We start from the raw sequence: 72,089 nt of genomic DNA, 5'->3' as shown, positions 1-72,089 counted from the left end.
TTAACATAAATTACCAACAACCAAGGAGTGAAACCAAACTTCTTCTGATATTATGCTATTATCCTTAACTATTATCAATAACAACCCCATTAGCTGAATATTTTACTGTGATCGTTCAATGACAAAACAGAGTGGGATACATTTGCTTTAATTAAGGCTTAGTTTAATCTAAAAAGACTACACAATTTCAGACACTTTCTGAACCACACTTGGGACAAAGGATTTCACGAAGAAAAGAGCACTCAGTCTAGGCAGCCATTTTCCAAATGGGCAAAACACTGTATGGTGATGTGTAGCTTCTATAATGCTTCAGATAAATAATAAAAGACAGTATTACACGTAAGAATCGATTGAACACTACTCTACTTCTATGTGGAATAGTGTGTTGTATTTTCAGAGTAGAACATAAAATGGACAGCATTTAAAATATTCCAAATGTTCCATTTCAATACAGTATTCACCATCAAAACCAGAACCAAAAACACATGATTGATATACACTGCTACAGGGCTCCCCAACTGGCAGCCCGAGGGTGAAATTAGTTTTATCTGGCCCCCCAAGTGTTCCCACGCTTTATAGAGAGATACGTGATTGTATACATATGTCAGCAAGATTTTAAATGCTTATGTTTTAGTCAAATAGGACATCTGTTTGGGCTTCTTGCAGTCCATTTTCAGTCTATAAATTATTTGTAGTTATCTTCCGGCTTTCCGACCATCCGCTCAAGAACAAATCGCCTGCAGCTGAATCTAGTTGAATATGCACGACTACATTGTGAAAATGTGTTGCTCTTTTCAACTGCAAAAAAACACAACTTTTTTTCCCTTTAAAAGACACAACCATTGATAATTTGTTTGATTTATTCCATTATTTAATATGTGTAGATCACTTTACTCCTTTTAGCAGTGGAGTAGCGCAGTTTCTCTACGCCCCCCACTAGGTCCGAGCAAGTTCTTTTTAGTGGGAAAAACAGCTAACATCTTTCAATTCTACAAATTTTGCCATGAGGCATCGCGGAGGGGGCTGCATGGGCTGTGGGGCCTGTAGGTGCTGTAGGGGCCTGTAGGTGCTGTAGGGGCTGTGGGGCCTGTAGGTGCTGTAGGGGCCTGTAGGTGCTGTAGGGGCTGTGGGGCCTGTAGGTGCTGTAGGGGCTGTGGGGCCTGTAGGTGCTGTAGGGGCCTGTAGGTGCTGCATGGGCTGTGGGGCCTGTAGGTGCTGTAGGGGCCTGTAGGTGCTGTAGGGGCTGTGGGGCCTGTAGGTGCTGTAGGGGCCTGTAGGTGCTGTAGGGGCCTGTAGGTGCTGTAGGGGCTGTGGGGCCTGTAGGTGCTGTAGGGGCTGTGGGGCCTGTAGGTGCTGTAGGGGCTGTGGGGTCTGTAGGTGCTGTAGGGGCTGTGGGGCCTGTAGGTGCTGTAGGGGCCTGTAGGTGCTGTAGGGGCCTGTAGGTGCTGTAGGGGCTGTGGGGCCTGTAGGTGCTGTAGGGGCTGCGGGGCCTGTAGGTGCTGTAGGGGCTGTGGGGCCTGTAGGTGCTGTAGGTGCTGTAGGGGCCTGTAGGTGCTGTAGGGGCTGTGGGGCCTGTAGGTGCTGCATGGGCTGTGGGGCCTGTAGGTGCTGTAGGGGCTGTGGGGCCTGTAGGTGCTGTAGGGGCTGTGGGGCCTGTAGGTGCTGTAGGGGCTGTGGGGCCTGTAGGTAGGTGCTGTAGGGGCTGTGGGGCCTGTAGGTGCTGTAGGGGGGCCTGTAGCTGTGGGGCCTGTAGGTGCTGTAGGTGCTGTGGGGCCTGTAGGTGCCTGTGGGGCTGTAGGGGCCTGTAGGTGCTGTAGGGGCTGTGGGGCCTGTGGGTGCTGTAGGGGCTGTGGGGCCTGTAGGTGCTGTAGGGGCTGTGGGGCCTGTAGGTGCTGTAGGGGCTGTGGGGCCTGTAGGTGCTGTGGGGGCTGTGGGGCCTGTAGGTGCTGTAGGGGCTGTGGGGCCTGTAGGTGCTGTAGGGGCTGTGGGGGCCTGTAGGTGCTGCATGGGCTGTGGGGCCTGTAGGTGCTGCATGGGCTGTGGGGCCTGTAGGTGCTGTAGGGGCTGTGGGGCCTGTAGGTGCTGTAGGGGCTGTGGGGCCTGTAGGTGCTGTAGGGGCTGTGGGGCCTGTAGGTGCTGCATGGGCTGTGGGGCCTGTAGGTGCTGTAGGGGCTGTGGGGCCTGTAGGTGCTGTAGGGGCTGTGGGGCCTGTAGGTGCTGTAGGGGCTGTGGGGCCTGTAGGTGCTGCATGGGCTGTGGGGCCTGTAGGTGCTGTAGGGGCTGTGGGGCCTGTAGGTGCTGTAGGGGCTGTGGGGCCTGTAGGTGCTGTAGGGGCTGTGGGGCCTGTAGGTGCTGTAGGGGCTGTGGGGCCTGTAGGTGCTGTAGGGGCTGTGGGGCCTGTAGGTGCTGTAGGGGCTGTGGGGCCTGTAGGTGCTGTAGGGGCTGTGGGGCCTGTAGGTGCTGCATGGGCTGTGGGGCCTGTAGGTGCTGTAGGGGCTGTGGGGCCTGTTGGTGCTGTAGGGGCTGTGGGGCCTGTAGGTGCTGTAGGGGCTGTGGGGCCTGTTGGTGCTGTAGGGGCTGTGGGGCCTGTAGGTGCTGTAGGGGCTGCGGGGCCTGTAGGTGCTGTAGGGGCTGTAGGGGCTGTGGGGCCTGTAGGTGCTGTAGGGGCTGTAGGGGCTGCGGGGCCTGTAGGTGCTGTAGGGGCTGTGGGGCCTGTAGGTGCTGTAGGGGCTGCGGGGCCTGTAGGTGCTGTAGGGGCTGTGGGGCCTGTAGGTGCTGTAGGGGCTGCGGGGCCTGTAGGTGCTGTAGGGGCTGTGGGGCCTGTGGGGGCTGTAGGGGCTGCGGGGCCTGTGGGGGCTGTAGGGGCTGTGGGGCCTGTAGGTGCTGTAGGGGCTGCAGGGCCTGTGGGGGCTGTAGGTGTTGCGGGGCCTGTAGGTGCTGTAGGGGCTGTGGGGCCTGTGGGTGCTGTAGGGGCTGCGGGGCCTGTGGGGGCTGTAGGGGCTGCGGGGCCTGTGGGGGCTGTAGGGGCTGCATGGGCTGCGGGGCCTGTGGGTGCTGTAGGGGCTGCATGGGCTGCGGGGCCTGTGGGTGCTGTAGGGGCTGCGGGGCCTGTAGGTGCTGTAGGGGCTGCAGGGCCTGTGGGTGCTGTATGCCACTGTATTTTAGCTCCTAGTGTAGAAAAGGGCCTCAAAGTGCACACCATGGTCATATCAGTTGTTACAAAACCCTGTGAGGTGTGATGTTGCATGCAGAATGACTTGGATAGAGAATGGTTTAGCACAGAGACTTTACCCCATGCACTCTTTGTTGTACAACTGATGTATAACATATTTGACAAAACAGTTGTGATACAAAGGAATAGTTTTTCTGTATCAAAATAATTACACAAACATAGTGGAGACACCAAACAATGGTTTTGTAAACATTTTTGTGCAGACTAGCAGACTAACTCTCCATTGAATCACAAATGCACTGTGCATCATTTGTAAAACCTAAATGTGTGCAGGCCACTGTGAGGTGTAATGTAGTAGAATGGTTTGGATGAATTATATTTTGGAAACAGGATGGTTTGGATACAGGATGGTTTGGATACAGGAGATATTAGATACAATATGGTTTGGACACAGGATAGTTTAGATACAGGATGGTTTGGATGCAAGATGGTTTGGATACAGGATGGTTTGGATACAGGATGGTTTGGATACAGGATGGTTTGGATAAAGAATGGTTTGGATACAAGATGGTTTGGATACAAGATAGTTTAGATACAGGACAGTTTGGCACAGTGACAGAAGGTCACACAGAGAAACAGAGGGGAACAGAGAACGAAGAGGGGATGTTTTGGGATAGTTGCAGTAAAGGAAGAGAATGTGCTCAATTGTAAATCCTCTTGTGTTTTGAGATAAGCATATTGTTACAGTATAATCCCCTTCTAAAGGGAAACTGTGATACATACACAAGCGTACCTGTAGACTTCCAGTCATTGCGCTAATGCTAGACAGCATTTGCTATACGAAACTACCTTTAACTTCCTTCATACTGCACGCAGAGACATGCAAATGGTATCACAAGTTCGTCTGTCTCTGGCAAGTTGACTTTTTTTAATCTCGCAGTATCCCTTTAAACACCTACTATATCATGGTGAGACAACTGTTTCCACATAATTAACTAGAGCACTACGCTCCTTTTCTCTTCTTTTGTATTCTATTTTACTCTGTGATTGTGCCACAATCAGACTGAGTCATCTACAGCATGATTATCTGTAAAAGCATATGTGAAAGAATCTGAAACTAATTTAATGTGAGACTTTTTGTGGACTTTATCAGCAACATTCCTACATGGCAATCTGAGAGACATATATATTGATTCAGCTGGGGCACTGTGTTTCTCTAGGTATAGTAGAGCCAGTGGGAAATCTGTGGTGGAATCAGACATAATCAGTCTAACCTTATCAGAGGGAGAGATGGAGGGAAGTAGGTAGGGAGTGAGAGGGAGAGAATGAGGGAGAGTAAGAGAGAGAGAGAGGGAGAGAGAGAGAGAGAGAGGAGAGTAAGGGAGAGAGAATGGGAGAGTAAGAGAGAGTAGAGAGAGAGAGAGAGAAGAATGAGGAGAGTAAGAGAGAGAGAGCAAGAATGAGGAGAGAAGAGAGAGAGAGAGAGAGAGAGAGAGAGAGAGAGAGAGAGAATGCAGGAGAGTAATCTGCCCTGCATCTCATTTTCCTTCTTAACTTCATATGCATTATCTCCATTTAAAAAAAAACCTGAAACAGCTTTTTCCTGGAATCTAGAGCTATAATCATTATGCTTAAATCTATGTCAAAAAATATTTTTATTTTTCTGCATATCTAATCATACCCCTTGAGCTGTCTGTATCCTCCTGACTGGTGGTTATTTTTTTAATAAAGAAACAAAATATGCTTCTCTGCATCACTCCAAAAATCTTGATAAAAGATTAGAAGGAATGTGAGTCTTATTCGGTACATTTAGTTATCGCTTGCTTTTCTACCAACCTGCCAACATGGCCAGCAGGTCATACTGCAGCACACCTTGCGGACTGCCGCAGAATTCAATGGCGTGTTACATGCCGAACTCCACCATTTACGGTCGGCTCTCACCCACCATGATACTGTGATTGGCCACCATGAGGCACGGTTGCAGAAATTATCGGATGATTTAAGAACTCTTGTATTTGCTCTGCAGACAGGACAGACGGGAGCAACATCTGCTGCACCTGTGGCTGTTCCTAATCTTCCACTCCCTACCAGCTCAACGTCTTCCTCTCTTCAGGAGCCTCCTCTCCTGGCACCGGAGCGCTATGAGGGGCATCCTGGGAGGTGTCGTGGGTTCCTGCTCCTCTCTGGTCTTCGAGCTGCAGGCATCAACGTTTTCAACCAAGTGTTCCAGAGTGGTATACGTCATCTCCTAGCTCTCAGGACGGGCTCTGGCCCGGGTCATGGCCATATGGGAGCAGCAATCAGACATTTGTTTTAATTGTCAAAGCATCACACAGAAGATGAGGAGATATTTTGATCACCGCATCCCAGGCAGGAATGCTGCTCAAAGACTAATTTTAGCCGGAGCCTAGCAGATTACACTATTGACTTTCAGACGCTCGCCGCTGAGAGTGGTTGGAATACAGAGGCACTTCACTCAGCCTTTCTGAACGGACTCAGCGAGAATCTCAAGGATGAACTGGCTTCCCGGGACATTGGACATTCCTGCTTTCATAGACTCTGGGGCTACCGGCTGTTTTCTGGATCGCACATTAGCTCGACAACACGGGCTGCCTCACACTAAACTGGACATTCCATTGTCAGTCACTGCGCTGGATGGTCAATCCCTAGGGTCTGGGAAGGTGACACAACTCACCATGCCTATTCAGCTATGAGTTCTGGATTACCATGCGGACCTTATCCATTTACATCTGGGGGAGTTTCCTGAGCTTCCACTGGTTCTTGGACATCCGTGGCTTTCTATCCATAATCCTCAAATTGACTGGCCATCGGGAAGGATTCTGGGATGGAGTCCTTCATGCCAGCTCACCTGCCAGCAGCTCTCTCCTCATCCTTCCGGTCCTACTCATCTGGCGGCCCCGATGCTCCTGTTCCCCCGGTTGGGGATGACAAGCCTGATCTTTCCCACGTACCTCGGAATTACTGTGATATGGGTCAGGTCTTCAGCAAATGAAGGGCCAGCGAACTGCCTCTTCACAGGTCCTACAATTGTGCCATCGACCTCCTGCATGGCACTACTCCTCCGAGAGGAGGGCAGTATTCTCTCTCAGGGACAGAGAATGCAGCCACGAAAAGTTATATTAAGGAGGCGCTGGTAGCTGATTTTCTTCGGCCATCCACGTTATCTGCAGGAGCGGGTTTTTTCTTTGTTGGGAAGAAGGATGGAGGATTACATCACTGTATAGATTACCGGGGTTTGAATAACATTACCATCAAGAACCATTACCCTCTGTCTCTTATGTCATCAGATTATGAGAGACTCCAGGGAACTATGTTTTTTATTTTTTATTATGGATTTACAGAACGCGTACAATTTGGTGCGCATCAGACAGGGAGACAAGTGGAAGACACCATTCAACACCCCTAATGGACATTATGAGTGCCGGGTCATGCCGTTTGGTCTTACTAATGCTCCAGCAGTTTTCCAGGCCCTGGTTAATGATGTGCTGCGCGACTTCCTTCACCAGTTCGTGTTTGTATACCTGGATGACATCTTCTCCAGGTCCATGGTTGAACACGTCCAACATGTACGCCAGGTCCTTCAAAGACTCCTATCTCACCACTTATTCGTGAAGGCAGAAAAGTGTGAATTTCATGTTCCTCACATTTCCTTCCTGGGGTACATTGTGTCTCAAGGCTGTGTACGGATGGATTCCCAAAAGGTAGAAGTGGTTGTCAACTGGCCGCGGCCCAGCACTGTCAAGCAAGTCCAGCGTTTATGGGGTTTTGTTAACTTCTAGATTTGTGAGAGACTTTAGTTCTGTGGCTGCGCCATTGACAGGGCTAACCAAGGGCTCGGCTGGGCATGCAAGCTGGACCTCTGCTGCTGAGAGGGCATTCCAGGACCTGAAATGTCGGTTTTCTTCTACACCCATTCTAGTTCATGCAGAGCCTTCTCTTCCCTTCGTGGTAGAGGTGGATGCCTCTGACATTGGCGTTGGTGCGGTTCTGTCTAAGCACTCGGCTAAAAACCAAAAGCTTCATCCCTATGCCTTCCAGATGTCTCACTCCAGTGGAGAGGAACTATGATGTCGGCAATCGGGAGCTGCTTGCAGTCAAACTGGCTTTGGAGGAGTGGCGGCACTGGTTGGAGGGTTTGGAACATCCTTTTACGGTTTGGACGGACCACTAAAACATAACCTACATTCAGGAGGCTAAACGCCTCAATCGCCGACATGCTCATTGGGCTCTTTCCTTCACTTGGTTCAGATTCATGTTATCCTACCGCCCAGGGTCTAAGAACGTGAAGCCGGATGCTCTGTCTCGCCAGTTCCCCAACTCCAGTGAGGATCGGCCGCTTGGGATCCATCATCCTTAAGTTGCTCATCCTCGCGACAGTGTACTGGGGTATAGAGACTGTAGTGAGGGAGGCGCAAGGTAGGGAGGCAGTTCCTGATGGCTGTCCAGAGTTTTTGTTCCTCTTGGGGCACGGTCCAAGGTACTTCAGTGGGCTCACTCGTCGCATCTCATCTCTCATCCAGGATGGCAGCGAACGCTTTTTGAGGAGGAGGTTTTGGTGGCCTTTGGCGGAGGTGGACACTCGGACATCATGGCTGCCTGTCCGACATGCGCCCGGAACAAGACTCCTTGTCAGCAGCCTCTGGGGCTTCTTCATCCGCTGCCAACACCTTCTCGACCCTGGTCTCATCTATCTACGGATTTCATCATGGGTCTTCCATCCTCAGAGGGCCACACTGTCATCCTGGTCATTGTGGATAGCTTTTCAATGGCGGCACATTTTGTTCCACTGCCTAAGCTTCCATGTGCCTGAGAGACTGCTCAGCTAGTTATTCAGTATGTTTTCCACCTTCACGATCTTCCTCTGGACATTGTCTCCGACCGGGGCCCCAAGTTTGCCTCCAGATTCTGGAGGGCGTTCTGTACACTTCTGGGGTCATCAGCCAGTTTGTCCTCGGGCTATCACCCTCAGTCCATCGGCCAAACGGAGCGGGTGAACCAGGATCTGGAGACCGCCTTGCGGTGCAGTGTGTCCACCAACCCCACCACTTGGAGTCAGCATCTTCCCTGGGTGGAGTACGCACACAAAACTCTCCAGTATTCCTCCACCGGCCTGTCACCATTCTAGGGGTTGTACGGGTACCAGCCTCCTCTGTTTCCAGATCAGGTTGAAGTGGCGGTTCCATCCTCTCAACATCTCATCTTTCGTTGCCGCCGGACTGGAAGAGGGCTCGTTCAGCGCTCCTGAGGTCCTCTGCCCGGGCTCAACGACAGGCCAACCATCATCTCCGTTCTCACCATATCCTGCGTCCAGGCCAGATGGTCTGGTTGTCTACTAGGGATCTGCATCTATGAGTGGAATCTAGGAAGTTGGCACCCCAGAACGTTGGGCCATTCAAGGTTCTACGGTGCATCAATCCAGTGGCCTATCGCCTTCGCCTTCCTAGGCCTATGAGAGTTCACCCCACCTTCCACATCTTCAGACAAGCCGGTGGTGTTCAATCCTCTGGTTCCGGCCACTCCGCCTCCAACTCCGCCTCGCAGGATAGCAGGACAGCCAGCCTACACTGTGCGATGCATCCTCTCCAGTCACCATTTCCAGCATGAGACTCAATATCTCGTGGACTGGGAGGTTTACAGTCCTGAGGAGCGAACTTGGGTTCCGGCTCCAGACATTCTGGACCCCGGACTCATTTGGGAGTTCCGTCGCCTCTTTGCTACCCCTAGTGGAACGTCAGGAGCCATTCATTGGGACCATAACCCCCCAAGGGAATGTCAGGAGCCATTCCCTCAGGTTACCGCTGGAGGGCACCCTTGCCTTGTCTTCTAGTTTCCAGGTTACCCTAATTATTACTTATTGGTTTCACCTGGTTTTGATTACCTTCTCTGTTCACCTGATTGCCTTGCTATTTAGGTTCCTCTGTTGCTTGTATCTGTGCTTAGGTCTTATGTTTTGTTCAGTGCACTCTTGTGCTGTTGCCTTGTTTTTGTCAAGACTTTAAGTACCTTTACCTCTGCTTGCTGTGTTTCTCTGTGACGAGATTTGAGTTTGTACATGCATCAGTGAAACAAGGTGTAGACCTTACAGTGAAATGCTCCTTACAGTAGACCTTACAGTGAAATGCTCCTTACAGTAGACCTTACAGTGAAATGCTCCTTACAGTAGACCTTACAGTGAAATGCTTACTTATGAGCCCCTAACCAACAATGCAGTTAAAACATATATGGATAAGAATACGAAATTAAAGTAGCAAGTAATTAAAGAGCAGCAGTAAAATAACAATAGCGAGACTATTTACAGGGGGGTACCGGTACAGAGTCACCCGTTAGTTGAGGTAATATGTACTTGTAGGTAGAGTTACAGTATTAATGTGACTGTGCATAGATGATAACAACAGAGAATAGCAGCGGTGTACAAGCACCGAATACGTCAAGGGGTATGTAGGCACTGTATGTAGACATTGGATTGATCCTGGAGATAATAAATATGAGGTTGAAAAGTATCGGAGTTGCCGTTTAGTACTGTTCTCTGACTCATGTTATGCTCTTACGACCGTTGAAATCCCTGATGCAATGAAACTTTATTTTTTCAGGTTGAAGGACAAATAAATAAATACAGGACAATAAGGGGAGGTTTAAAATCACAATGCTGCACAGAGTACCAGAATGTACCTTCACACGCCCTATGGTTCGTGACTGATGTACTTGATTTTGACATACACTGTAGCTATATGTGTTTATCATATTTATCATAAGGCTGTTGTTTTGTATTTTACTATATATAATGACGATTTACGTCATCTATGGAACCATTATTTTTAAACTTATTTGCCATCTATATAATGAAATAAGATGCTACTATATCTGTAAACACACAATTTTGATTGTTAAAGTCTAATTTCTCCGTTGGGTTGCTGATAAGCAGATGCCCAAATAAAGGAATCAGAATGAATTACACATTATGGAAAGGAGATCCAAGCTATATAGCCACATATAGAAGCACCCGCCTGCTGCATTCATGATTTACTATGTCAATGGTGTTGTGAGTTCACATTAAAGTTGCATTGGCCTACCAGGAACAGGGTTTGAGAGCCCTGGCCTATGTGATGAGAGCTAAACACATGCCTGCGAACAGATGGGGAGGTGCAGGCTGCACTGCCTTAGCCTTGTAGCAAGTGATTTACCTTTCAACGAGGCACAGTATGTGGAGAATTAAGAACAACAACAATAACAACTGTAACAGCAGCAAACATGCAGAGTACTTTGCTAGGTTTGATTAAGCATTAGCAGGCACCGGTGGATGTGATTTGGCAATGTGCCATAGGAGGGCCGTGAGTGTGTAATCCTGCAGGATTAATTGGAAGACAGACAAAGATGGGAAGGGAGAGGGATAAAGGGGAGAGAGAGGGAGAGGGAGACAGAGTGGGAGACAGAGCAGCAGAGAGAGAGAGAGAGAGGCAGAGAGGGAGAGAGAGAGATAGTGGAGAGAGGCAGCGAGAGAGCTAACAGAGAGAGGCAGAGAGAGAGAGAGGAGAGAGAGAATGAGTGAGAATGAGAGAGAGAAAGAAGGAGAGTGCAAGTCTCAGGGTTTTCATTGACAGCGTATACCGTATACCTTCCATGTTCATCCATTAGGATTAAAAACATCTGTGGATTAAAAAGGTTTGCACATTTATTTTTGACATTTGTTTCATCCCCTTGTTTCATCCGTAGCCTGGTCTGTTTATTTTGGAATTAGGTATTATTTAAATTGAAAATTCACAGAATCCATTAGCTTAGCTAAGATGGCTGGAATCACTACAGGGTTTACTGAACTGAACAGCCACACTTAACATGCAATAGATCTTATACAAGTGTAGCTGCCAGTTTATTACCCTGTAACAGAACCATATAATACCGTTAGTAGGCTATAAGTAGACTAGGTGTGCAATTATGCAGTAGCACTTCACTTCACTTTCCAAAAATGGTAAGTGCTACTACAGTAGGTTCAGTAATTATAATGCTCTGTGCCATTCCTGTGAAATGTGTTGCCAACAACAAGGGCAATGTGGTGAATTCCATGTCTAAATGTGGTGGAGTCCTTGTTGAATAGACAATAATATAACTTTATTGAGTCCCAGGGGGGCATTAAGATGGAATTACTTGTATACTACTTCTGTATATGACTACTAGCCAAAACTCAGACAAGGATGATGAAACTCTAGGAACTATTTGAGCTCTCTAAAACCCAATTGACTCCATACTCCTCTTATAAATATCCAGCACAGTCCAAATCTCACAGCAGACTTGTTATACTATTCACTATTCTCTATGTTTCATCTCCAGACATAGCACACAGTAGATTTCTGGATTTTGCTAGTGAATAGAACATTGATATATCTGAAAAAGTGATGTGAAACTGATAAGTGAAAATGAATTTCATGGTGAATTACAAGTCCCTCAAAGCATACATTCGTTCACAAACTCAGTGACTCAACAACTTCTTTTCCATGTAGATTTATAACATGTTTATTTTGAAGCCACAATTGTTCTCCTCCATTAGCAATGATAAGCTCATACAGAGTACAAAGCATTTACGCAGAAGCCCAGTAACACAATATAACAACCCACATGTAAAATAGTACAGTTTACTATAGAATACTACAGTACTTACTATAGAATTCTGTGGTAAACTGTAGAATACTATACTACACACTGTAGTATACCTCGTGTGTAGTACTTACTATAGAATGTTGTAGTATACTGTAGAGTAAATACTACAGTATACTACAGACCACAAAAACACCACAGCAAATACTATAGTAATGTTCACAAAAACACTAGTCTGCAAAACACTTTAATAGTACAGTAATATCTGAAAAAACACTAGAGTAATTACTATAATATACATTCAAGTATTTGATTTGCATATACACTGCCCATTAACCCATATCCCAATGTGTGCCACCCATACGAAACCTACATGCCAAGTATAGACCATATAATGTGTTCCCTACAGTTTATTAAACAAAGAGCAGAAGCTCTGAATCCTACCTACGTGTTATGGAAAATCTGCTCTTTGAGTATTTTGTCCAGTAGGTTTCCTCAAAGACAAAGCCCCCACTGCTATGTCAATGATATAACAAAAGCAGTATTGTAAATACTACTGTAATGTCTGCAAAAACACTACAGTAAATACTACAGTACTTTAGTCTGCAAAAACACTACAGTGAATACTACAGTAAAGTCCGCAAAACCACTACAGTGAATACTACAGTAAAGTCTGCAAAACCACTACAGTGAATACTAAACTGTTTTTTCATGTGGGAACACACGCTTTTGACATCTTCAAAATTAAATAATTTTTAACTGATTTATTATGATTACTTAGCAGCTGTAAACAGTTCAAATGATTGTACAATCTCAGAGGCTGGGTGGACTCATCTTCAACCGATAAGCTGAGGTATGTATTTTTTATGTTACACATTTCTTGAATTGGACAATCACAACACCGCTATTGTGGCAACACTTCATGACAAATCACAGCCCTGTCAGTTTCATGACAACAACAGACAACCTATCATAACATTTGATGACATTTGATGACTTTGACAGATATGATACAGTACATCAACAAACAACAAACCCTTTTATACAACAAACCCTGTTCCTGTCACGCTCTGACCTTAGATATCTCTGTTTTCTTTATATTTTGGTTAGGTCAGGGTGTGACGAGGGTGGGTATACTAGTTTTTGTATTGTCTAGGTTTTTGTATGTCTAGGGGTTTTGTAGGTCTAGGTCATTTATATGTCTATGGTGGCCTGATATTGTTCCCAATCAGAGTCAGCTGTTTATCGTTGTCTCTGACTGGGGGTTCATATTTAGGTAGCCATTTTCCTTTTTGTGTTTGTGGGTTCTTGTCTATGTGCCTGTTAGCACTCATTTGTATAGCGTCACATGTCATTTTGTTATTTTGGTTAGTTTGTTCTGTGTTCATCCTTATAAAGAATGTACGCACACCACGCTGCGCCTTGGTCCGATTCATATGACGAACAGGAAACCATGATGGAAGTGAAATATTAGGCTACCAGTTATTTTCCACAACATAAAGGTTTTCCAACGTCATAAAGGTTTTCCAAAAGAGTAAAACATGCAAAATTCCACCGCCACTGTATTTATATGACATATAGATTCCTTAGCCTCCAAATTAAGTAGGCTGTCAGTCATAAAGTAATATTTTCTTTGTTAACAAGGATAAATTAGTCAGAACAACTATTCCTGTTCAGCAGAAGAGTTTACAATATTTTGGCACACAGAAAAGCAGCATAAAATTCTGGTGCAAGACACTCATCGTTAAAAATGAATATTCACAATCACTATTAAAATACAAACAAAACAACATAAAATAATATCCTTCGCTGTATCTCATAAGTACACTGCTTTAATTGTTGGTGGTTGGTTGATTCTATTCCTTTTTATTCCCAGTCCTCTTGTCTAAGTGTGCAGCAGCAGGAGGCATCTCTCATCCCTGCATGGTCTCTTGTCATGTTCTAATCAGTCCCAAGGCAACTGAATAGGCACATCACTGCGTTCGCCTCGGCTCTGAGTGCCCCTCCCTTTGACTGAGAGGTGTGGAGCACAACAAGTGTCCCTCTGCATCCATCCTCTCACTCCCATCTTTGACAGAGGTGCGGAGCACAATAAGTGTCCCCCTGCATCCATCCACCCTCCCACTCCCCTCTTTGACTGAGCATAGCCCAGCAAGAGGCGCATGTACTCTATTGTCCACTGGTAAGGATGAATCCATGCATATCATATGACATTCAATAAGATGTCCCTCTTAAGTGTGAGATGTCATCCTTAAATGTCACCAGTCAGTCATGACCCTAAAGAGCCATGAGGAAATTGATGTCCACTGGCTACTGCACGGCTGAATGAAGGTTGACTGCACAATTTCTTTGTGACATTAAGTGTGTCTCATAGGTCATATATAACCTGTGGAAGGAAAAAAAGGAGAAAATGTGCCCCCTTAAACATCAGTTTAAGAACAATATGTTCTACTTATGGTTTTCAATACAAAAGAGGTACTGGAATGAAAGGTTGCATATTTGGTGCAAGCAAATGGAATGTAATGTTTGAGACAAGACAATCAAAGTGCAGTATGATACAAGATGATGCTCAAATCAAATCTTTCTTACATCTATAGGTAATGTTGTCTTTTCCAATCAGACTTTCCCCATAGAGAGATTGTCATGTAATTGAACATAATCAAGAATTGTGTATAAAAAGAATTCCCTGTTAATCATCTTCCCTCTTCGCCACAATCAGTGTCTCTGTATGGATTAATCCACCATCCACTAAACACGGACACAATAATGAAACATATTCATGACATTCAGAAAGAGATGTTTAGACAGATTGTACATACTTCTGCTAAGCAGAGATGTGCCTGCAGCGTAAAATATATTGTGCTAGTTTAATGACAGGTAGTCTAGTGGTTATGGCCAAAAGGTCCCTAGTTCGAATCCACGATGTGACTAAGTGAACATTCTGTCAATGTCCCCTTGAGCAAGGCTTTGCTCCTGTAAATTGCTCTGGATAAGAGTGTCTCCTAAATGATGTAAATGTATTTTGAAAAACACTCAACATTTTGAGTATTTCCAAGATGAGGTATTCGTATGTATAATATACTTAACATTTGGTGTTTCAGAAGTCCAGCATCTAAAAAATGCCTTAGATCCAACTTAATTTGATCAATTCCAAAACTGTTATCTGTTAGATCTAGTTCATCATTTTGATTAGTTACTTTCAGTGATTGTGACTTATTGTTTTAACATTGATTTATGTTTTTGATTATCAGTCATTTTAACCCACTTTCGCAGGCATTGTTGAGCATAGTGCTCAATCCACTAGCAGTAGAATACGTGGTGGTAGAGCTGCAAGCAGTGTTGAATGTTGCATTTGCCTCGGTCATTAAGGGTGGTGCTCATGACATTGTTGAGCATAGTGCTCAATCCACTAGCAGTAGAATAAGTGGTGGTAGAGCTGCAAGCAGTGTGGAATGTTGCATTTGCCTCGGTCATTAAGGGTGGTTCTCATGACATTGTTGAGCATAGTGCTCAATCCACTAGCAGTAGAATAAGTGGTGGTAGAACTGCAAGCAGTGTGGAATGTTGCATTTGCCTCGGTCATTAAGGGTGGTGCTCATGACATTGTTGAGCATAGTGCTCAATTGACTAGCAGTAGAATAAGTGGTGGTAGAGCTGCAAGCAGTGTGGAATGTTGCATTTGCCTCGGTCATTAAGGGTGGTGCTCATGACATTGTTGATGTTGGGAAAATGTTGTGTCATCAGCTTTGATATCCATGTACCATGATCCAGTACACCTCAAAGCACAACAAACTGCTTAATACTAATATAGAAATATAGTTTTCTTTCTTCAAACATGCATATAATATTGTGTAAAAGTGTCATGACGTTTAAAAAATTGGAATTACCCACAATCCTTTAAAAACGGGGCCACATGGCAAGTTGTTGCAATAATTTAGAGAATAGGGTGCAATTTGGGACCCAGCCTGTATCCTCTGTGCTCATTGAAGGGTCTGGCTCCTCTGGCCGGTCCCAATGGGCAATGGCCCGTACAGTGTATGTGTTATAGTACATGTTAAAATTCAGTGTTTAAATCTGGGATATCTTCTCCATGGACACATTATGTGGGTGTTAGGGTCTTCTCAGTGCAGCGTCTGCCTCAGGTTTCTATGGCAGGTACAGTATGTGTGTATTCTGGGATACCTTCTGCTTTTCCTGAATGTGTATAGCACAGTATGGCTATTGCAGTAAATGTAACAGTACATGTTTAAATGTCATGTTTAAATCTGATACCTACTCCAGGTTATCTGAATGTCTCTCTATGGCATGTACAGTACAGTATGTGTGTTACAGTATATGTGATTAAAATCACATCTTTAAATCTGTCCACTACATGTCCCAATACAGTATGTTTTGAAATGCTCAAATCTGGGATACCTTCTCCAGATCCTCCATGATCAGATCCTGCTCCTTCACGTCGCTCTCTGACGATCGCCCGCCGGATGTCCGCCCGACAACTTCCTCCCGACCCAGCCCCTTCCTGTTCACCAAAGCCAATTCCGACCCCCCTGAGCCGGCCCCGGTGGGCAGGTGCAGGTTCGCTGGTAACACTGCGTTGCCTTGGATACGATGCGAGTAGGTCTTCTGGCGCTCCATGACTGCGGAGCACAGCTGGAATTTAAATGCGGCCTGGAACCCCCGTCGGAAGTTCTCATTGAAGAAACCGTAGATGATGGGGTTGACGGAGGAGTTGAAGAAGGCCAGCCAGTGGGCCAGCGGGTACACGTAGATGTTGATGATGCGGTGCTGGCTTGCCGTCAGGCTGGCGTAGTCGCTTAGCATCATCAGCGTCCACAGCGGGAGCCATGACAGGATGAAGAGAAGCGCCACTACCAACAGCATCTTGATTACCCTCTTCTTCTTCTTCGACTGACGGTGGTTGTCCAGGCTGGGTTTCGTCCCACCGCTGCTGCCACTACCACTGCACCCGCCGGAGGAGGGTATGGCCGTCTTAAAGAGGGTGAATCCGATGCGGGCGTACATGATGACAATGAGTGATAATGGGGCTAGATAGATGTTAGCGAATAGGACGGTGGTGTAGATCTTCCTCATCTCTTGATTGGGCCAGTTCTCACGGCACCAGTAGAAGGGGCGGGTGTTGTTGTAGCCGTCCCCCAGTAGGATAAGAACACGCTGCTCCTTGGTCACCTTGGAAATACAGTCACAATTTTTTTTTAAACGGAAAGGGATGAAAATGTGTCTGATGCTTACGCTTTACATTGATGTTAAACTTGACATGTTGATGTGTCCCTCTCAAATCCGTTGATTAATGAAACCTGACATGCACCAGCATTAGACAGTGTACCTGGAGCATGACCCCTGAGGGACACATTATGGAGATAGCCAGCACCCAGATGATGATGATGATCAGTGTGGAGGTGGAGATTGTCAGCTTCTGCTTGAAGGGGTATACGATGCAGCGGAACCTGTTCAGACGGGAGGTGAGGGGGAGAGCATTCTGTAAAATGTCTGTATTGTGAAATTGTCTGTTGTGCTGTGAAATTGCATTGAAATTTTCTAAACACACACAAACACGCACAATAAATTTTATAAAATGATTTAATCAGTTGAAAGAAACCTCACCTATCCACAGCTATGGCCACCAGAGTAAAGACTGAAGCTGACACTGATATGCCTTGAACCATCCCACTCAGCTTACACACTAACCTCCCAAAAGGCCAGCCTGTCAAAAGAGACATATTTAGAATATACAAGAAAGGAGATATCTGGGACAAATAATGAGTCATGTGAAATGGATTCTGAGGTTGAATCTCTTTTCACATAAAATGTTATTTGTCAGTTATGCTGAATACAACAAGTGTAGCCTTTAATGTGAAATGCTTACTTTACGAGCCACTTTCCGAACAATGCAGTTTGAAAATTGACAAAGAAATAAAAAGAAAATAGAAGTAACACAAAATAACACAACAAAATAACGATAACGAGGCCATATACAGATTATATACAAGGAGTAACGGTACCGAGTCAGTGTACTGAGGTACGTGGTAGTTGAGGTGATTGATTGAGGTAATATGTACATGTAGGTTTGGTTAGGTGATTGATTGATTAATTGAAGTACTATGTACATGTAGGTAGGGGGCGAAAAGCAGAACATCCGGGTAACCATTTAATTAACAGTTCAGCATTCTTATGGCTTTGGGGTAGAAGCTGTTCTCAAGCCTTTTGGTCCCAGACTTGGTGCTCCGGTAATGCTCTGCGGTAGCAGAAAGAACAGACTGTGACTTGGGTGGCTGTAGTCTTTGACAATTTTTCCTCTGACACCGCCTGGTATAGAGGTACTGGATGGCAGGGAGCTGAGCGGTACGCATTACCCTCTGTAGCACCTTACGGTCTGATGCCGAGCAGTTGCCATACCAAGAGGTGATGTAGACATTTAAGATGCTCTCTCATGAATGGGGTGTGCTCAGCCCTCCGTTTCCTGTAGTCCACGATAAGCTTCTTTGTCTTGCTGATGTTGAGGGAGAGTTTGTTGTCCTAGCACCACATTGACAGGTCTCTGACCTCCCTGTAGGCTGTTTCATCGTAGTCGGTGATCAGGCCTATCACCGTTGTGTCGTCAGCAAACTTAATGATGGTATTGGAGTTGTGTGCAGCCTCGCAGTTGTGGGTGAGTACAGGAAGGGGCTAAGCACGCACATCTGAGGGGCACCCATGTTGAGGGTCAGCGTAGAGAACCGTATTGTTGCCTAACCTCACCACCTGGGGTATGCCTGCCAGAGGGTCCAGTATCCAATTACAGAGGGAGGTGTTTAATCACAGGGTCCTTAGCTTAGTGATGAGCTTAGAGGGCACTGAGCTGTCATCAATAAACAGCATTCTCACGTATGCATTATTTTAATCCAGGTGGGAAAGGGAAGTGTAGAGTGCAATAGAGATTGTTTCATTTGTGAATATGTTGGGGCTGTATGTGAATTGGAGTGGGTCCAGCCTTTCAAAGCATTTTATGGCTGCAGATCTGAGCTCTATGGGGCAATAGTCATTTAGACAGGTTACCTTGGTGTTCTTGAGCATGAGTACTTTGGTAGTCTGCTTGAAACATGTGGGTATTACAGACTGGGTCAGGGAAAGGGTGAAAATGTCAGTGAAGAAACTTGCCAGCTGGTCAGCACATGCTCTGAGTATGCGTCCTGCTAATCCGTCTGGCCCTGCGGCCTTGTGAATGTTAACCTATGTAAAGGTCTTACTCACATGGGCTATGGAGAGTGTGATCACACAGTCGTTAGGAACAGCTGGTGCTCTCATACATGATTCAGTGTTGATTGCCAGAAGCGAGCATAGAAGGCATTTAGCTCCTCTGGTAGGCTTGTGTCACTGGGCAGCTCGCGGCTGGGTTTCCCTTTATAGTCCATGATAGTGTGCAAGCCCTGCCACATCTGACAAGTGTCAGAGTTGGATTAGAGTTTAGTCCTGTATTGATGTTTTGCCTGTTTGATGGTTCATCGGAGGGCATAGTGGATATCTTATAAGTGTCCAGATTTGTGTCCTGCTCCTTGAAAATGGAAGCTCTACCATTAGCTCAGTGTGGATGTTGCTCGCAATCTATGGGTTCTGGTTAGGATATGTACATACGGTGTGGGGACTATGTCGTCGATGCACTTATTAATTAAGCTGGTGTCTAATATGGTAAACTCCTCAATGCCATTGGATGAATGCCGTAGCATATTCCAATCTGTGCTAGCGAAACAGTCCTGTAGTTTAGCGTCCGCTTCATCGGACCACTTCCATTTTGAACGCATCCTTGGTACTTCCTGTTTGAGTTTTTGCTTGTAAGCAGGAATTAAGAGGATAGAGTATTGGCCAGATTTGCCAAATGGAGGGCAAGGGATAGCTTTGTCTGCATCACTGTGTGTAGAAAAGAGGTGACCTAGAGTTTTTTTCATCTCGAATTGCACAGTAGACTTGCTGGTAGAAAGGAGGTAAAATATTTCAGTTTCCCTGCATTAAAATCCCTGGCCACTTGGAGTGTCGTATTTGGGTGAGCATTTTCTTGTTTGCTTATGGCCTTTGTCGTGTCTTTGGCATCATTAACTTTTTATGGCTGCAGGGGCAGTATTGAGTAGCTTGGATGAAAAGGTGCCCATTGTAAACGGCCAGCTCCTCAGTCTCAGTTGCTAATATATGCATATTATTATTAGTATTGGATAGAAAACACTCTAAAGTTTCCAAAACTGTCAAAATATTGTCTGTGAGTATAACAGAACTGATATTACAGGCGAAACCCTGAGGAAAATCTAAACAGTAAGTGGCTTCTATTTTGAAAACTCCATGTTCCATAGCCTCCCTTTGCTGGATTTAAAGGGATATGAACCAGATTCCTTTTCCTATCGCTTCTTCAGACATAGTTTCAGGCTTTTATTTTGAAAAATGAGCCAGAACGATAACATTGCGTCAAGTGGTCACATGAGTTTTGCTCACGCAACAGAGTTTGGATGGGTATTGCTTTTCCCTCTCCTACTGTGAAAGACATGTGCGGGCGATATATTATCAATTATATATTTTAAAAACAACCTGAGGCTTGATTATAAAAAACGTTTGACATGTTTCTGTGGACATTATGGAAACTATTTGGAATTTTGTGGTGCGTTGTGGTGACCGCTTTTTCCTGTGGATTTCTGAACATAACGCGGCAAACAAACGGAGGTATTTTGATTATAAAAATCATCTTTATGGAACAAACGGAACATTTGTTGTGTAACTAGGAGTCTCATGAGTGAAAACATCCGAAGATCATCAAAGGTAAACTATTATTTTGATTGCTTTTCTGATTTTCGTGAACAAGCTACCTGATGCTAAGTGTACTTGTCGTGCGATCGATAAATTTACACAAACGCTTGGATTGCTTTCGCTGTAAAGCATAATTTCAAAATCTGACACGACAGGTGGATTAACAAAAGGCTAAACTGTGTTATTATTACGTGATTAAACTAATCATGTAAATGTAATTAACTAGGATGTTGGTGCACCAAGGAAAATCTTCAGATTACAAAGTTAGAATTTTCCTAATATAACTCAATTAATCTTTGAATTATTTCATTATTCTTTACCTCACATTAGTCTCATTCCAAACGTCATAAATTGTTGGTTATCTGCACAAACCCAGCCTTTACTATGAATCTTCCATACACCAATTGTCTTAATAATTAATTTACTAACTAACTAAATAATCACAGAAATACACAAACAAACAAACAAACAAACAGTAGATCTGGTTACAAGGAAATGATAGGGGAGGTTCCCTAGTGGGCTAAGCCGATATGACGAGGTACGCATGGCCCGAAGAGGATTTCTTCAGGTGTGGGTTTTATTCGTAACAGTAGAAAAGGGCTGTCCCATGAGCCAGATCATGTCTGTGCTCATGGGGGCGGGCCAATGACTTAGTTAAACTTTAAAGGGAATACAATTCTCTCACATTAATGGTTTAAAATCACATTACATCATTTCACAAATACTTTAATCTGTACTCATTCATTTTATACAATAATTAGACGCAAACCTCATAACGGAGGCTCCTGTATAAACAGAGTTATGGTAATGTGGCTGTATTGTCTTTCACAAGGTCACAAACATGAAACAAAACGGACCGGGTTATAGCTGGTTTCTCCACCGACACATTTACACATGCTCCAAAACATGGATATTGTTCAGTTCTCAAGTTCTGTGATGTAGAAGGAGTTCCTTTGCTCTCTATGTGTCTCTTTCTGCATGGCCAGGAGGAGAGAGTCTCCTCCAGGAATTTACGACCTGAGATAACAGAACCTGGGTGTAGGAGGGAGAGAGGGGGAAGCCACTCACTATACCCAAAGAGGGCCACGTCATGACACCTTATACAGCTCATTCAGTGCGGTCTTAGTGGCAGCATGTATTTGTGGTGGTAACAAAAAAAATATTATGTAAAAGAACATAAGCATTAACAAAAATGTATAGGGACTGTGCAAGGGGATACTTGGAAAGACGAGCAGAGTGATTGGAAACTGTGTAATAGACGTTGGGCAAAAGTAGATAGCACTCTAAGCACTAAGTTCATGACTTTGTCACTTTAAGTAAGTGATGTAGGTTTAGAAGTAGCAATGGTTGATGCTCTTGGACTGATTTTATCCATTGGACCTATCAGCTGTCAGAATATGACCATTACACTACACACAAACATTCAAGAAAATAACCCCAATACCACAAACAACATGTTAGCAATACTATCACAGAGAAAGTGTGGAAAGTGTGTGACATGTTATAAAGTTGTTGGCATGCAGGATTGTTAGGGTTACTGTGGTTAGAGTTGAGCCAGAGGGTGGACATGAAGCTAGGGTTAGGGTTAGGGTTACTGTGGTTAGAGCTGAGCCAGAGGGTGGACATGAAGCTAGGGTTAGGGGTAGGGTTACTGTGGTTAGAGTTGAGCCAGAGGGTGGACTTGAAGCTAGGGTTAGGGTTACTGTGGTTAGAGTTGAGCCAGAGGGCGGACATGAAGCTAGGGCTAGGGTTGTAGTCGAGGGTTAGGGTTGAGTCGGAGTGTGGACATGAAGTTAGGGCTAGGGTTGTAGTCGAGGGTTAGGGTTGAGTCGGAGTGTGGACATGAAGCTAGAGTTAGGGTTGTGGTCGAGGGTTAGGGTTGAGTCAGAGTGTGGACATGAAGCTAGGGCTAGGGTTGTGGTCGAGGGTTAAGCTAGGGTTGAGCCAGAGTGTGGGACATGAAGCTAGGGCTAGGGTTGTGGTCGAGGGTTAGGGTTGAGTCAGAGTGTGGACATGAAGTTAGGGCTAGGGTTGTGGTCGAGGGTTAGGGTTGAGTCAGAGTGTGGACATGAAGCTAGGGCTAGGGTTGTAGTCGAGGGTTAGGGTTGAGTCGGAGTGTGGACATGAAGTTAGGGCTAGGGTTGTGGTCGAGTGTTAGGGTTGAGTCAGAGTGTGGACATGAAGCTAGGGCTAGGGTTGTGGTCGAGGGTTAGAGTTGAGCCAGAGGGTGGACATGAGGCTAGGGTTAGGGTTAGGGTTGTGGTCGAGGGTTAGGGTTGAGTCGGAGTGTGGACATGAAGCTAGTGTTAGATTTAGGGTTGTGGCTGAGGCAACAAAAAAAATTGGTGTTGCGATTCTGCGCTTCAGTGTTTTTATTTTTTAAATAAACTTCAGGAAAGGTGATACCTAGTCAGTTGAACAACTCAATGCATGAGAGATTTATATTTCTAAGACACATTTTATACCTATAAAACCATTGTTTTAAGTGTTTTATTGCGGGATCATGGTGTTAATGCTGTTCTTAACAGACCGTGTTCGGCTGTATTTTACCGTCTCCTGTAGCTAAGTATAAGCATGTCAGACTCCTCTGTTTTGGAGTCAGATCCAGAAATGGAGTGTCAAGCCATAAGAAGTGAGACCTGTGATACAGTTTATTCACTGTAGTGAAAGCAAAATAATTTACTGACTTAAGAAGAGTAAGAACAATTAAGAAGAACAATTAAGAAGAGAATGGATGCTGTTTTTGATGGAACCAAGGGGATGATCCAGGGTTCTCCATGAGATTCGGTTTCTTTCCTGTAGCTACTGAGGATACTACCTTGCACCACTTTTTCGTTTTAACACATCAGGAGGTTGAAAAGATTGGGCACAAATCCTCAACAAGTTCTTCAGCTGTACCATTGAGAGCATATTGACTGGCTGCCTCACTGTTTGGTATGACAATTACACTGACCTTGATCACATGGTGCTACAGAGGGTGGTGCAGACAGCCCAGTACATCATTGGGGCTGAGCTCCCTACCATACAGGACCTCTATATCAGGTGGTGTGATTGGAAGGCCCGGAAAATTGTTAAAGACTCCACCCACCCAAGTCATAGAGTGTTCTCACTCCTTCCGCATGGGAAGCGGTACCGTTGCCTCAAGTCTGAGAACAACGGCTCTTGAACAGCTTCTATCCTCAAGCCTCTCAAGAAACTACACTGGACTTTGTGCAAACTAGAAACTGCATATCCTGAGGCTGCATTTATTTAATTAAGCAAATCTGAGGACAATGTGACAGAAGATGTATCAACACATCGCCTGCACTACTCACTCATCATTAATTCTAAACCATTGTTACTCCCCTTTCCGGGATGGCTACAAGGCCCTCCCCCACCCTCCCTTCAGCAAATCAGATCACACCTCCATTCTGCTCCTCCCTTCCTATAGACAGAAACTTAAACAGGAAGTACACTTGATAAGGACTGTTCAACGTTGGTGTGACCAATTAGAATCTATGTTTCAAGATTGTTTTCATCCCACGGACTGGGATATGTTCTGGGTTACCACTGGTAATTACATTGACGTATACACGGATTCTGTGACCTAGTTCATCAGGAAGTACATATAGGATGTTGTTCCCACTAGGACAATTAGAATTTATCCAAACCAAACACAGTGGATAGATGGCAGCATTTAAAGACAGCAAAGTGACTAGGAACATGGACGAGTACAAACAGCCCAGCTATGCCCTCCCTAAGGCAATCAAACAGGCAAAACGTCAATACAGATACAACGGCTCAGATGCGAGACGTATGTGGCAGAGACTCCAGACAATAACAGGGAAAACCAGGCACATCGCCTTGCTTCTGGATAAACTAAACACCTTCTTCACCCACATTGAGGAAAACACAGTTTTGCCAATGCGGTCCATCTTTGCTCATGAGAACTTTGAGCTCTCATTTTCCATGGCCAATATGAGTAAAACATTTAAGCGTGTTAACCCTCACAAGGCTGCCTGCACAGATGGCATCCCTAGCCACGTCCTATGGCCTCTCCCCTGAAGCCCTTCTCTCCATGGCTCTCGCTCTGGTAACCCAGCCTGGATTATTTTGCCATCGCGTGGGCCCCAGCCTGGATTATTTTGCCATCGCGTGGGCCCCAGCCTGGATTAGTTTGCCATCGTGTGGGCCCCAGCCTGGATTATTTTGCCATCGCATGGGCCCCAGCCTGGATTATTTTGCCATCACGTGGGCCCCAGCCTGGATTATTTTGCCATCGTGTGGGCCCCAGCCTGGATTATTTTGCCATCGTGTGGGCCCCAGCCTGGATTATTTTGCCATCGCGTGGGCCCCAGCCTGGATTATTTTGCCATCGCGTGGGCCCCAGCCGACTATCGCATTGAGTAAGTCTCCGCTCTCTCTTTGCTTTTGCTCTGCTGGCGAGGCTTGTATTTCAGATGTGTTTTAGACTGGGTTCACACACTTTTTCAGTTCTCCCCACAAAGTTTCTATAGAATTGAGGTCAGGGCTTTGTGATGCCCACTCCAATACCTTGACTTTGTTGTCCTTAAGCCATTTTGCCACTTTGGAAGTATGCTTGGGGTCATTGTCCATTTGGAAGACCCATTTGCAACCAAGCTTTAACTTCTTGACTGATGTCTTGAGATGTTGCTTCAATATATCCACAGAATTTTTCTCTCTTATGATGCCATCTATTTTGTGAAGTGCACCAGTCCCTCCTGCAGCAAAGCACCCCCACAACATACTTCAAGGTTGGGATGGTGTTCTTTGGCTTGCAAGCATCCACCTTTTTCCTTCAAACATAATGATGGTCATTATGGCCAAACAGTTATATTTTTGTTTCATCAGACCAGAAGACATTTCTCAAAAAAATACGATCTTAGTTCCCATGTACAGTTGCAAACCATAGTCTGGATCTTTTATGGCTGTTTTTGAGCAGTGGCTTCTTCCTTGCTGAGTGGCCTTTCGGGTTATGTCGATATAGGACTCATTTTACTGTGGATATAGATACTTTTGTACCTGTTTCCTCCAGCATCTTCACAAGGTCCTTTGCTGTTCTTCTGGGATTGATTTGTCTCTAGGAGACAGAACACGTCTCCTTCCTGAGAGGTATGACGGCTGCGTGGTCCCATGATGTTTAAACTTGCGTACTATTGTTTGTACAGATGAACGTGGTACCTTCAGGCATTTGGAAATTGCTCCCAAGGATGAACCACACTTGTGGGGGTCTAAAAAGGTTTTTGGTTGATTTCTTTAGATTTTCCAATAATGTCAAGCAAAGAGGCACTCTAAAAGGTACACCTCTAATTGACTCAAATGATGTCAATGAACCTATCAGAAGCTTCTAAAGCAATGACATAATTTTCTGGAATTTTCCAAACTGTTTAAAGGCACAGTCAACTTAGTTTGTGTACATTTCTGACCCACTGGAATTGTGGTACAGTGAATTAAAAGTGAAATAATCTGTCTGTAAACAAATGTTGGAAACATTACTTGTGTCATGCATAAAATAGATGTCCTATCCAACTTGCCAAAACTATAGTTTGTTATTAACAAGAAATTTGTGAAGTGGTTGAAAAATGAGTTTTAATGTCTCCAACCTAAGTGTATGTAAACTTACGACTTCAACTGTAGATACCGCTACCTGCATCGTAGCACACATCACAACTGGTCTGTCAACAATACTACTTGTAGCAACATTAACTCTCTCTGGTTTCACTCGTATCCTGCCCCCAATCCATAATCTCGTACTGTAAACCATGACTGCCTACGCCCCCTTCAACCTACCACTATCCATAAACTCACTTCTCAGTCTCGCAATACTAACTTTGTTCTCCTCAACACTCGATCAATGAAAAAAGCCCCCTTGCTAATATCTGACAACTAATATCTTTATAACAAGCTAGACTTCCTCCTCTGAACTGAAACTTGCCAACAACCTGGTGATTATTTTTCTCTTAACCAAGCTACTATGGGTAAGAATACTGGATTGGATGGATGATGTGGATGACAGCTTGTCCCATGAATTAATCACAAAAATTGAGGATTAGCTGATAACTACGAAACAAACATTCTGGATAATATAGAGAATCTGGAACTATTTATTGATCAGCATTTTGATATGCTCGAAAAAGAAACAGATACATCGAAGCGAACAAGAGAAGACCTTTCCTCGAGTTTTGCGAGCGAAACAGGAGGAAAGTCAACATCTAAAATTCCAAACTTAACATTGGAGGAGGACGTTTTTATAACTAAGTCTCCAGAAGATAGAGTATTGCTTGCAAGCATGAGTGAGCAGTTAAGAAAAACTGGATCTTTTGCCTGGGCTACTGGGGGAGGTTGAGGCCTTAAAAACAGGAATGGATTACAGTAATAAAATTATGGAAGAAATACGAGCGGAAAATAAGATATTGAAAACTACCGTGGACTCCCTAAAAGACACTACAGAGAGGCTATGGTATGATAATAAAACAGCTGAATTACTTGATCTAAAGCGCAGGAGTATGATAAATAATATTGTTATAATGGGAATAAAGGAGGATGAAAAGGAAAACTATCAGTCAACAGAGGAAAAGGTCAAGGTGTTCATGGAACATAATATCAAGATGACGAACGAACAGGTGGAAACAACTGGTTTTCAAAGAGCTCACCGTTTTGGTGGCAGAGCAGAGGGAAGGCCCCGTCCGATCGTAGCTATGCTAACCCACTCCAAAATGAACATTGCCTTGTTAAAACAAGGTAGAGAATGGAAGAACACCCCATTCTCTATGAATGAACAATTTCCTCATGAAATAGTGGAAAGACAACGTTCCCTGTACCCCTTCGTCATGTGGTCAATAAATTATATGTAAATAATCAAACGTTCAAGGATTCGAAGATTACAACATGGCTGTGAGTGATAGCTACCTCCTGTTGAAGTAGTCCCTGATACATATTTGCACCGTTCTTACACAGTACAAATATGGATTCATCGTTTTTTTTACAAAAATATTTTTTTGCATGAACAACTATGTGGATTTAAAATAAGGTTGGATTTATGGTAATGCAGATCGGGTGTGATGAACTTATCCTTTTTCTATTTAGGCAATATGGAACTTTGGACTGTATGGACGTAATATCAGGTTTTGATTTAGGGGAAGGCGAGGATGGGTAAGGCAGACCTTTCTTTCTTTATGATTTTTTATGTATTTAAATTGAAGATTGTACATTAGAAATACCAAGTAACTTTTTTTGTTCAATATGATATGTCCTAATTTTAGAGGTCGGGTATATTAAGACTTAAACTTTGTTATATAGTGTGACCCTTGTTCACTAATGTGAATCAGAATTTTGGTATTTGGTATTTTATAAGGGTCTCCATTAGTTGTTGTAAAAGCAGCAGCTACTCTTCCTGGGGTCCACACAAAACATGAAACATAATACAGAATGACATAATACAGAACATCATTAGACAGCTCAAGGACAGAACTACATATATTTTTAAAATGACACATGTAGCCTACATATGAATGTATACACACAAACTATCTAGGTCAGAATTATTAGCTTTTAAGATAAAACTTAATAAATGTGAATAGATGTATTATAGGGCTAGGATAAAGGATTATATAATTAAAAACCTGCTTAGGTTCTCTATTGGAATAGGCCTATACGATCCTAAAACAATTGGTATTATTTACTTTTTACATTTTTAAAATAAATCTCAATATAAAAATGTAAAGCATGATTATTCTTCCGATACACACCGGCAAATGGATGGATTAGGTATTGTCAACAGGGTTGTTGTCTCTAGTGTGTGTGGGCTGGTTAACACTGGGATAAAGGGATTCAAGTTAACGGTAGAACTAATAATTGTCTTATGGAAGCACTTCTCTAAGCGAGAGAAAGGTATAGTTTATATTATATAAGCTATTTATGCTACCTTTTATATTCTTGATCCTAATGATATAGACCTAGGTGTAAAACAGCTCAGGTGATAGAGCAATGACCCTGGAATAAAAAACATCATGTGTAGGGTGGAGAGAGGGTTGGTTTTACAGCTGTACTCGCTCTGGATTGTCAGTACTACATGTGTTCTTGGCTGTCGTGTCGTGGCTGTGTCGGAATCGATTGTGAGTTGAACTTGAGTATGCCTTCCCATAAGGGAGTGCCCGGGGTTGGCTTGCAGTCGGCTCTGGCACAGCCATGGCACGATACAACAGGATATAATGTGATACCTAAGACACATTTTTTACTTGCGGTCATTAGAGGCCGTTAGAATCTGTTCCTTTTTCCTTCTTCCTTTTTTTTGTCGGAATACAACATGATATAATGAGGACTACATGAAAAATGTCTTGCATGTAATGGACATTAAAAAAGGTACTGGTCTTGTGTTATATTTTGGTTGTTTTCTTTTTTTAACAAACAATTGAATCCAATCAATTGAGCAGGATAGACTGACAAGCTTATAGCCTAGCTAGGACTTTCAAATATGAGCATGCATGTATAAGATTGTGCTGTGTGCTGTTATTATTTATTTTAATATTATGTATTATTGTTACAATTTTTTTCTGACTGTTTTCCATGTTATTTGGTTAGTTCTCTTAGGCATCCTAATAGATAATTATGTTATCATGGGACTGCCCACATTTCCCTCTGGCCAACGCCAATTGGCAGCCAAGGGTTTGCCTTAGGATGCAAAGGTGCATCGTGAGTCAGGGAGATGGTCTGATGGTCTTAGTGACAACAGACCTAGATATGGGGGGAGGTTTTAGTGGGTGGAATATTAGGACAATTGGTTTACAAAGTTGTAGCTACAGTATGCTTAACAGTGCAAATTATATGGACACTTAACCATCATGGTGCTTTTTAATGGTAAGTTTACAGACATTGGTTGTGGTAAGTATAATTGAAACTTGAGTATCATTATGGTAAGTGGGAAAATAAGTATAGCAAGTTATAATTGTAAAGCAGATCATAAAAAAATAAGCTACATTTTTACATGGCTAAAAGAGAAATAATATAATATATATTGTTTACAGGAAACTCATTCTAAGAATATAGATGAGGTTGGGTGGAAAAAGGACTGGGAGGGAGAAATATATTTTTGTCATTGTCAAAGAAACTCAAAAGGGGGGGATTTAACTAATTAATACAAATTTTGATCTGATTGTGCAAACTGTGCAAACAGATCCACAAGGAAGAAGGATTATTTTAAATATGCTACTGGACCAAAAACAGATCTGACTAATTAATCTATATTGGCCAAATAATGATGAAAATATTTGAAAATATATATAATAATCTATTGAGCTCACAAGCAACAAAATAATCTATTATTATGGTGGGAGATCATAATTCGGTTTTAAGTACCTCTATGGATCGTAAAGGAAATCATTCTACAAACTATCACGCTCAAGCACTTAAGGAGATCACAAAGATCATGGATACATGAGAACTAGGGGATATATGGAGGTTGAAAAACCCTGACCTAGTGAGATGTATATGGAGGAGGCTTAATCAACCAGTCTTGATTACTTCCTAGTCTCATTCTTGCTAGCATCAAAAGTTTTTTTAAAGTATTCATAGGAATTGGCCTCCATGTAACTCTTACAGAATTTCCACGTGGACGGGGATATTGGAAATTTAATCAAAGCCTATTGGATGACAACTTGTTCTTAACTAAGACAAAATCATTAATAATTAACTTTGTTTTGTACAAAGTCAAAAGAGATTAGACAAATAAAAGAAATAGAGGAAGTAATAGCGCAGGTAGACGTTAATGGCAACTGTACTATAGAGGCACAAAAAAAGGTTAGAGGAACACCAAAAAGAAATGGAGGTACTTATTCAAGAACGATCAAGTGTAATGCAGTACAAAAATAAAGCAAATTGGATGAAAAATGGGGGAAAATGCACAAAAATGTTCTTGAATCTTCAACACAGAAATTCTACCGAAAAGAATTTACAGAAACTCGATACAAATGACGGAGTTATCTATGATTCACCAAATTATATTTTGAAAGAGGAAGCAAAATATTTTAAGCATACGTTTTCTTTTCAGTCTCCTCCATTTCCACTGAATTATGTTAACTGTAAGGATTTATTTCCTACTACTACTAATAATAATAATGTAAAATTAACAAATTTATAGAAAGACCCGTGTGAATGCCAATTTACAGAAGAGGAACCTTTTGAGGCAATAAAATCTTTTCAGTCTGGAAAAACACATTTTTTGATGTACTAAAATATCCATTATTAGAATGTTTTAATTACATTACTGTTATACAAATGGTAGACTTTCAGGTACTCAACAAGAAGGTCTGATATCATTACTACTAAAATAGTACCCAGGTGGTAAGTATAAAGATCCAGTCCATTTAAAAAACTGGAGGCCTCTAACACTTCAATGTTGTGATGTGAAAGTCCTGGCAAAATGCATAGTATATAGAATAAAAAAAGTTATACCAGATATTGTTAATCCTGAACAGACAGGTTTTTTGCATGGACAACATATTGGAGATAACATACGACAATTACTTGAAACAATTGAACATTATGGAACATTGAAGATACCAGGTCTGGTCTTCATAGCAGATAAAGTACGATTAGAATTTATATATAGATGCCTGGAATACTTTAATATTGGTGAATCTCTTATACATTGGGTTAAAGTTATGCACAGCAACCCCAGATGTAAAATAGTAAACAATGGTTCCTCTCAGAAAGTATTAAGCTTTTAAGAGGAGTAAAACAAGGCTGTCCATTGTCACCATATCTATTTATTATGGCCATTGAAATGCTAGCTATTAAAATTAGTTCCAAGAGGAACATCAAGGGGTTACAAATCCAGGGGATAAAAACAAAAGTGTCAATGTATGCTGATGACTCTAGTTTATTTCTTAAGTCCACAATCTGGATCCCTGCACAGTCTCATTGAAGATCTGATCACTTTTCTAGCCTCTCTGGATTAAAATCGAATTATGACAAGTGTACCATATTACTTATTGGATCATAAAAAAATACATTGTTTACACTACCTTGTAGTTTACCAATAAAATGGGTGGATGATGAGGTAGACATACTCTCAAAAAATATAAATGAACTTAACACAATTCATTTCAAGAGAAAGTTAGATATCATTTTGCAACCACAGAGAGGTAAATACTTGTCTATTAATCGAAAAATTACATTGATTAACTATTTGGTTCTATCACAGTTTACTTACTTACTAATGGCATTGCCTACTCCATATTATTCATTTTTAAAATCATTTGAGCAATAAATATATCATTTTATTTGGAATGCTAAGCCAGACAAAATTAAACATGCCTATTTATATAGTGAATATGAGTTTGGGGGGCTAAAATTATAAAATATTAAAGCTTTAAACCTCTCACTAAAAGCTTCACTCATCCAAAACTTATACTTAAACCCCAAAATGGTTCTCCAGTAGATTATTAAGAAAAGCTCATCCTTTGTTCAAAAGAGCTTTTTTGCCTTTATACAGATTAAAATTTCTCATTTCCAACTAATTGAAAATGAAATTTTGTTTAATGTATCGCCCCCCCCCCCTTCTTAAATAAGCCATACAAAGCTGGTTACAATTTCAGTTTTATCCTCCAGAAAAGACAGAACAAATATTACAACAAATGTTATGGTTAAACTCAAATATAATGATTAATAAAAAATGTTCTTTATGGAATTTTTTTTTATTTTTAAAATTATATTTATTAATGATATTATGAATATAAATGGAGGAGTTATGTCACATATGCAGTTATCAAAAATATATCGGAATATCTGCTCTACCCAAATTTATTTCCAACTGATTGCAGCACTACCACAAAAAGGGAGCTGGCAAGTGGAAAAGGGAGAAGGTAGGGAACTTGTTTGCCTGCCATATATTAAAGATACAAATTGGCTGAAAGGAACTGGCATAAATGGAAAAATGTATGAGTTTTATCTGAGGACAAAAATGTTGACCATGACACATGGTTTATGAAATGGTACAAAAAACTACACTTGACTCAACAATAAGAGTTTTTCAATTTAAATTATTATTTCAAATTCTTACCAACAACAGAATGCTATATATATGGGGCATACAACAGTCTCAGCTCTGTAGATTTTGTTGCGAAAAGACAGAATCAATAGATCATTTATTCTGGTGTTGCCCCTATGTAGCTTGTTTCTGGTCGCAGGTTCAGGAATCGTTAAAAAATCACAACATGCATTTAAAATGAACCTTCCAAATAGCAGTGTTGTGCGATCTGGAAGGCCATAGTCAGTCAATAAATAATATAATAATACTCGTAGGAAAGGTTTTCATCTTTAGCTCACAATCTGTGGAAAATACACAATTAGAAAGATTTAAAATGTTGTAAAACAGCACAGCACAATTGAAAAATATATGGCACATAGAAACCAAACAAGGGCGGTCTATGGTGATACTGTAGGTGGGATGGGCTGGGAGTGGCTGAGGGTTGGGATTAAAGAGGTTTTTGGTAATGTATTGTTGTTATATGTAAAAGTACCATGTATGTCAAATGTATATGTAAAGTGTGTATGTAAAATGTGTATGTAAAATGTATATGTAAAATGTGTATGTAAAATGTGTATGTAAAATGTGTATGTAAAATGTATATGTAAAATGTGTATGTAAAATGCATAGGTAAAATGTATGTAAAAAAAAACAAAGATATTTGTCCTCTGTGGAGGGGTGAAATTTTTATTTTATTTTTTTAAATATATATTTACAAAAGAATAGCTACTCCCGCTGGTTTTGGCTACCTGTGTCACCCTCACTCCACCGGCCGTGGTGGCGTATTAGCTGTACTGTGCAAAATCAAAATAACTAAACTGTCCTACTATCTCCTCATTTGAATACATTGCTTACAAATCATCTTGCTCCATGATCACTATTCTTGTGTACTGTCCTCCTAAAGCTAATGAATATTTCCTGTCTGAACTGCTCACCGTTGCGGTCCCACTCTCCCTCCGCTTACTGTTGCTTGGTACGTGGATCAAACTCAAAACTTACCTCTAATTTCATTGCTGTTCTGGACTGTTTCAATATTACCCAACATGTCAATTTTCCCACTCATATCAAGGGACACATACTTGATCTTGTTGGAGACTATCTGACTTGAGCCCCTTTTAATCTGTTTATAATTGTATAATTAGCCTGCCAGTAGTAATTTTTGTGTTATGGGTTAGATGGAATGATCTACTGTATGTGCATTGTACTTGGGCAGAGAGCAAGAATGTTTCCATATGGGTTGAATAGAAGCCATACTCTGTAAAACATACAAGTCAAAACTGTAACTAGGCCACTCAGGAACATTCAATGTCGGCTTGGTAATCAACTTCAGAGTATATTTGGCCTTGTGTTTTAAGTTATTGCCCTGCTTAAAGGTGAATTTGTCTCCCAGGCTCTGTTGGAAAGCAGACTGAACAATGTTTTCCTCTAGGATTTTCCATGTATTTTTATCCCCCCCAAAAAACTCCCTAGTCCTTGCCTGACAAGCATACCCATCAATGGCAGTCAATGCCGTTTAAGATGAAGGAGGACTTTTTTTTAAGTTAGCATGGCCTTATTTCTATTACAGCATATTGGTTGACTGTCATTCATACTCCATTCACCCAGCTCAATGTAACATCAATAGGTTTAGGCTAATACATGATACTAAAATGTTCCCTATACCCATCATGGAGGTTGCTACAACCTAGCTACGAATGAAAGTTTACAACATAGGTGCACAGGTCAAGAGGATTTTTTTTGTAATCAAGGTGACAGACAGTGACACATTCAATACTGCCTTGCATACTCTTGCCTGCATCTAGCTGATCTATGGTGTAATCATTAGTCCAACAGTTGCAAACAAGAGTTTCTATTGGACAAATTCTGGTATGTTCATCCCAGTTTTGCTGCCGTTTAAGAAATGTTTTTCAACAGAATTGGCGGAATGAATACACCCCTGATCACCGCTAGTTCACTTTCATAGCAGCCATACGCAAACAGCATGATAATTTGCTCATTGTATAATTCCTTCTCAGATCTACGCAATCTCCTCCTCTCACCTTTTCCCATCCCTTGTGGACTTCTGTGCACTACAACAGCTGTCTATGACCAAGCGAAAAATCCTTTCCATACCATAACCACTATCCACTATCCACTACACACGGCCTACATCATTGTCACCATATTATTATTATTATTATTATATATTATTATTTCATAGTCAATATAGCTAGCTACAATAACGAATGCCTTAGTAAACATGCTACAATTATGCGGTACAGTGTAGAGAAAGCCGTTTAGCAGTTACACTGGCAGGCCCCGGTGGCAATAAATTTATAAAACCAAAAGCTTACTTTGACTTGGAAAAGTTCCCATGTTAGATAACCATAGCCAGCTAGCTAACATAGCATCCCTCTCTGTTTGAGACCGGGGTTTGATTGGGCTAAACTAGCCAGCTGCATTCTCTAGCTAGGTAAGTGAAAGTGAGAAAAAAAATACAAGGAAATATAGCTCTCTCAATCTCTCTCTTTCTATTGCTTCTCCTTCATTTTTGAAGTAATTAATTTGTTAAAAACTGTTCAAATATTGTGTTTCTCAATCTTTAAGTCAAAGTCACATTCTCTGCACCGCAGTGATAGCTAGCTGTAGCTTATGCTGTTTTAATTCTTTGAATTTTTGATTGGGTCGAGAAAATGTCAGTTCATACTGCAAGTGCTCTGATAGGTTGGAGGACGTCCTCCAGAAGTTGTCCTAATTACTGTGTAAGTCTTTGAAAGGGGAGAGAAACATGAGCCTCCAAGGTTTTGGTTTGAAGTAAATATACCCAGAGGAAGATGGAAACTAGCTGTCCATCCGGCTACACCATGGTGCTACCTCATCAAATCAAAATCACATTTTATTTGGCAATATGAATAGAATGCTGTTGATTGCTGTTGAAGTGACTGTAGACCTTCATTGCAAAACAGTGTGTTTTAATCAATCATTTGAAGACGTGAAAATATTTAGTATAGTTTTATCTTAAAAGGATAACTTCATTGTTTCACTATATTTATTTTTTCTGAAATTCACTGAGGATGGTCCTCCCCTTCTTTCTCTGAGGATCCTCCACTGACACCCATAACATGATGCAGCCACCACCATGCTTGAAAATAAAAAGAGTGGTACTCATTGATGTGTTGTATTGGATTTCTCACGAACACGATTGTGTTCTCCGTTTTTCTCTACAGGACTCATCTGAAGATAACCCATACAAAAAAAATGGAAGTATAGAGGTAGTTTTGTGCCCCAAAAAATAAGGAGTTAAATATGTGTCCAAAAAATATACAGTTGAAGTCGGAAGTTTACATACACCTAAGCCAAATACATTTAAACTCAGTTTTTCATCATTCCTGACATTTAATCCAAGTAAAAATTCCCTGTTTTAGGTCATTTAGGATCACCACTTTATTTTAAGAATGTGAAATGTCAGAATAATAGAAGAAATAATAATTTATTTCAGCTTTTATTTCTTTCATCACATTCCCAGTGGGTCAGAAGTATACATACACTCAATTAGTATTTGGTAGCATTGCCTTTAAATTGTTTAATTTGGGTCAAACATTTCGGGTAGCCTTCAACAAGCTTCCAACAATAAGTTGGGGGAATTTTGGCCCATTCCTCTTGACAGAGCTGGTGTAACTGAGTCATATTTGTAGGCCTCCTTGCTCACACATTCTTTTTCAGTTCTGCCCACAAATTTTCTATAGGATTGAGGTCAGGGCTTTGTGATGGCCACTCCAAAACCTTGCCTATGTTGTCCTTAAGCCATTTTGCGACAACTTTGGGAGTATGTTTGGGGTCATTGTCCATTTGGAAGACCCATTTGCCACCAAGCTTTAACTTCCTGATTGATGTCTTGAAATGTTGCTTCAATATATCCACAGAATTGTTCTTTCTCATAATGCCATCTATTTTGTGAAGTGCACCAGTCCCTCTTGCAGCAAAGCACCCCCTCAACATGATGCTGCCACTCCCATGCTTCACAGTTGGGATGGTGTTCTTCGGCTTGCAAGCCTCCCCCATTTTCCTCCAAACATAATGAGGGTCATTATGCCCAAAAGGTCCTATTTTTGTTTCATCAGACCAGGGGACATATCTCCAAAAAGTACAATCTTTGTCCTCATGTGCAGTTGAAAAGCGTAGTCTGGCTTTTTTATGGTGGTTTTGAAGCAGTGGCTTTTTCCTTGCTGAGCGGCCTTTCAGGTTATGTTGATATAGGACTCGTTTTTTTTTATCTCTAGGAGACAGAACACGTCTCCTTCCTGAGCAGTATGACGGCTGCGTGGTCCCATGGTGTTTATACTTGCGTACTATTGTTTGTACAGATGAACGTGGTACCTTCAGGCATTTGAAATTGCTCCCAAGGATGAACCAGACTTTTGGAGGTCTACAAATTTTTTTCTGAGGTCTTAGCTGATTTCTTTTGATTTTCCCATGATGTCAAGCAAAGAGGCACTGAGTTTGAAGGTAGGCCATGAAACACATCCACAGGTACACCTCCAATTGAATCAAATTATGTCAATTAGCCAAACAGAAGCTTCTAAAGCCATGACATCATTTTCTGGAATTTTTCAAGCTGTTTAAAGGCACAGTCAACTTAGTGTATGTACACTTTAGACCCACTGGAAGTGAAATAATCTGTCTGTAAACATGGTTGGAAAAATGACTTGTGTCATGCACAAAGAATATGTCCTAACTGACTCGTCAAAACTATAGTTTGTTAACAAGAAATTTGTGGAGTGGTTGAAAAGCAAGTTTTAGTGATTCTAACCTACGTGTATGTAAACCTCCGACTTCAACTGTATTTCCTGAGCTTTCTTATCTCTTAGACATAGGACAAAGATTTGAAAACCTTAATCCTTATGATTAATTTTTTGACTCTCTTTTTTGTCATTTATGAATGTGTAACCCTAACCCTAACCCTAACCCTAACCCGTACTACTGAATTTATTTAGGCATGCCATAACAAAGGGGTTGAATACTTAATGACTCAAGACATTTCAGCTTTGATTTTTTATGAATTTGTAAAATTGTATCTGATGATTTATGCATACGTACTTTGTATGGTGCCCTCATTGATCCTATCCCCACTTATAAAGATCTGTGAATCTGGATTGACTAAAAGCTATCTTTCAAAAAACATGTTGATAAATTAGTTAAGAAATTAAGAATTAAACTAGGCTTTTTCTATAGCAGGGATAGTCAACTAGTTTCAGCCATGGGCCATCTTTGAACACAACTAATTGAACACAACTAATCCCAAAAACAGATTGTATTTGAAAATAACAATCATTTCAGACCTTGATTACAGGCATTATCTATTTTTCTCTTTGTGGGAATACTTGGGAACAGATTTCCTAAATTAAACTCACTCTAGCTGAATTCCTGATGATTGTAGTCTTATTTTACTTTGAGAGAAACAAGTGTTTCTCCCATTCTTCTCAGTAGATCCTCTCAACCTCTGTCAGGTTGGATGGGGAGCGTCGCTGCACAGCTATTTTCAAGTTGTGCTACAGAGTTGTTCAATAGGGTTCAACATTCAAGACTTGTCCTGAAGCCATTCCTGCGTTGTGTTAGCTGTTTTCTTAGGGACGTTGCCTTGTTGGAAGGTGAACCTTTACCCCAGTCTGAGGTCCTGAGCATTCTGGAGCAGGATTTCATCAAGGATCTCTCTGTTCATTGCTCCGTTCATCTTTCCCTCGATTCTGACTAGTCTCCCAGTCCCTGCCAATGAAAAACATCCCCACAGCATGATGCTGCCACCACCATGCTTTACCGTAGGGATGCTGCCAGGTTTCCTCCAGAAGTGACACCTGGCATTCAGACTAAAGAGTTCAATCTTGGTTTCATTAGACCATAGAATCTTGTTTTTTCATGGTCTGAAAATCTTTAGGTGCCTTTTGGCAAACTCCAAGCGTGCTGTCTTGTGCCTTTTACTGAGGAGTGGATTCTGTCGTACCACTCTACCTGAGGCCTGATTGGTGGAGTGCTGCAGAGATGGTTGTCCTTCAGGAAAGGTTCGCCCATCTCCACAGAGAATCTCTGGTGCTCTGTCAGAGTGACCATCGGGTTCTTGGTCACCTCCCTGACCAAGGCCCTTTCCCCTCGATTGCTCAGTTTGGTCGAGCGATAGAGTCTTGGTGGTTCCAAACTTCTTCCATTTAAGAGTGGAGGCCACTGTGTTCTTGGGGACCTTCAATGCTGCAGAAATGTTTTGGTACCCTTTCGCAGATCTATCCCTTGACACAATCCTGCCTTGGAGCTCTACTGAATATTCCTTCGACCTCATGGCTTGGCTTGACATGCAATGTCAACTGTGGGACCTTATGTAGACAGGTTTGTGCCTTTCAAAATGATGTCCAAACATATTTAATTTACCACAGGTGGACTCCTATCAAGTTGTAGAAACATCTCAAGGATGATCAATGGAGGGAGCATGCACCTGAGCTCAATTTCGAGTCTCAAAGCAAAGGGTCTGAATAATTATGTAAATAAGATATTTCTGTTGAATTTTTTTATAAACTTTTTTTTTTTTAAACTGTTTTCATTATGGGGTATTGTTTGGGGGAAAATTATTTAAAGTGGGGAAAAAAAGTGGGAAAGTGGGAAAAAGGGCTGCCTAAGTATGATTCCCAATCAGAGACAACGATAGACAGCTGCCTCTGATTGGGAACCATACTCGGACAAAAACAAAGAAATAGACAACATAGAATGCCCACCCCAAGTCACACCTTGACCTAACCAAATAGAGAAATAAAACGGCTTTCTAAGGTCAGGGCGTGACATCATATGAGGAAATCAGTTAATTTAAATAAATTCTTTAGGCCCTAATCTATGGATTTCACATGACTGGAAATACAGATATGCATCTGTTGGTCAAAGATTCCTTAAAAGAAATGGGCCTCACAATGGGACTGAGGATCTAGTGACGATTTTTCTGTGCTTTCAAATTGCCATCCATAAAATGCAATTGTATTTGTTGTCCGTAGCTTATGCCTTCCCATACCATAACCCCACCTCCACCATGAGGCACTCTGTTCACAACGCCAGCAATCCGCTCGCCCACATGATGCCATCAGTAGCATTGTGTTGTGTTACAAAACTGCACAATTTAAAGTGGACTTTCATTGTCCCCAGCTCAAAGTGCACCTGTGTAATAATCATGCTGTATAATCAGCTGCTTGATATGCCACAACTATCAGGTGGATGGATTATCTTGGCAATGGAGAACTGCTCACTAACAGGAAGGTAAACAAATTTGTGCACATAATTTGAGAGAAACAAGTTTTTTGAGCATAAACAACATTTCTGGGATCATTTATTTCAGCTCATGAAACATGGGACCAACACTTTACATGTTGTGTTATTAATAATTATAATAATTATATACTATAATTGCAGTTAAACTAGGGTTGAGCAGGAGTGTGGACATAAAGCTAGGGTTAGGGTTAGGGTTGTGGTTGAGGCTAGGATTAGGGTTAAGAGGCCTTTGGCTACTAACCTGTTATGATGTTGTCCACCAGGGTAGTTGGCATGCAGAAGATGCCCACCAGTAGGTCACTGATGGCCAGGTTGAGTATAAAGAGGTTGGTGACCGTCCTCATGTTCTTGCTCCGCAACACAATGAAACACACAACACCATTCCCCACCATGCACACCAGGAAAATGAGCAGGTAAGACACAATGAAGACTACCACTACCGAGGGCTTGTGGAGGTAGAGGTCCACGTAGGTGATGTTCTGTTGGTAATATGGGTATGGGGGGTGCTGGAGGTCCCTGGAAGAGTTGAAGAAAGTGGTGTTCCAGTCTTCTGTGCTGTTGGAGCTGATGGGATCCAGAGCGTGCGTCATGGTGGAATCTGAGGACAGAGAGAGAGAGAGAGAGAGAGAGAGAGAGAGAGAGAGAGAGAGAGAGAGAGAGAGAGAGATAAGGTAGTTTTAGTTTGTGGGTTTCTTTGTGCTTTTCACACAGTGAAATTATTTGTCACATTGGACACCTCTAGAATATATTGTAGTCTATATCGTCTACTGCATCTTGCCATCTTTATGTAATACATGATTCACTAGCCACTTTAAACTATGCCACTTTTATGTTTACATACCCTACATTACTCATCTCATATGTATATACTGTAGTCGATACCATCTACTGCTTCTTGCCTATGCTGTTCTGTACCATCACCCATTCATATATCTGTATGTACATATTCTTTATCCCTTTACACTTGTGTGTATAAGGTAGTAGTCGTGGAATGTTAGGTTAGATTAGTCGTTGGTTATTACTGCATTGTTGGAACTAGAAGCACAAGCATTTCGCTACACTCAAAATTTGATTTGATTTGATTTAGTCATTCACAAAATAGAAGTTCTGGCTGAGATGGTGTGCTACCTTCTGGTTATTTTTTATTTTATTTTTCTACTTTAAAAGTAATCTTTCTATGGTGGGGTGGAACCTTGAAGGCACTTTCCATTGACATACAGTGCACCTTATGTGAATAATCTTCTAATGTATGTACATAGTGTGTGTGTGTGTGTGTGTGTGTGTGTGTGTGTGTGTGTGTGTGTGTGTGTGTGTGTGTGTGTGTGTGTGTGTGTGTGCAACAGTGGATGGGCGGAGGTGTAACCTTACCATTCACATCAATAAGATTTCAATTACCATGACCGTGTGCTGAGACCTTGTTAGAAACATCCCCTTGACAAAGTCATCCAATCAAGAGAGCCCATACTTAGACAGATTAGAGTCTTTACAATGCCTAGGTAATAACAGGCAACACCACACTTACAGGAAGTGGATATTGATTGGTTATTACGCATAAAACACAACATAGTCTCCAGAAATCCATAACAACCATTTTTCTGCCTTGATGATTGTGTGATGATTCAGTCAACTATATGCCGTCTCTCACACACACACTCACTCCCTCACTCAAACACACACTCACTCCCTCACTCAAACACACACTCACTCCCTCACTCAAACACACACTCACTCCCTCACTCAAACACACACTCAAACACAGATGACAAAAGAATGAGCGAAGTGAAAAATGGCAAGGTATTTTTGCTAGTGATTATATTCTGCTGGTATGCTGGTACCCTGCTGAGCACCATGGCATCAAAATGTTATTCATCAATCACATCAGCTCTGCCTCAAAAACGGTCAAAGTTTCTTCTCAACTGGAGAGAATAACTATTGACTTCAAGCTCCTTTCTCTCTGAAGTTTCTAACCTGCCAATGATTGATAAGTGGCCTAAGCTCCCTTGGGCTTTTGTTAATTAACTTTCACATGTGAAACATTGACAGAATTGACAAGTTGTTTTGAAGTCCGAAGTACTGTAAGCGAGGAATTTTAATTGGATGGAGAATAAAAACCAACCTGGGAAATGAGCATCTCATTTCCAGGGTCAGTGCACCTGCAACACCTCATAACTAAAACTACAGGTGAGAGATCTGCTGATCAAATGTACTCTAGTAATCATTTAGAATTTCAATCAGCCTATTCTCCAGGGATGTCTCCTGGGCAGATCTGGGTCCAGATGTTCAATCCCATTGCTAGGCACTTGTTTTGTTTTTTGTTTTAAGCCTTTCCCAAACCTTCAACCTTAACTCAACCACTCGGAAATATTGCCTAAACTTAAGTTTAACCCTATCCCTAACTTTAACCCAGTGGTGTAATGGGGATATACGCAGGTATGCGTCATATACCCACTACTTTTCAGTGGGCATTGCATGTGCTCACTTCTTAATCACACAAAGTAGAGTAGTAGAAGTATATGTCATATCAATTAACAAGGATGATGGAATAGATCAGAATGTTTAGCTTAAAATGTTGATAAACTATTATTTCTTCACATTTTAGGCGCAGAAATGTACACACGGCAGTAGGCCTATGCGTGAACGTTTCAAAATACATTTGCAAATGTGCATGCGAGCGGTTTCATGGACAGAGATGGAAATATCCGTTAGAAATTCAGGAAGAGGGGGTATTTAAAGATGCATCAACTATCATGGGTTGCTAATATGTTTAGGATAATGCCTTTGGCTGCTAGACAATGAAAGAAAGTTTAAAGAAAACCATTAGAACAGGAGATTTTGGCTATGGGCTATTTTGACGCAAGGCAAGACACTCATAATATCAAGTAAATCGTCCAGGTGTCAAACAATTAAGGAACAGGACAAATATAGCCACGTTAATGATAGACCTGACTGTTTTCTGGTAGATGGCAAGGCTTTCCCAAAAACGTGCCTTTTTAAATGTTACCTAGCTACAAAGTAACCTATGCTTACCTGTCAATATATAATTTGCATCAATCCAGTGGCCATTTCTTTTGCAAACTCCTTCTCATGTTCAATAGAAACACTGCTAATCAAACAACAGTGCTAGGTGCCTGCACAATTGAATTAAAAGGCAATTAAATAAAAATATAGAGAATTCTTAGATTTTTTTCAGAGACCTCAAAAGTGGTCTGCTGATGTTGTTCAAGCATTGTCATGGTATTATAACATACAATTGTGTTGTATTTCTGTTTTTGTGTTGTATTTGTGTTTTTTTTTAAAGTGTGAGATTGTGAGAGCGAAATCCTGAAAAAATGGGGGGGAAATCAGAAATCTGAATTTCTGACTCATTTTAAAACCTACATTTTCTGTTTCAATAGTCGGCCTACTATTAATCTACTTGCACAGTACAGCTTGGGTTGGCCTGACTGAAATACCAATTTGTGATTTTTATTTTAGGTCATTCAGATTGTGTCACTCTTGGTTTGATTCCAGGCTATTGTATAATGTATCACATTCGGCTGTGATTGGGAGTCCCATAGGGCAGCGCAAAATTGGCCCAGCGTCGTCCGGGTTTGGCCGGAGTGTGTTCCTAACTGTGTTCTTAAATGACTTGCCTAGTTAAATAAAGGTAAAATAAAAATATATATAATTCTCATAGAATGTTTCACACAGGGAGCCTTTCCTTCGCTGGACGGGCCGTTTGGAAATGTTTTGGCATAATTCGAGTATACTGACAGCTTGACTGACAGCAAAGATATGGCACCACGTGGCATAATTAAAACGTCAAGCCATGGCGTAATTTTGTGACAGCTAAAATATGGCACCACAAAGTCCAGCCATGGAGTAATTATGTTGCTGCACGGGTTGGCGTTGTATTGGAGCTTAGGTTGTCTGTAAACCTCTTCAACCTCCAGTCAACAACTAGACAAAACCAAGACCGAGATATTAAGGTAAACAAGCAGGATGACTGAGCAGAAGTAAGTCACCCTCCCTCTGCACGTATACAGAATGTCAAATGTGAACAAATCCAGAGAGATTTCATTTCAGAACCATGGACAGCGGGATAGCGGCGTTCTGAGGTTCCAACCTTCAGCACCAAAGGTCAATGGATAACGACAGTTACGGAAATAATTCAAATTCTACTCATGTAGATGTTAATTCGATATGTAATGAAATGTCCATATTTAATTACATTCACATAAACTCAATTTCAGTTCCTGAACTAACTAACAATAAACTAACTAACTATTAACTAGCATTAAATTATGTGGATGGGAGAGGGTATACTGCTATACCATCTGTCATTGTTCAGAAAGATCAGTCCTATACACTGTAGGCCAGCCCTCTGCTCACTGAGCTCCGTCAGTCAACTCTGCAAGAGTTGAGCAAATGACACGAATATTTTAATTTGCAGTTGCAATCAAGCACGGTCAATAATTAGGTTGATTATTGACCACGGGACGGAGTCGTTCTCTTGATTTGAAGAGGCGATGCAATCTGTATGCATTTCAAATGAAATAAAGGCAAAGTCTTTTTCAATAGGTAGGCGAATGCATTGATGATTGATCATTATTTTCTAACATACTTCATGTAATTATTAAGCTATTACAATTTTTGCTCCTAAAATATGCTTTTGTTGTTATAAGATTATAAGATGTTGTATTATTATTCAATCAGCAAAACCTTCAAAAAAGAAAATCAAGAAAGATCTTACCTTGAGTAACTTGAAAAAGATGTCCAATTTACATGTCCTTCCAAAATGTGAATATGGAAGACTCAAAAGTCCAAAGAGATGTATGTGCGCCACTTTGCTTGCTGTGAAGATGCTCCGTAGCCTACATCGCAACGACCGAGAGGACAGACACGGACAGAGTGCTGTTGCTCCACGCGCTTTGGCACAAATAGCTAAATCCACTAACAAGCGCAAGATACATTGAATAGGGTGGGAGGAGGCGCGCAGGGCGGGTAAGTAAAGTGCGTGCCACCCAACGCCCTACTGTTTCTCGCGCAACAAGAGGTTGCTCAAAGAGGGAATTATAGAGGAGAGCAAAGGTGACGAGATCACACCAACTGCGTGGGTGGTGGTGGTGCTGTAATTCAATTAAATGCCTCCAATTAAAATGAAATCGTCATATCGAGCTCCATACAAAAGCAAATCTGGGAAATATCGACTTTTTGGCATCTCACAGTATCTGTCTTCGAGTTCATGCTTATTGCTCAGTATGGATTTTAATTCATAAAAAAATGTGATAAGGATTTATCCAGAGCTTTAAAAAGGGAGCTCTAGCCAAGCCAGGAGCTGGTGGAGATTGAAGTGGAGGGAGTAGTTCTTAGCACGTCTCTTGAGGAGGCTTAAAAGAGATTTATGTTTGGAAAAGTTGAATATGTTCAGAAGGAGTTGGGTAATTGCTTAAGGAAGGAGGACTGGAGGGAAAAAGAGGGGTTTGGAAAGACAGAGGGAGGCAGATGATGGTTTGAATCTGTTGAAGCTAGCAATAACAAGGGAGAAGGTATGTCAAGGAAGATTGGTGTCAAATTCAGTGTGAGCCAGATGCCAGTTTGAGTTCTGGAGGTGAACTGGTGGTGGTAGAAAGTGTTGTGAGGAGCTTGGAGCCTGAGCCGTTGATGGACATGGTTATGATAAAGTTGCTTTTGGTCCAGTAGGAGTGATATTTTTTGAGAAAGTGGATCCTTGCCTTTTGGTGGATCTTTTCAGGGTGGGTGTGAAAGGAGTTGAATCAGTGAAGGTAACCTGTAGTGGACTTGTGATTGTTTCTTCTGAGCAGAGGGAGTGGACACTCCGTGTCATGCAACTTGGGTCAAGATCTGTTTCTTGCTTTGCTCTTAAGAACAGGGCACTTTTTAAAGGAGTGATTTCTGTGGAGGTGTGGAGGTGGAGCCGTTGAAGATCCCAGGTGTTTGTGACGCCTGCTGTTTGGTGCGACACAGAGCCGGTGGTGAGTGTGGTGAAACGGAGGCATCACATCAGTCCTTTTGAGTCAGTCTTTACCTGACAAGGTCTTGTTAGGATATCATTTATCCTGTTAGAGCTTTTTTGGCGAGTCCACCACGCTGTTTCAAGTGCAACTTTATGGTCACGACGCAGCAGTGTAGGAGGGAGATTCCAAGATGTGGGAAGTGTGCAGGAGGGCTTGGGATAGAGGATTGTGTAGTTTCGGTGGATAAAGTTGTCAACTGTACATGTTGCAGAGGTCTAGGCCAATGAGTGATATGCTTCGGTAAGGTTGGCTTCTTAGTGTTCACAGCAATGGTTATCAACTGTACAGAAATTGAAAGTAAATCACAGAAAAGAGATGTGGTAGAAGCTGCAGAGAAGTACTGGGGTTATGAGATTTGACTTCAGAAGTTACAAGGTGTGTTGAGTGGTAGTGTCCCGTCCTCTCAGGCTGTTGGCCTGGGGTAGGATCAGATGGGGTTAAAATAATGGAATAAGGTGATAGGTTTTAATGAGTATAGGGTTAATTGGTAGGGTAATTCAAATGTATGTATTTTTAGTTTTCCTGGTTCCCCTTTCCAATTTTGTGTGAAAGTGTAATAGATCTATAGTTCAGTTGGGGGCGGTAATGCAACATATTGGATGACAACTGCCGTTAAACCTCACTGAAGAAGTGTTCTAGGCGGCTGCGCATGGGAAGTGATGCAGTCCAGAGACGTGGCAGCTTCCTGGGCCATGTGTGAGATTTGGGTTTAGAGGACAATAGAAGCTTATAGAAAATTAATACCTGCCTCCTGGGCTGCACCGCTTCCTGTGCTTGTTTCTTTTCTCCCTTATGGTATGTTTTGTGTTTATCTTGAATGGTTTTTTAAGTATACTGAAGAAAAATATAAATGCAACTTGTAAAGTGTTGGTTTCATGAGCAGAAATAAGGTTCCATACACACAAATTATTTCTCATTTTGTGCCCACAATTGTTTACATCCCTGTTATTGGGCATTTCTACTTTGCAAAGATAATTCATCCACCTGACAAGTGGTGTATCAAGAAGTTGATTAAAGAGCATGATCATTACACAGGTGCACCTTGTGCTGTGGACAATAAAAGGCCACTCTTAAATGTGCAGTTTTGTCACATCACAATGCCACAGATGTCTCAATTTTGAGGGAGTGTACAATTGGCATTCTGACTGCAGGAATGTTTTCCAGAGCTGTTGCCAGAATGACATGGCAATTTCACTACCATAAGCCGCCTCCAACGTAATTTGAGATAATTTGGCTGGACATCCAACTGGCCTAACAACCGCAGACCATGTGTAACCATGTCAGCCCAGGATCTCCACATTCAGCTTCTTCACCTGCAGGATCGTCTGAAACCAGTCCCCCAGACAGCTGATGAAATTAGTATTTCCTTCTGTAATTAAGCCCTTTTGTGGGGAAAAGCTCATTCTGATTCTGCGCGCCTGTTTAGCAAAGTGAAATCCATAGATTAGAGCCTAATGAATGTATTTCAATTGACTGATTTCCTTATGAACTGTAACTCAGTAAAATCTTTGAGTGTTGCATGTTGCGTTTATTTTTGTTCAGTATAATTTATGGGTACAACTTAAAAGTGCGATGTTATGGAAAGAACCATGCACTAAAATGCTATGGAAATAACCATGCCCTAAAATGTTATGGAAATAACCATGCCCTAAAATGTTATGGAAATAACCATGCCCTAAAATGTTATGGAAAGAACCATGCCCTAAAATGTTATGGAAATAACCATGCCCTTAAATGTTATGGAAAGAACCATGCCCTAAAATGTTATGGAAAGAACCATGCCCTAAAATGTTATGGAAAGAACCATGCCCTAAAATGTTATGGAAATAACCATGCCCTAAAATGTTATGGAAATAACCATGCCCTTAAATGTTATGGAAAGAACCATGCCCTAAAATGTTATGGAAATAACCATGCCCTAAAATGATACAAACTGTTCCTTTGTCTGCCTCTACTTCACGCTGTCTGTTCAACCCAGATTCTAAAGAACTTGTCACTTTTCCACCTCGTGACAGAATCCTAAATGTTTCTGAGAACCACATGGTGCCATCTTCCTCTGTAATTTTCCATAGACTGCCTGCTTTCTTGTAGCCTAATGGCTTACACTTCCGTTGGCTACAGATTGTAACACCAGACAATGTGATTTAACTAATACATTTTGGATCATTATACTGGTAGTTACAGATGTGGCTATACAAAATGTTGCCAGAGATTTTTCAACCAACCTGGTATTCGTCTTCAATTCGTGGAAATGGGAGTTTCAAGTCTGTGTCCAGTTGAAGGGGCTCAGTTTGTATTTAGAAAATGCTCCCTTATTAAAATAAATGTGTTAGTCCAAGAAGTAATCCAACAATGCATACACCGCCTCTTGTCTTTTTCAAATCTCTCGAGACAGGTCGGTCCATTCCAAATTGCCACATGTCATGATGTCAGACACCTGTCTCGATCAATGAGAGAAGACTTGAAATAGACAAGATGGCACCGTACCCTATACCAGGTTAGTTGAAAAATCTCTGCAAACTTTTTGTATAGCCACATCTGTAACTACCAGTATAATGGTCCAAACTGTTTTGGTTAAATCACATCTCGTGTTACAATCTGTAGCTACACTTCCTGGTTAGAGCGCACAGCATACACACCGGTGTTCACATACTATTCAACATCTTTCAAATACTTTGAGTTTTTGCTTTAGCCTGCCTAGAGTGCCCGGCATGCAAGGATTACACTTTTGGGACTTTTCTATTGGTTGCAGCGTAACTGGCAAGCTCATTCAAGAGCAGCAGAAGTATTTGAAATTATTTCAAATAGAGTTTGAACCCAGTCCTGGTTAGATCACATTTTAATGAGCTTGGATGGTTTCTCTAGAGACAGACGGATCGAGAATCACTTTCACAATGTGTTTTCAAAATGTAGTTGCCTTCTCAAAACAATATTGTACTGTCAAAATTGCAAATAGATTCCACAAAAGAACACAACGGCCTGCAAAAGATTAATGCATAATCCATACTGCATAATGAAACCATCTTTTGCGTCCAAGCAGACAAAACAGAAAGTTAGAATTGTCTTTTAAAAATCCCAGTAGAGCAGTCACTAAATCATGATGATAATAATTGGGAGTACTATCCAAAAGAGCAGAATTATAGGCCTATTTCAACAAATAATTTCATACATGTCAAATATTATTCCTGATTTTAAAAGAAATAAGGATTCATCATCGGTATCATCACAATCCAATTCCATGTATTCAATACAAAGGCTGCTTTGATGGTTGTTTTGTAGACTTCCCATTGGTGCACAGAAACACATTAGAAATAAGGAGAGGTGACTGACATGAAGATACAGTATATATATATTTTTTTTACATTGAACCTTTATTTAACTAGGCAAATCAGTTAAGAACAAACTCTTATTTACAATGACAGCCTACCAGGGAACAGTGGGTTAACTGCCTTGTTCAGGGACAGAACAACAGATTTTTACCTTGTCAGCTCAGGGTTACTGGCCCAACACTCTAACCACTAGGCTACCTCCCGACACCAAGTATAGTCCTCGATCCATACTAAAGCGAAGCTTTATGATGGTAAGTCACAATGTTGGAGATGATGACTTAGTCGTAACCCAAAGTTACTTACAAGTAACATAACATAATTCTCTGCATCAATGCATGTCCGCAATATTGTAAAAAATCATAACAATTACATTAGACGGTCCACATTGACTTGATCTTTCCATATACTGTACATGGTATGAGACTGATGAGGTGATTTATAATTTTGTGCAGTAATATTTACTGATTGCCGGAAACAGTGAACACAATTTCACACATTTCTCTTCTAATGAAAACAATGTGTTATATTCTGTTAACTGACCACTTAATAGTGAATTTTGTTTTCGTTGATTGCATTTGTATTTAAAGTTGTGCAAAAGGTGGTCTAAGCTATGCAAGTCGGGTACTAAGGCAAGAAAATGATCAAAACTTCTCTAAATGTATTTGAGCATTTGATCATTGCTGTTCTGCTATAGATACATTTCACCACAAATCGCAAAATTGCTTGTACGTAATTAAGAAAAACTTTAATGAACTGATACAGGCTATGTTTTATGAATCCAAAACATGTTTGTCTTGACAATGAGTAAAGGAGTTGGCAAGAGCACAAACAGATCTGGGACCAGGCTAACATGGAGTTTGCTCTTCCAGTAATGTGTTAACCCACTGTTCCCTGGTACGCTCCATGTTAGCCTGGTCCCAGATCTGTTTGTGCTCTTGCCAACTCCTTTACCTCATTGTCAAGACAAACCTGTCTTTACTCTTTACTTTCTTCCCCATTCCAGGTGTGCAAGGTGTGATGTACCTTAGGCTATGATACAGATCGAGGCCTACACTTGGTGTCGGCAGGTAGCCTAGTGGTTAGAGCGTTGGGCCAGTAACAGAAAGGTTGCATCCCTGAGCTGACAAGGTAAAAATCTGTTGTTCTGCCCCTGAACAAGGCAGTTAACCCACTGTTCCCTGGTAGGCTGTCATTGTAAATAAGAATTTGTTCTTAACTGACTTGCCTAGTTAAATAGCCAGTGAAAGTGCAGGGCGCCAAATTCAAAACAACAGAAACCCCATATTTATAATTCCTCAAACATACAAGTATTTTACACCATTTTAAAGATACACTTCTTGTTAATCCAACCACAGTGTCCGATTTCAAAAAGGCTTTACGACAAAAGCACACCAAATGATTATGCTAGGTCAGGGCCAAGTCACAGAAAAACACAGCCATTTTTCCAGCCAAAGAGAGGAGTCACAAAAAGCAGAAATAGAGATAAATTAATCACTAACCTTTGCTGATCTTCATCAGATGACACTCATAGGACTTCATGTTACACAATACATGTATGTTTTGTTCGGTAAAGTTCATATTTATATCCAAAAATCTGAATTTACATTGACATGTTATGTTCAGTAGTTCCAAAACATCTGGTGATTTTGCAGAGAGCCACATCAATTTACAGAAATACATAAATGTTGATGAAAATACAAGTGTTATACATGGAACTTTAGAAAAACGTCAGATTTCAAAAAAGCTTTACCGAAAAAGCACACCATGCTATAATCTGAGTACAGAGCTCAGAGACCAAAACAACCCAAACAGATATCCGCCATGTTGTGTAGTCAACAGAAGTTAAAAATAGCATTATAACTATTCACTTACCTTTGATGATCTTCATCAAAATGCACTCGCAGGAATCCCAGTTTCACAATAAATGTTTGTTTTGTTCGATAATGTCCATCATTTGTGTCCAAATACCTCCTTTTTGTTCGCGCGTTTAGCCCAGTAATCCAAATTCATGACGCGCGATCACTAGGTCCAGACGAAAAGTCAAAAAGTTCTGTTACAGTCCGTAGAAACATGTCAAACGATGTATAGAATCAATCTTTAGGATATTTTTAACATAAATCTTCAATAATGTTCCAACTGGAGAATTCCTTTGTCTTCAGAAATGCAATGGAACTCAAGCTAACTCTCTCGTGGCTCTCTGGCAGACCTCTGACTCATTCCCCTCTCATTCGCTCCCACTTCACAGTAGAAGCATCAAACAAGGTTCTAACGACTGTTGACATCTAGTGGAAGCCTTAGGAAGTGCAATTTCACCCGATAGACACTGTGCATTCGATAGGGAATTAGTTGAAAAACTACACACCTCAGATTTCCCACTTCCTGGTTGGATTTTTTCTCAGGTTTTTGCCTGCCATATGAGTTATGTTATACATCATGTTAGACATCATTCAAACAGTTTTAGAAACTTCAGAGTGTTTTCTATCCAAATCTACTAATAATATGCATATATTAGCAACTGGGCCTGAGTAGCAGGCAGTTTACTCTGGGCACCTTATTCATCCAAGCTACTAAATACTGCCCCCAGCCATAACAAGTGTTAACTGACATGATGTCCACCCAATCAAAGGATCAGATAATTAATATAGTACTGAAAGCATAAGCTACAGCTAGCTAGCACAGCAGTGCATAAAATGTGGTGAGTAGTTGACTCAAATAGAGAGAAAGACAATAGTTGAATAGTTTTTAAATATTAATTTCTTCCTAAATGAAAGAGAAGCAAGAGAGAGAGAGAGAGAGTGTATGTGTGGGAGAGAGAGAGAGAGAGAGAGAGAGACATACAGTGCCTTGCAAAAGTATTCATCCCCCTTGGCGTTTTTCCTATTTTGTTGCATTACAACCTGTAATTTAAATGGATTTTTATTTGATATTTCATATAATTGACATACACAAAATAGTCAAAATTGATGGAGTGTAATGAAAAAAATTACTTGTTTCAAAACATTTACAAAACAATTAAAAACGGAAAAGTGGTGCATGCATATATATTCAACCCCTTTGTTATGAAGCCCCTAAATAAGCACTGGTGCAACCATTTTCTGGATTTTTTTTTCTAATTTTGTCTGTCATAGTTGAAGTGTACCTATGATGAAATTTACCGGCCTCTCTCATCTTTTTAAGTGGGAGAACTTGCACAATTGGTGGCTGACTAAATACTTTTTTGCACCACTGTAACCCTGAAGGAGCTGCAAAGCTCCACAGCGGAGATTGGAGTATCTGTCCATAGGACCACTTTAAGCCGTATACTCCACAGAGCTGGGCTTTACGGAAGAATGGCCAGGAAAAAGCCATTGCTTAAAGAAAAATTAAGCAAACACATTTGGTGTTCGCCAACTTGCATGTGAGAGACTACCCAAACATATGGAAGAATGTACTCTGGCCAGATGAGACATTAATGTTGCTTTTTGGCCATCAAGGAAAGCACTATGTCTGGCGTAAACACAAAACCTCTCGTCACCCCAAGAACACCATTTCCACAGTGAAGCATTGTGGTGGCAGCATCTGAGACTGAGACTATCCGCCGCCATTGTCGCAACCCCTATTACCAGCCTGTTCAACCTCTCTTTCATATCGTCTGAGATCCCCAAGGATTGGAAAGCTGCCGCAGTCATCCCCCTCTTCAAAGGGGGAGACACCCTGGACCCAAACTGTTACAGACCTATATCCATCCTGCCCTGCCTATCTAAGGTCTTCGAAAGCCAAGTCAACAAACAGGTCGCTCACCATCTCGAATCCCACCGTACCTTCTCCGCTGTGCAATCTGGTTTCCGAGCCGGTCACGGGTGCACCTCAGCCACGCTCAAGGTACTAAACGATATCATAACCGCCATCGATAAAAGACAGTACTGTGCAGCCGTCTTCATCGACCTTGCCAAGGCTTTCGACTCTGTCAATCACCATATTCTTATCGGCAGACTCAGTAGCCTCGGTTTTTCGGATGACTGCCTTGCCTGGTTCACCAATTACTTTGCAGACAGAGTTCAGTGTGTCAAATCGGAGGGCATGCTGTCCGGTCCTCTGGCAGTCTCTATGGGGGTGCCACAGGGTTCAATCCTCGGGCCGACTCTTTTCTCTGTATATATCAATGATGTTGCTCTTGCTGCGGGCGATTCCCTGATCCACCTCTACGCAGACGACACCATTCTATATACTTCCGGCCCGTCCTTGGACACTGTGCTATCTAACCTCCAAACGAGCTTCAATGCCATACAACACTCCTTCCGTGGCCTCCAACTGCTCTTAAACGCTAGTAAAACCAAATGCATGCTTTTCAACCGTTCGCTGCCTGCACCCGCACGCCTGACCAGCATCACCACCCTGGATGGTTCCGACCTTGATTATGTGGACATCTATAAGTACCTAGGTGTCTGGCTAGACTGTAAACTCTCCTTCCAGACTCATATCAAACATCTCCAATCGAAAATCAAATCAAGAGTCGGCTTTCTATTCCGCAACAAAGCCTCCTTCACTCACGCCGCCAAACTTACCCTAGTAAAACTGACTATCCTACCGATCCTCGACTTCGGCGATGTCATCTACAAAATTGCTTCCAACACTCTACTCAGCAAACTGGATGCAGTTTATCACAGTGCCATCCGTTTTGTCACTAAAGCACCTTATACCACCCACCACTGCGACTTGTATGCTCTAGTCGGCTGGCCGTCGCTACATATTCGTCGCCAGACCCACTGGCTCCAGGTCATCTACAAGTCCATGCTAGGTAAAGCTCCGCCTTATCTCAGTTCACTGGTCACGATGGCAACACCCATCCGTAGCACGCGCTCCAGCAGGTGTATCTCACTGATCCCTATACATCCCTAAAGCCAACACCTCATTTGGCCGCCTTTCGTTCCAGTTCTCTGCTGCCTGTGACTGGAACGAATTGCAAAAATCGCTGAAGTTGGAGACTTTTATCTCCCTCACCAACTTCAAACATCTGCTATCTGAGCAGCTAACCGATCGCTGCAGCTGTACATAGTCTATCGGTAAATCGTTACTTCCGGCGCCGACAGAGATGGCCGCCTCGCTTCGCGTTCCTAGGAAACTATGCAGTTTTTTGTTTTTTTACGTGTTATTTCTTACACTAGTACCCCAGGTCATCTTAGGTTTCTTTACATACACCCGAGAAGAACTACTGAATATAAGATCAGCGTCAACTCACCATCAGTACGACCAAGAATATGTTTTTCGCGATGCGGATCCTGAGTTCTGCCTTACAACCAGTGTAACCGAGTGGATCACATGCAGCGACCAAAAAAAAAAACGACTCAGAAAAAGAGGGAAACGAAGCGGTCTTCTGGTCAGACTCCGGAGACGGGCACATCGTGCACCACTCCCCAGCATTCTTCTTGCCAATGTCCAGTCTCTTGACAACAAGGTTGATGAGCAAGGGGAGCATTCCAGAGGGACATCAGAGACTGTAACGTTCTCTGCTTCACGGAAACATGGCTAACTGGAGAGACGCAATCCGAAGCGGTGCAGCCAGCGGGTTTCTCCACGCATCGCGCGGACAGAAACAAACATCTCTCTGGTAAGAAGACGGGCGGGGGCGTATGCCTTATGGCCAACGTGACATGGTGTGATGAAGGAAACATACAGGAACTCAAATCCTTCTGTTCACCTGATTTAGAATTCCTCACAATCAAATGTAGACCGCATTATCTACCAAGAGAATTCTCTTCGATTATAATCACAGCCGTATATATCCCCCCCAAGCAGACACATCGATGGCTCTGAACGAACTTTATTTAACTCTCTGCAAACTGGAAACGATTTATCCGGAGGCTGCATTCATTGTAGCTGGGGATTTTAACAAGGCTAATCTGAAAACAAGACTCCCTAAATTTTATCAGCATATTGATTGCGCAACCAGGGGTGGAAAGACCCTGGATCATTGTTACTCTAACTTCCGCGACGCATATAAGGCCCTGCCCCGCCCCCTTTCGGAAAAGCTGACCACGACTCCATTTTGTTGATCCCTGCCTACAGACAGAAACTAAAACAAGAAGCTCCCACGCTGAGGTCTGTCCAACGCTGGTCCGACCAAGCTGACTCCACACTCCAAGACTGCTTCCATCACGTGGACTGGGAGATGTTTCGTATTGCGTCAGACAACAACATTGACGAATACGCTGATACGGTGTGCGAGCTCATTAGAACGTGCGTTGAAGATGTCGTTCCCATAGCAACGATTAAAACATTCCCTAACCAGAAACCGTGGATTGATGGCAGCATTCGTGTGAAACTGAAGGCACGAACCACTGCTTTTAATCAGGGCAAGGTGTCTGGTAACATGACTGAATACAAACAGTGCAGCTATTCCCTCCGCAAGGCTATCAAACAAGCTAAGCGCCAGTACAGAGACAAAGTAGAATCTCAATTCAACGGCTCAGACACAAGAGGTATGTGGCAGGGTCTACAATCAATCACGGACTACAGGAAGAAACCCAGCCCAGTCACGGACCAGGATGTCTTGCTCCCAGGCAGACTAAATAACTTTTTGCCCGCTTTGAGGACAATACAGTGCCACTGACACGGCCTGCAACGGAATCATGCGGTCTCTCCTTCACTGCAGCCGAAGTGAGTAAGACATTTAAACGTGTTAACCCTCGCAAGGCTGCAGGCCCAGACGGCATCCCCAGCCGCGCCCTCAGAGCATGCGCAGACCAGCTGGCCGGTGTGTTTACGGACATATTCAACCAATCCCTATACCAGTCTGCTGTTCCCACATGCTTCAAGAGGGCCACCATTGTTCCTGTTCCCAAGAAAGCTAAGGTAACTGAGCTAAACGACTACCGCCCCGTAGCACTCACATCCGTCATCATGAAGTGCTTTGAGAGACTAGTCAAGGACCATATCACCTCCACCCTACCTGACACCCTTGACCCACTCCAATTTGCATACCGCCCAAATAGGTCCACAGACGATGCAATCTCAACCACACTGCACACTGCCCTAACCCATCTGGACAAGAGGAATACCTATGTGAGAATGCTGTTCATCGACTACAGCTCAGCATTCAACACCATAGTACCCTCCAAGCTCGTCATCAAGCTCGAGACCCTGGGTCTCGACCCCGCCCTGTGCAACTGGGTACTGGACTTCCTGACGGGCCGCCCCCAGGTGGTGAGGGTAGGCAACAACATCTCCTCCCCGCTGATCCTCAACACTGGGGCCCCACAAGGGTGCGTTCTGAGCCCCCTCCTGTACTCCCTGTTCACCCACGACTGCGTGGCCATGCACGCCTCCAACTCAATCATCAAGTTTGCGGACGACACAACAGTGGTAGGCTTGATTACCAACAACGACGAGACGGCCTACAGGGAGGAGGTGAGGGCCCTCGGAGTGTGGTGTCAGGAAAATAACCTCACACTCAACGTCAACAAAACTAAGGAGATGATTGTGGACTTCAGGAAACAGCAGAGGGAACACCCCCATCCACATCGATGGAACAGTAGTGGAGAGGGTAGCAAGTTTTAAGTTCCTCGGCATACACATCACAGACAAACTGAATTGGTCCACTCACACAGACAGCATCGTGAGGAAGGCGCAGCAGCGCCTCTTCAACCTCAGGAGGCTGAAGAAATTCGGCTTGTCACCAAAAGCACTCACAAACTTCTACAGATGCACAATCGAGAGCATCCTGGCGGGCTGTATCACCGCCTGGTATGGCAACTGCACCGCCCTCAACCGTAAGGCTCTCCAGAGGGTAGTGAGGTCTGCACAACGCATCACCGGGGGCAAACTACCTGCCCTCCAGGACACCTACACCACCCGATGCTACAGGAAGGCCATAAAGATCATCAAGGACATCAACCACCCGAGCCACTGCCTGTTCACCCCGCTGTCATCCAGAAGGCGAGGTCAGTACAGGTGCATCAAAGCTGGGACCGAGAGACTGAAAAACAGCTTCTATCTCAAGGCCATCAGACTGTTAAACAGCCACCACTAACATTGAGTGGCTACTGCCAACACACTGTCAATGACACTGACTCTACTCCAGCCACTTTAATCATGGGAATTGATGGGAAATGATGTAAATATATCACTAGCCACTTTAAACAATGCTACCTTATATAATGTTACTTACCCTACATTGTTCATCTCATATGCATACGTTGATACTGTACTCTATATCATCGACTGCATCCTTATGTAATACATGTATCACTAGCCACTTTAACTATGCCACTTGGTTTACATACTTATCTCATATGTATATACTGTACTCGATATCATCTACTGTATCTTGCCTATGCTGCTCTGTACCATCACTCATTCATATATCCTTATGTACATATTCTTTATCCCCTTACACTGTGTATAAGACAGTAGTTTTTTTTGGAATTGTTAGTTAGATTACTTGCTCGTTATTACTGCATTGTCGGAACTAGAAGCACAAGCATTTCGCTACACTCGCATTAACATCTGCTAACCATGTGTATGTGACAAATAAAATTTGATTTGATTTGATTTGATTTAAATAGCCCACCCATTTTTACCTACCTCATCCCCATACTGTTTTTATTTATTGACTTTTCTGCTCTTTTGCACACCAATATCTCTACCTGTACATGACCATCTGATCATTTATCACTCCAGTGTTAATCTGCAAAATTGTAATTATTCGCCTACCTCCTCATGCCTTTTGCACACAATGTATATAGACTCCCCTTTTTTTCTACTGTGTTATTGACTTGTTAATTGTTTACTCCATGTGTAACTCTGTGTTGTCTGTTCACACTGCTATGCTTTATCTTGGCCAGGTCGCAGTTGCAAATGAGAACTTGTTCTCAACTAGCCTACCTGGTTAAATAAAGGTGAAATAAAATTTAAAAAAAAAAAATTAAATGCTGTGGGGATGTTTTTCAATGGCAGGGACTGAGAAACAGTTCAGAATTGAAGGAATGATGAATGGTGCTAAATACAGGGAAATTCCTGAGGGAAAACTGTTTCAGTCTTCCAGAGATTTGAGACTGGGACGGAGTTTCATCTTCCAGCAGGACAATGACCCTAAACATACTGCTAAAGCAACACTCGAGTGGTTTAAGGGGAAACATTCAAATGTCTTGGAATGGCCTAATCAAAGCCCAGACCTCAATCCAATTGAGAATCTGTGGTATGACTTAAAGATTGCTGTACACCAGTGGAACTGCTCCAACTTGAAGGAGCTGGAGCACTTTTGCCTTGAAGAATGGGCAAAAATCTCAGTGGCTAGATGTGCCAAGCTTATAGAGACATACTCCAAGAGACTTGCAAGTGTAATTGTTGGCGAAGGTGGCTCTACAAAGTATTGACTTTGGGGTGTGAATAGTTATGCACGCTCAAGTTTTTTGTTGTTGTCTTATTTCTTGTTTGTTTCATCTTCAAAGTGGTAGGCATGTTGTGTAAATCAAATGATACACACCCCCAAAAATCAATTTTACTTCCAGGTTGTAAGGCAACATAATAGGAAAAATGCCAAGGGGGGTGAATACTTTCGCAAGCCACTGTATATATTTGTTTCACTTTCACTTACCCAGCTAGTATCAAATGCAGCTAGCTAGTTTAGCCTGTTCAAACACCAGGCTCAAACAGAGAGGGATGCTATGTTAGCTAGCTGGCTATCCAACACTGGAACTCTTCCAAGTCAAGGTAAGCTTTTGGTTTTATAAATGTATTGCCACCGGGACCTACCAGTGTATCTGCTAAACTTCTTGCTTCTGACTGTAGACTGTAGTGCTTGATTGTAGCAGGTTTACTAAGGCATTAGTTCCAGCAACTGTGGTTATTGTCTATGATCTGACTATTTAGGCTGTGTGTAGCAGTTTGCGGTCATGATATGAAGGTTTGGCTTGGAAAGGTTTTTTCACCTGATCACAGACAGCTGATGTGTTGTGCACTGAAGTTCACAAGCTAAGGAAAAAAGTGAGAGGAGAAGAACATGTAGATATTTGCTAGGAGGAATTTTATATACAACAAGCTGTTTGTATGTGGTTGCTATGAAAGTGATCGGGGGTGTATTCATTCCGCCGATTCTGTTGAAATACGTTTCTTAAACAGAAGCAAAGGGTACAAAACGGGGTAAACATACCTGCATTTGTCCAATAGAAACTTGCAACTAATTGTTGCAGCCTAGATCAGCTAGATGCAGGCAAGAGTGTGCAAGGCTGTATTGAATGTGTCACTGTATGTCACCTTGGGTGTGTTCGTAAATTACCTCCGGATTGCCAGAGTATGCTCATGTTGCACTCTGGTCGTGTGTAAATTCAGAGAGTTGTCAGATTTTCCGTTTGTATATTCAGAGCGTGTTGCTTTCAGAGCATTCAGTAGGGTTGATACGAAAGTTCTAACCTCACAATGGCAGTCAAGCACTCAAGCTAATTGGCTAAAGTTGGGTAGCTACTTCCAGACACAAATGAGAGAACAACTCTGACCATTTTACTCGCCCTAGCATATTATCGAGAGCCTTAGTGAATGTAACTGTGCTGCTGTCAACAATTTAATTAATTTTCTTTGTCAATGTTTACTGACACCTCCCCATATTCAACGGTGTTGCACATTCATAAATTCATCAGTTATTCTGCGCTCTGGCACACAGACGAGTGCTCTGAAATCAGAGTAGATAGCCAGAGTGAATTTACAAACACACCCCTTGATTACTTACATTTTTCTCTCGACCTGTGCACCTACGTTGTAAACTTTCTTTCATAGGCTAGGTTGTAGCAACCTCTTGATTTGTATAGGGAAAATTCTAGTATCATGTAGTAGCCTAAACCTATCGATGTTACATTGAGCTGGGTGAATGGAATATGAATGACAGTCATCCAATATGCTGTAATAGAAATAAGGCCGTGCTCATAAAAAAAATGATAATCCTCCCTCATCTTAAACGTCACCGACCCCGCCACTGGTCTATACCAGGGAAAACAATTACTACAGCATTCTTTACTGTAAAGTCTGGTTGCAGACGTGGGAGGAATTAACAGTGTGATTAGGCAGTGTGTGTGTGTGTATATACGGTATATAATGTATGTATGCTGTAACAACTCTGATATTCATTAGTCTCTAATTATTATTCACCATTTTCAAGACTTTTATATCAAACCATAGGCTACATCCCAAATGGCACCCTATTCCCTATATACTGTAGTGCACTACTTTTGACCAGAGCTCTATGTGCACTATATAGGGAATAGGGTTCCATTTGGGATGAAGGCATTTTCTCCTTGCCTTTTACTATGCCCTTTGTACTGGCCTTGTTTAACCCATCAGCTGTTCCAGGAAAGAGAACAGAATGTCTCTTTCCATTCTATTCCTAGTCACAGAATTCCAGAGGGGAAAAAACGCTCATTATTGTTCTGGCCTTTATGTAATGTATTCATCAACTGGGTCAAAGTTCAGTGTTTTCCTCTATATTAGAGTCATTAATAATGGATGACTATAAGACTATTTGCATGTGTGATTCCGGTCTCAAAGGGTTCTATCCCAAAATGTTCATCCTATTTCAGGGTTGTGTCCTGAATGGCACCCTATTCCCTATACAGTATAAACAGTGCATTCAAAAAAAAAAGAATCCTCATCAATCTATACACATCGATCGGGTTCAAGTCCGGGCTCTGGCTGGGCCACTGAAGGACATTCAGAGACTTATTCCGAAGCCACTCATGTGTTGTCTTGACTGTGTGCCTAAGGTCGTTGTCCTGTTGGTGTCACGCCCTGACCTTAGTTATTTATTTAGGTTAGGTCCGGGTGTGACGAGGGAGGTTTCTTTAGTTTTTGTATTGTCTAGGGTTTTTTGTAAGTCTAGGTATTTATATGTCTATGGTTGCCTAGATTAGTCCTCAATCTGAGGCAGCTGTTTATCGTCTCTGATTGGGGACCATATTTAGGTACCCATATTCCTTGGGTAGTTTGTGGGTTCTTATTCTATGTTTAGTTATTCTATGTTCCCCGCACTCGCCCTGAGGTGCGTGTCAACAGACCAGTACCACCAGTGCCGGCACCACGCACCAGGCCTACAGTGCGCCTCGGCAGTCCAGCACGCACTGTTCCTGCTACTCGCACTCGCCCTGAGGTGCGTGTCCCCAGCCCGGTACCACCAGTGCCGGCACCACGCACCAGGCCTACAGTGCGCCTCGGCAGTCCAGAGCGTCCGGTGACAGTACCCAGTCCAGAGTGTCCGGCGACAGTAACCAGTCCAGAGCGTCTGGCGACAGTACCCAGTCCAGAGCGTCCGGCGACAGTACCCAGTCCAGAGCTTCCGGCGACAGTTCACAGACCGGAACCTCCAACGACGGGCCAGAGTCCGGAACCTCCAGCGACGATGCCACAGTCCGGAGCCTCCATCAATGATCCCCAGTCCGGAGCCTCCAGCAACGATCCCCAGCCCGGGGCTTCCAGCGACGGTCCCCAGCCCGGGGCCTCCAGCGACGGTCCCCAGCCCGGGGTCTCCAGCGACAGTCCCCAGCCCGGGGTCTCCAGCGACGGTCCCCAGTCCAGATCCTCCGACGATGATCCACGCAGTGAGGGTCCCCAGCTCGGGGCCTACGGCGAGGATCCGCAGTCCAGAGCCTCCGGCGATGATCCACGAGTCAGTGCTACAAGGGTGGAGGGATCAGTGTAAAGAAGGGGGACGGCGTCCAGAACCAGAGCCGCCACCGAAGTTAGATGCCCACCCAGACCCTCCCATATAGGTTTAGGTTTGCGGCCGGGAGTCCGCATTCAGGCCACATTCAGGCCAAAGAGTTCAATCTTGGTTTCATCAGACCAGAAAATGTTGTTTCTCATGGTCTGAGAGTCTTTAGGTGTCTTTTGGAAAACTCCAAGCAGGCTGTCATGTGCCTTTTACTGAGGAGTAGCTTCCGTCTGGTCACTCTACCATAAAGGCCCTTTTGGTGGAGTGCTGCATAGATGGTTGTTCTTCTGGGAGGGTCCTTTCCAAATCATGTCCAATCAATTGAATTCACCACAGGTGGACTCCAATGAAGTTGTAGACACATCTCAAGGATGATCAATATAAACATAATGCATCTGAGCTCAATTTTGAGTCTCATAGCAAAGGGTCTGAATACATATCTAAATAAGGTATCTTTTTTTTATACATTTGCAAAAATGTAAAAAAAACTGTTTTCACTTCATCATTATGGGGTATTGTCTGTTGATTGCTGAGGATTCAAAAACATTTGATCCATTTTGGAATAAGCTTGTATCGTAACAAAATGTGGAAAAAAGTCAAGGGGTCTGAATACTTTCCGAAGGCATTGTATTTTTATTTATTTTCCCCAATTGAGACCAAGGTGTCTTTTCAAGGGAACCTTGCAGTGCAACCCTTAATTATAATGAGCCTTTTTGGATATAACCCACTGGGATAGAACCTTCTGAGATAGAACCATTTGCGACAGAAATCACACGCAAATAGGCTTCCATCCATTATTAATGCAGTGCACTATGTAGGGAATAGGGTGCCTTTTAGGATGCAGACTAGGTCATTGCAAGAAATTTCCTCAGAAGATGTACAAAACACTAGCCAGTAGCCACATCAAGGGAGTTCCACAATACACTAGCCCTGTAGCCCCAACTAATCTCTTGTGATCATCCTCTAATAACATCAAAATATATTTTATTTTCCTGTCATCGTTGGCATGCCCTGCATTGCCCCTCTGGAGAGCACAGTGATTGGATTGATCAAAAGGGTATTTTTAAAGTATTTATAAGGATCTCAAAGAATCATAAGTACATAATTGTGTGATGACACGTTTGTGGCGTGAGTGTGTGAGTGCTCTGCCCCAGTTTCGCACTCAGATAAGGTGTTATGTTATGCATAATTACAGTGGCACTGTACTGTAGCAAGTGACTGTATAGTGGAATAGCTAAAGCACAGACATTAACAATTAATTCAAATTAAGAATACAAAAGAGGAGGTCCAAGAAAACACAACCATGTAAATGAAGAGTACAATACATAATACATCTGTGGTAGCTCTGAAGTGTGACCCCAAAAACCCACAAGATATGTTCAAGTCTATTGCACAATTGATTTTCCCGAGCTAGATTGCATGAGTTTAAAAGTCTAAATACACATTTGATTCATGTGCAGATATAGGTTTGAATCAGACATTGGTTTAAATACTATTTAGGGTATTTCATATACTTTCAAAACATTTCGAAATAAGTATTTGGATATTTTTTCTATGAAAATACATGTACAATATTGGAATGTTTTTGGAAATACACTTGGAATAAAAATATTGGAATCTATTTGAAAATACAATACACCAACAAGTGTAATTTCAAATACTTATTTGAACCAAATATGCCTTTGAACCAAGGTCTGGTTGGTCCTAGGGGTATTTGAAATAATGTATTTATCGGAAGTTATTTGAAAATACTTTTAAATACTTCAAATAGAATAAGCTGATTTGGCCAAATTATTTGAAAATACATCAAATATGTTTAATATAAAAATAATTAAATACCTATGTATTTTCACCTAGGTCTGGCTTGAGTCCAACGACATGCATTGTTACAAACCCATTGGACACAGCAACACAGGGAAAGACTAGCTAGATCAGGCCTGGGCAAATGGGGGCCCGTGGGCCATATGCGGCCCTCAACCGGAATCAATATGGCCCGCGGAATCATGCTCAGATCACATAAGAATTTGTGATAGTAAAGTTTTGAAAAGTTCTTCAAAACAAAAGCCCAATGAATACTCCCCTATGTGTAATGATTTAACTCCCACCACTAGTGGGACATTCATTATGAGGGCACATATAAATAATAACAGCATGAGGACAGACTAACTGACAGGTACAGTTACACAGTTACACATAGTAGCTAGTTAGAAATTGTGCAAAAATTCAAAGATTTCAAAGAAGAAGAAAGTAGACAATGAATGTAGGGTGTTCCAGCAAGAGTAGACATTGACATACTTCTTTATTGAGGTATCAGGGAAAGCTGTGTGCTTAGTGTGCAAAGAGAGCATCGCTGTTTACAACTTGTCCTGACGCTTCCAGATGAAACATGCAGAGAAATATAGGAATATATCTTCCGAGCAGAGGGCAGGTGCATCAAAAGAGTTGCTTTCTCAGTTTCAAAAGATGACTTTTCAGTTTCTCAGTTGACTTTTCACAAAACTACATTCAGCAAACAACGGAATTGCGAGAGCTAGCTATGTACTGTTCCACAAAATTGCTAAACATAACAAGCCATTCGCTAATTGACTCTGCAGCAATTTATTTATTTATTTTATTTAACCTTTATTTAACCAGGTAGGCAAAGTTCTCATTTACAACTGCGACCTAGCCAACTGCGACCTGCGACACAAACAACACAGAGTTACACATGGGATAAACAAACGTACAGTCAATAACACAGTAGACAAGTCAATATACACTGTGTGCAAATGTAGTACGATTAGGGAGGTAAGGCAATAAATAGGCCATAGAGGCGAAATAATTGCAATTTAGCATTAACACTGGAGTGATTGATGTGCAAGTAGAGATACTGGGGTGCAAAAGAGCAAAAAGATCAATAACAATATGGGGATGATGTAGTTGGGTGTGTTATTTACAGATTGGCTGTGTACAGGTACAGTGATCAGTGAGCTGCTCTGACAGCTGATGCTTAAAGTTAGAGAGGGAGATATAAGTCTCCAGCTTCAGTGATTTTTGCAATTCGTTCCAGTCATTGGCGGGCAGAGAACTGGAAGGAAAGACGGCCAAAGGAGGAGTTGGCTTTGGGGGTGACCAGTGAAATATACCTGCTGGAGCGCTTGCTACGGGTGGGTGCTGCTTTGGTGACCAGTGAGCTGAGATAAGGCGGGGCTTTACCTAGCAAAGACTTATGGATGACCTGGAGCCAGTGGGTTTGGCGACGAAAATGAAGTGAGGGCCAACCAACGAGAGTATACAGGTCGCAGTGGTGGGTAGTATATGGGGCTTTGGTGACAAAATGGATGGCACTGTGATAGACTACATCCAATTTACTGAATAGAGTGTTGGAGGCTATTTTGTAAATGGCATCGCTGAAGTCAAGGATCGGTAGAATAGTCAGTTTTACGTGGGTATGTTTGGCAGCATGAGTGAAGGAGGCTTTGTTGCAAAATAGGAAGTTGATTCTAGATTTAATTTTGGATTAGAGATGCTTAATGTGAGTCTGAAAGGAGCGTTTACAGTCTAACCAGACACCTAGGTATTTGTAGTTGTCCACATATTCTAAGTCAGAACCGGCCACAGTAGTGATGCTAGAAGGGCGGGTGCATGCGGGCAGCGATCGGTTGAAGAGCATGCAGTTAGTTTTGCTTGCATTTAAGAGCATTTGGAGACCACGGAAGGAGTGTTGCATGGCATTGAAGCTTGTCTGGAGGTTTGTTAACACAGTGTCCAAAGAAAGGCCAGAAGTATACAGAAGGGTGTCGTCTGCAGCAAGAGCAACATCATTGAATTGAAACCTGTGGCCCCCCCATAAAGACTGCCAAAGGTCCGGACAACAGGCCCTCCGATTTGACACACTGAACTCTATCCGGGAAGTCCGGAACCAATACACGCAGTCAGTCAGGAAAGCTAAGGCCAGCTTCTTCAGGCAGAAGTTTGCATCCTGTAGCTCCAACTCCAAAAAGTTCTGGGACACTGTGAAGTCCATGGAGAACAAGAGCACCTCCTCCCAGCTGCCCACTGCACTGAGGCTAGGTAACACGGTCACCACTGATAAATCCATGATTATCGAAAACTTCAATAAGCATTTCTCAACGGCTGGCCATGCCTTCCGCCTGGCTACTCCAACCTCGGCCAACAGCTCTGCCCCCGGCAGCTCCTCGCCCAAGCCTCTCCAGGTTCTCCTTTACCCAAATCCAGATAGCAGATGTTCTGAAAGAGCTGCAAAACCTGGACCCGTACAAATCAGCTGGGCTTGACAATCTGGACCCCTATTTCTGAAACTTTCCGCCGCCATTGTCGCAACCCCTATTACCAGCCTGTTCAACCTCTCTTTCATATCGTCTGAGATCCCCAAGGATTGAAAGCTGCCGCAGTCATCCCCCTCTTCAAAGGGGAGACACCCTGGACCCAAACTGTTACAGACCTATATCCATCCTGCCCTGCCTATCTAAGGTCTTCGAAAGCCAAGTCAACAAACAGGTCACTGACCATCTCGAATCCCACCGTACCTTCTCCGCTGTGCAATCTGGTTTCCGAGCCGGTCACGGGTGCACCTCAGCAACACTCAAGGTACTAAACGATATCATAACCGCCATCGATAAAAGACAGTACTGTGCAGCCGTCTTCATTGACCTTGCCAAGGCTTTCGACTCTGTCAATCACCGTATTCTTATCGGCAGACTCAGTAGCCTCGGTTTTTCGGATGACTGCCTTGCCTGGTTCACCAATTACTTTGCAGACAGAGTTCAGTGTGTCAAATCGGAGGACATGCTGTCCGGTCCTCTGGCAGTCTCTATGGGGGTGCCACAGGGTTCAATTCTCGGGCCGACTCTTTTCTCTGTATATATCAATGATGTTGCTCTTGCTGCGGGCGATTCCCTGATCCACCTCTACGCAGACGACACCATTCTATATACTTTCGGCCCGTCATTGGACACTGTGCTATCTAACCTCCAAACAAGCTTCAATGCCATACAACACTCCTTCCGTGGCCTCCAACTGCTCTTAAACGCTAGTAAAACCAAATGCATGCTTTTCAACCGATCGCTGCCTGCACCCGCATGCCCGACTAGCATCACCACCCTGGATGGTTCCGACCTTGAATATGTGGACATCTATAAGTACCTAGGTGTCTGGCTAGACTGCAAACTCTCCTTCCAGACTCATATCAAACATTTCCAATCGAAAATCAAATCAAGAGTCGGCTTTCTATTCCGCAACAAAGCCTCCTTCACTCACGCCGCCAAGCTTACCCTAGTAAAACTGACTATCCTTCCGATCCTCGACTTCGGCGATGTCATCTACAAAATGGCTTCCAACACTCTACTCAGCAAACTGGATGCAGTCTATCACAGTGCCATCCGTTTTGTCACTAAAGCACCTTATACCACCCACCACTGCGACCTGTATGCTCTAGTCGGCTGGCCCTCATTACATATTCGTCGCCAGACCCACTGGCTCCAGGTCATCTACAAGTCCATGCTAGGTAAAGCTCCGCCTTATCTCAGTTCACTGGTCACGATGGCAACACCCATCCGTAGCACGCGCTCCAGCAGGTGTATCTCACTGATCATCCCTAAAGCCAACACCTCATTTGGCCGCCTTTCGTTCCAGTACTCTGCTGCCTGTGACTGGAACGAATTGCAAAAATCGCTGAAGTTGGAGACTTTTATCTCCCTCACCAACTTCAAACATCAGCTATCTGAGCAGCTAACCGATCGCTGCTGCTGTACATAGTCTATTGGTAAATAGCCCACCCATTTTCACCTACCTCATCCCCATACTGTTTTTATTTATTTACTTGCTCTTTTGCACACCAATATCTCTACCTGTACATGACCATCTGATCATTTATCACTCCAGTGTTAATCTGCAAAATTGTAATTATTCGCCGACCTCCTCATGCCTTTTGCACACATTGTATATAGACTCCCCCCTTTGTTTTCTACTGTGTTATTGACTTGTTAATTGTTTATTCCATGTGTAACTCTGTGTTGTCTGCTCATACTGCTATGCTTTATCTTGGCCAGGTCGCAGTTGCAAATGAGAACTTGTTCTCAACTGGCCTACCTGGTTAAATAAAGGTGAAATAAAATAAAATAAAAAATCTGAGAAGTAGTTGGTGAACCAGGCGAGGCAGTCATTTGAGAAACCAAGGCTGTTGAGTCTGCCGATAAGAATGCGGTGATTGACCGAGTCAAAAGCCTTGGCCAGGTTGATGAAGACGGCTGCACAATACTGTCTATTATCGATGGCAGTTATGATATTGTTTAGGACCTTGAGCGTGGCTGAGGTGCACCAATGACCAGTTCAGAAACCAGATTGCATAGCGGGGAAGGTAAAGTGGGATTCGAAATGGCCTGTGATCTGATTGTTAACTTGGCCTTCGAAGACTTTAGAAATGCAGGGTAGGATAGATAGGTCTGTAACGGTTTGGGTCTAGAATGTCCCCCCCTTAAAGAGGGGGATGACCGTGGCAGCTTTCCAACCTTTAGGGATCTCAGATGATACAAAAGAGAGGTTGAACAGGCCAGTAATAGGGGTTGCAACAATTGCTGCGGATAATGTTAGAAAAGAGAGGGTCCAGATTGTCTAGCCCAGCTGATATGTAGGGGTCCAGATTTTGCAGCTCTTTCAGAACATCAGCTGTCTGGATTTGGGTGAAGGAGAAATGTGGGAGGCTTGGGCAAGTTGCTGTGGGGGGTGCAGAGCTGTTGACCGCGTTAGAGGTAGCCAGGTGGAAAGCATGGCCAGCCGTAGAAAAATGCTTGTTGAAATTTTCAATTATCGTAGATTTTTAGGTGGTGACAGTATTTCCTAGCCTCAGTGCAGTGGGCAGCTGGGAGGAGGTGCTCTTATTCTCCATGGACTTTACAGTGTCCCAGAACGTTTTGGAGTTTGTGCTACAGGATGCAAATTTCTGTTTGAAAAAGCTAGCCTTTGCTTTCCTAACTGCCTGTGTATATTGGTTCCTAACTTCCCTGAAAAGTTGCATATCGCGGGGGATGTTCGATGCTAATGCAATACGTCACATGATGTTTTTGTGCTGGTCAAGGGCAGTCAGGTATGGATTTATTTTTAATAGGGCATGCTTATTTAAGATTGTGAGGAAAGCATTTTTAAAGAATAATAAGTTTGTGAGTGCTTTTGGTGACAAGTCGAATTTCTTCAGCCTCCTGAGGTTGAAGAGGCACTGCTGCACCTTCTTCACAACGCTGTCTGTGTGGGTGGACAAATTCAGTTTGTCCGTGATGTGTACGCCGAGGAACTTAAAACTTACTACCCTCAACTACTGTCACGTCGATGTGGATAGGGGGGTGCTCTCTCTGCTGTTTCCTGAAGTCCACAATCATCTCCTTTGTTTTGTTGACATTGAGTGTGAGGTTATTTTCCTGCCCTCACCTCCTCCCTGTAGGCCGTCTCGTCGTTGTTGGTAATCAAGCCTACCACTGTAGTGTCGTCCGCAAACTTGATGATTGAGTTGGAGGCGTGCATGGCCAAGCAGTCGTGGGTGAACAGGGAGTACAGGAGAGGGCTCAGAACGCACCCTTGTGGGGCCCCAGTGTTGAGGATCAGCGTGGTGGAGATGTTGTTACCTACCATCACCACCTGGGGGCAGCCCGTCAGGAAGTCCAGTACCCAGTTGCACAGGGCGGCGTTGAGACCAAGGGTCTCGAGCTTGATGACGATTTTGGAGGATACTATGGTGTTAAATACTGAGCTGTAGTCGTTGAACAGCATTCTCACATAGGTATTCCTCGTGTGCAGTGTGGTTGCGATTGCGTCGTCTGTGGACCTATTGGGGCGGTAAGCAAATTGGAGTGGGTCTCGGGTCTCAGGTAGGGTGGAGGTGATATGGTCCTTGACTAGTCTCTCAAAGCACTTCATGATGACGGAAGTGAGTTCTACGGGGCGGTAGTCGTTTAGCTCAGTTACTTTAGCTTTCTTGGGAACAGGAACAATGGTGGCCCACTTGAAGCATGTGGGAACAGCCGACTGGGATAAGGATTGAGTGACGATAACAGACGTTTAGTCTCTGGAGGGTGTTGTGGTAGAATCAGAATTATTTAGGTAACATTGATGAATAAGATGTTTTATCAATGTTCATAAGTATGCTTATGTGGGAAAGTTACTTGGGGCGCAGAGAGGGGAGAGTTCAGGTTTGTCTTATCTGTGAATGTGTCTAACTCTTCCTAAACCATTTGAAGGGATGGTGTGATTAATGAGGAACCAGTTAGTTGGCTCCACAATGTCTGTGTGCCAGTCACTTCTCTCCGTAAGCTTGTCCAGGAGGGGTTGTATTTTTGATGGGAGTATCTAGAATTGACAATTGATATATGCCAGTGGATGAGGTAATGTTTTGGTACTAAGTGGTACCAAGAACGAGATAAGAACTTTGTTTAAGAGACCAAACGGAACAATAATTTATAGCTAATGCTATAAATTATTGGGATACTCCTTTTTCAAGTAAAAGGTTCTTTGTGTAATGTTCCTACGATCTGTTATTTGTCATGTGAGTTGAGATGGGTGTGTCTTGGCTATAAATGATACTAAGAACTGTTTTGTAAGCACTCAGAGAATTCATTTATTAGACACTGAATTGATCTGAGAGTCACAGGGCTATGGTGAAGCTCATATACAGTGGGGCAAAAAAAGTATTTAGTCAGCCACCAATTGTGCAAGTTCTCCCACTTAAAAAGATGAGAGAGGCCTGTAATTTTCATCATAGGTACACTTCAACTATGACAGACAAAATTAGAAAAAAAATCCTGAAAATCACATTGTAGGATTTTTAATGAATTTATTTGCAAATTATGGTGGAAAATAAGTATTTGGTCAATAACAAAAGTTTATCTCAATACTTTGTTATATACCGTTTGTTGGCAATGACAGAGGTCAAACGTTTTCTGTAAGTCTTCACAAGGTTTTCACACACTGTTGCTGGTATTTTGGCCCATAATTGGTGGCTGACTAAATACTTTTTTGCCCCACTGTACAATTAAAGATGGGACTTTATAATATACTCTGACTTGTGTGTGGTTTGCTCTCTCATGATTTGGTAATACAGGAAATTCCCACGACAAAGGACAAAAAGTTAAGCCAGGTGAGGTCTCCGCATGTGTGTGGGGTGGGACGAAAGAGCTATCTATGGCATTTTGAGTGGGACTGAAGGCTCTACAGTGAAATAAAACATTAAAAACTAGCCAAGACAGCAGTAGACAATTCATATTGACATTAGAGAGAGGCATAAAGCAATCAGAGGTTTTGATCAGCAGAGCTAAGACAACAACGGGTAAATGGCGATGAATGGGCAGAGCGGGTCAGTTAGGTACATACAGGACCTGAGTTTGAGGCTGGGGCCGACAGGTAAACAAATTGAGGTACTGTGTTATTGAAACAGTCCAGGGGGCATCAGCTGTGTAGCTGAGTGATCATAGGGTCAAAAGAGCAGCAAACGAGTCAGTCTTTTGTCCGGTAGTCACTACTACACTAGGCAAGCAGGGGACACAGGGTTCTGAAAAGCTAGCGGGCCAGGGCTAGTAGCTGGTTCTTTGGTGACATCGTAACAGAATATTCTGTTGAGACCACATTGGGCGATCACTTCGTCAGTCCAGTCGTGATGGATCGGCGGGGCTCCGTGTCGACAATAAAGGGTCCAGGCCAATTGGCAAATACGGTATTGTAGCCCTAGAATTAGCTGGTATATGGGCCTAGCTCGAGGCTAGCTCAAGGCTAGCTGGTGCTTGCTTCGGGACAGAGGCATTAGCTAACAGTAGCCACTCATTTGCAGCCAGCTAGCTGCGACGATCCGGAGTAATGATCCGGTGTAATGATCCAGAGCGGAAGGAATCCGGTGGTATTGTAGAGAGAAGCTTTCCGATATGACCTGGGTTGATATCGCACTGTGCAGGCTGGCAGGTGTTGGCCAAGCTAAGGCTGGCTGATGACGGGGATAAAAGGCGAGGACCACTAGCCGTGGCTAACAAAGACTAGTAGCTAGTTAGCTGGCAAGCTCCTGATGGAAGTTCCAGTTATAAGGAATAAAAATAGCAGATCCGTACCACATTGGGTGAGGCGGGTTGCAGGAAAGTATTTTTACTTCGTAGATAGAAAGTGAGAATAAGATAAATATGAAAAAGACCGGTACTTACACGGGATAATTTAAAGACAGATACACGTCCTA

The 72,089-nt window shown here is 42.7% G+C and overlaps 1 protein-coding gene across 1 annotated transcript; it reads right to left on the bottom strand.

Annotated features, from left to right (window-relative positions):
• Positions 1-13,029: 13,029 nt before the first annotated feature.
• LOC112219798 (neuropeptide FF receptor 2-like) lies at positions 13,030-44,764 on the bottom strand. The gene is made up of 6 exons (XM_024381310.2): positions 44,599-44,764; positions 40,108-40,464; positions 17,402-17,501; positions 17,124-17,244; positions 16,196-16,966; positions 13,030-14,165 (listed from the first exon to the last, which is right to left on the bottom strand). Exons 2-6 carry the CDS (start codon positions 40,454-40,456, stop codon positions 14,148-14,150), a joined length of 1,359 nt encoding a protein of 452 aa, XP_024237078.1. The 5' UTR covers positions 40,457-40,464; positions 44,599-44,764; the 3' UTR covers positions 13,030-14,147.
• Between the last annotated feature and the right edge of the window lie 27,325 nt (positions 44,765-72,089).

The sequence above is a fragment of the Oncorhynchus tshawytscha genome, linkage group LG20, assembly GCF_018296145.1.
Source record: "Oncorhynchus tshawytscha isolate Ot180627B linkage group LG20, Otsh_v2.0, whole genome shotgun sequence".
Lineage (NCBI taxonomy): Eukaryota > Metazoa > Chordata > Actinopteri > Salmoniformes > Salmonidae > Oncorhynchus > Oncorhynchus tshawytscha.
Note: the sequence above shows the minus strand (reverse complement) of the source record. Positions and strands in the feature narration are given on the sequence as shown.

Bases quoted from the DNA above. Each gene is read 5' to 3' on its own strand.
- LOC112219798 (XM_024381310.2), bottom strand. From the start codon at position 40,456: ATGACGCACGCTCTGGATCCCATCAGCTCCAACAGCACAGAAGACTGG. The intron at 17,245-17,401 runs GTGAGGTTTCTT...CCGTCTGAACAG, and splicing joins GTGGCCATAGCTGTGGATAG to GTTCCGCTGCATCGTATACC. The intron at 16,967-17,123 runs GTACACTGTCTA...TGTATTTCCAAG, and splicing joins CCTCAGGGGTCATGCTCCAG to GTGACCAAGGAGCAGCGTGT.